Below are 55634 nucleotides of genomic sequence, written 5' to 3'. Positions count from 1 at the left end.
CCCAGGTTGCCTCTTCCTTGGCATGATGTCTCCATTGTATCTTCACCATAGGTATCACTCTGCTCCTCAACTTCCTTTCTTGTCGTTCGAGGACTCGGATTGGCTCCTCCTCATAAGACAAGTCCTTCTCCATTGGCAACGATTCATACTTTAGAATGTGGTTGGGATCCGGATGGTATTTCCGTAGTAGTGATATGTGAAATACGTTGTGAACCCCACTGTACCGAGGAGGAAGCGCTACCCTATACGCAACCACCCCCACCTTTTCCAAAATCTCAAACGGCCCTATGAACCGGGGACTTAATTTCCCTTTCTTTCCAAACCTCAATAAACCTTTCATGGGAGAAACTTTCAGGAACACATGATCCCCTACCTCAAAGCTTAACTCTCTCCTACGATTGTCTGCGTACCCCTTCTGTCTACTCTGGGCAGCTTGTAGATTCTGTCGTATCATCCGCACCTTAGCCGTGGTTTCCTCTACCATCTCCGGCCCCAACAACTGTCTTTCCCCCACCTCACTCCAACACACCGGTGACCTACAGGGTCGACCATACAGAGCTTCATAAGGAGTCATGCCGATGCTGGTGTGATAACTATTATTGTATGTAAATTCTATTAAGGGCAGTATGTCTTCCCAATCTCCTCCCGTGTCGATAACACAGGCTCTTAACATATCCTCCAACACTTGTATCGTCCTCTCTGTTTGTTCGTCCGTTTGTGTGTGAAAAGCTGTGCTAAAGCTCAATTTAGTACCTAAAGCCTGTTGCAACCCTCTCCAAAATCTGGAAGTAAATCGGGAATCCCGGTCGGAGACAATTGTCACAGGAATGCCGTGTAATCTCACTACCTCTCTGATATACAGTCTCGCTAACCGTTCCACTGGATCGGTCACTTTCATTGCCAAGAAATGGGAAGATTTAGTTAGACGATCAACCACCACCCAAATACTATCATGTTTCTTACAGTTACCTGGCAACCCGGTCACAAAATCCATAGAGACATGTTCCCACTTCCACTCGGGTATAGGTAGGGGTTGTAACAAACCCCCAGGCCGCTGGTGTTCCGCCTTGACTTGTTGGCATATCAGGCACTTTGACACATACTCGGCCACATCCCTCTTCATGCCCCTCCACCAGAAGCTCTTCTGCAAATTTTTTTTACATCTTAGTACTTCCCGGGTGTATAGCAAGTTTGGTGTCATGAGCCTCACTGAGTATCTCTTCTCAGAGTGTACGATCACTGGGAACGCACATTCTGGTTTGAAATCTGAGTATCCCATCGTTCCCCATCCCAAAATCTCCCACTGTACCCTGTTCCACTCCCTCCCGGATCCTCTGTATTTCAGTGTCCCCCAATTGTCCCTCTCTTATTTTCTGAACCAAAGTTGGTTGTGCCCTCAAACTAGCCACATATCTGCCATTGTCCCCCTCTTGAATATCCAATCGTTGCATGGCTTCCCGTACACACCACTCAGACACCATCAAATGAGATAATACCCCAATACTCTTACGGCTGAGTGCATCTGCCACGGCGTTTCCCTGTCCCGGGTGGTACTTAATTCTGCAGTCAAAATCCTTCAACAGATCCATCCATCTCCTCTGTCGCATATTCAATTCCCGCTGTGTGAACAAGTACTGTAAACTTTTGTGATCTGTGTAAATTTCAAATGTTTCCCCGTATAAGTAATGTCGCCACAGTTTTAACGCATAGACCACTGCAGCTAGTTCCAAATCGTGTGTCGGATAGTTCTTTTCGTGTGTCCTCAATTGTCGCGATCCATATGCTATAACCTTCCCTTGTTGCATTAATACACAGCCTAACCCAACATGAGAGGCATCACTATATACTGCAAAATTACCCTCTCCCGATGGGATGGCCAATATTGGCGTAGTAGTCAGTCTATGTTTCAATTCCTAAAAGCTACTCTCACACTTTTCATCCCATTCGAACTTCACATTCTTCTTTGTCAGCTTGGTAAGAGGTGCTGCAATACTAGAAAACCCCCGCACAAACCGACGGTAATATCCTGCTAAACCCAGAAAACTCCTGATCTCTGTGACAGTCTTTGGTCTTTCCCACTTTACCACTGCTTCTATTTTCATTGGGTCTACTGATACCCCATCTTTCGACACAATATGTCCCAAGAAGGTAATTTGATCCAACCAGAACTCGCACTTACTAAGTTTTGCATACAGTTTAGCTTTTCGAAGCATCCCCAGCACCGTAGTCAGATGTTCTGTATGTTCTCCCAAATCTCTTGAGTAAATTAATATGTCATCTATGAAGACAATGACGTAGCGATCCAGCAGGGGTCGAAACACCCGATTCATCAAATCCATAAACACTGCAGGAGCATTCGTTAGTCCAAAAGGCATCACTAAAAATTCATAGTGGCCATACCTGGTGCGGAATGCTGTCTTGGCAATGTCTTCGGCTCTTACCCGTAGTTGATGATACCCCGAACACAGATCTATTTTTGAAAACACTTGTGCCCCTTGCAATTGATCGAATAAATCGTCGATCCTAGGTAATGGATACTTATTCTTTATTGTCACCTGATTCAGGTCTCTATAATCAATACATATTCGCATAGATCCATCCTTCTTCTTAACAAACAATACTGGGGCTCCCCACGGTGATACACTCGGCCTTATAAATTTCTTATCCAGTAACTCTTGTAACTGTCTACTCAACTCCATTAGTTTTGATCTCGCCATCCTGTATGGAACTTTGGAGATTGGTTGGGTGCCGGGCTGGAGTTCGATGGCGAATTCGACCTCTCTATTGGGTGGTAATCTCGGAAGGTCGTCTGGGAAAATGTCTGGAAAATCTCTTACCACTGGTATCTCTCGGAGTGCAAGTCTCTTATCCTCGTTACCTATCAAAACGTAGACAAAATTGTAATCCATATACATATTCCCGCTAGCATATTTTAATATAACACTCATTCATTCATTGAGATTTTTCTTTCCATACAGAAAAAGGTTCTTCGTTAGGCATCTTAAACACTACCCTCTTACAGAAACAGTCTACATGGGCATGTTGGGCCGCAAGCCAATCCATTCCCAATATTACATCAAAATCCTTAATGTCTAACAAAATCAGATCTACTTTTAACTTCCTCCCCTCTACATCTATCCCACAGGAATTAAACATTACATCCGTACATAAAGGGCCATTAGTTGGCGTAGAAATGACTAACACTCGATCTAACACCCGAGGTTCTATACCTATCCTAGATGCAAACATAGGCGATACAAATGAATGTGTGGCACCAGGGTCAATTAGTACTTTAGCAGGAATATCTGAAATGTAAAGTATACCTTGTATTATTTCGGAAGTGGCGGCCGCCTCTGGCGCTGTGATGGCGAACACCCGTCCTTGAACCCACGGTTTACCCGGCTCCTTCGGCAACGGGCAATCACGCACAAAATGTTGAGTGTTTCCGCACCGATAACAGCCCCGACCGTCGCTCATACACGGTCGATCCCCATGATTTCTACCACATTGGGTGCAATTTGGTTTACTCCGGGATATCTGATGACTTGGGGCAAAATCCGGTGCCATCCTCTGCCTATTCTCTGTTTGGCCGGAGGGGGTGGTAGACGTCTGTAACTGGACTCCCCTTTACTGTTCTCAACTTGTTCTTTATACAGTGCTTCCACTAATTGTGCCTTTTCTAACACCATCTGATATGAGGGTAATGCAAACACAGCCACTTGACGATACAGTTCTGACCGTAATCCTTTTTCGAACCTGCGGGCCTTCTTGGACTCATATCATCACCTCGGGCGCGAACCGCCCCAAATCTATGTACCTCTCAGCATATTCCACCACTGACAATCTTCCTTGTCTCAGTTCGGCAAACTCTGTTTCCTTTCGTTGTCTCAAGAAATCCGGGAAATATTCTGCATTGAAGGCTTCCAGGAATACTTCCCAAGTGACTGGGGGAACTAGAGCTCTCCTTTTTAATTTCCACCAACACTCGGCGGACCCTCTAAACATGAATGTGGCCAGTTGCACCTTCTGTTCTGTGGTCACTGTGATCACTTCGAATAATTTTTCGGTCTCCTTTATCCAGTCTTTTGCCACCAATGGATCAGTACCCCCATTGAAAGCAGGAGGGTTTAACCTTCAATATTTCTCAATATTGCTGGTATCCACCACACCCTGGTGAACCCCCGGTTGTGGGACCGAGGCTGTCTCTGCCCGTAGTTCTCTATCTCTGATCACCGTGGCCAGACTCTCAACAACTCTGCAAAGTCGGTTGAAGTCTTCCTGTTGTACGCCAGGCAGTCCCGTCTGGTTTACCGCTGGGCCAGGTGCAGGCCTCGGTTGTGTGGGAGGGGGCACTGCATGATACGGGGGCGGCCTGTGAAATGCTGGGAGTGGTACCTGGGGACACCCGGGTGTTCGTTGTGGAACCCCCGGTGAGTCCAGTAACCCCGGTACAGCTCCGCGACGGGGTCGGCCCCGTCCTTTCTTCGTCACCTCCCTTGATCCACCTGCAGGATAGTTATACCAGTTAGTAGGTATACTTAGTTTTTGCTCTGATACCAACTGTAACACCCTGTTTTTTCTTTTTTTCTAACGGTATAAGATAAAACACTCATACGACTCAACACACAAATCCCATATCATTCCAACCATGCATAAGAGAAACTTGTCCACATTCATTGCTCCAAATCAATTGTACATACATATCCACCTCTACAACACATAGTAACACATTATTAAACATTTCTAGAAGTTCAATACCCAAACTAAAACACCCTTTCAAAACAACTTTAAATCACAAACAAAACTTGTGCCCTATGGCACTACCGACGGGGCTCCGTTACCAGCCGCTCGGATCCCGACTCCGTTCTTACTCCACCTGTGAATGATGAGAAGTGAGTTCACATAACTCAATACGATAAAAACCAAGTTGTAATGCAGTATGCAGTGACAAGAATTTCCAGAAATGTCTATATGCATTTATTCTACCCAACCCTAAAACAACTCATACCCCCCCCCCCTCCCTACACTAATCGTCAAGGTCCTATTCCAAGGAAACGGTACGGCCAAGCAACCACACCCACCAAACAACCATCCATTAACTCACGTCACCAACATTGGCGACTCATACTCTCTCCTCCATCTCCCGACCTCATGAGTCCACACACACACACAAGCACCTTCATTCCACGTCACCAATATCGGCGACTCATATCCACTCCTCCACCTCTCGACCTAAATAGGCCACGCACACACACCAGTACCATCCTCTCGCGTCACCAACATCGGCGACTCATACTCACTCCTCCAACTCTCGACCTAGAAAGGCCACACACACACACAAACACCATCATCTCGCGTCACCAACATCGGCGACTCATACTCACTCCTCCCACTCTCGACCTAGAAAGGCCACACACACACACAAACACCATCATCTCGCGTCACCAACATCGGCGACTCATACTCACTCCTCCAACTCTCGACCTAGAAAGGCCACACACACACACAAACACCATCATCTCGCGTCACCAACATCGGTGACTCATACTCACTCCTCCAACTCTCAACCTCGTGGGCCACGCACACACACAAGCGTTTCCACCTCCCGTCACCAACACCCGTGACTCATACACTCTCCTACACCTCTCGACCTTGTTAGGCCACACACACACACATACCACCTCCTCACGCCACCAACATCGGCGGCTCAAACCACCCCCACCAACCGGCTCCAAATCCCCCATCCCAACCCCCCCCCCCCCATCTACCCTTACCCCATGCTAATCCCAAGTGCTCTACACTATTCGCCCCCCCCCCCCTTTTTCTCTAACTTACTAACTCCTACACTGTTCATATTACTCCTCTTCTCTCATCTGAACCCCCTCAAATCCTGATTCCTGCCTCTACCGTACCTTCCAGCCCCCCTTCCCTCTCCTATCATCCCCTACTTACCACCCCCCTATCCTTCTGCCTCCTCCCGTCTCCTCTACACTGTTGCCTACCTAGGGCGGTTAACCTCTCAGCTTGCACCTCACTCCACACACACGCCCTCACCACCGTGTGCTTCGGGAAAATACGTCGCCTCCTAGTAGCGACTCCCTCCACGCCTCCACCCACGCACACTCCACGCACACACCTCTTTCCATCCTCTCGGGTTTTTCTACCCCCCGCGCTCCCTAGTTTGTCCTCTCACATCTTCCTCACTCTGTTTTACCCGCACTACCCCCATCCTTCCCCACGGCTCCCCGCACGCCTCCAACACTGCCACACTTCCATTTCCTCCCTCTGTCTCCTCCGTGAGCATGCAGAATAACCCCACGCTTTACGGCCTACCTTCACCGCTCAACTCCATCGCGCCATTGCCGATGCCGCAACCTGCAAACGAAACTCGCCACACACACACCACACCAAACAACTCAAATTTTCACCGTACCTCCCATTTCCATCTTCCTTCTTCCTGCCGGACGCGTCGTCCGTCCACGGCCTCCTTCCCTCTCCCTTCTCGCTCCCCTCCGCCCCGACTCTCTCCTCTCTCCTTCTGGAACTTTCCTTCCCTCTTCTTCTCCGCTCCCCTCTTTCCCTCCTTTTCTCTCTTTTCTCTCTTTTTTTTTCCTTTCTTCTCCTTTTCTCGACCTCCCTTTATACCCTGCCAGCCTACCCAAAACGACGTCGTTTTTTTTCTTTCAAAATGACGTCGTTTTTCCCCTCTTTAAAACGACGTCGTTTCCTACCTATTAGAAATTAATTTATTTATTTATTTATTATTTTTTTTTTCTTTTCTTTCTAGTCCTTACACTGACCACACATGCAAGTCAAATGCCACGCGACTTTCTTTGATTGGTGGCTGCCATATCACTAGTCCAGTGACCCATTTTTTAAAAATTATGGAATGACCCATATTTCGATTTTTCTTTAGATTTTAGCGCCTAAATCAATTTATAAATTTATAAAGGACCCCAAATAAATTTAATTTTATTCAATTTAGTCTCTAATTTTATGTTTTGCATATTTAGGGGTAAATTTTAATTTTTAAAAATTTTTCTTGGGTTTTAATTTATGCATAACTATATTTAACACAAAATTTCCATTAATAATTACTTAATTATCCACGTGGTGTTATAAATTCTCCCCCCTTAAATGAATTTGGTCTTCCCAATTACATAATTCAAAATAAGTGATGGTACATTTCCCGCATAGAATCTTCATGTTCCTAAATAGCTTTATTCTGGGAATGGTATGGCTAAAGACCTTTCACCATGAAAATGGTATTGTTCTTGAATACCTAGTCTTACTATTCAAGAATGGCCAATGGTACCTCTTCAAAAGTTAGGTTCTCTTCAACTAAAAGTGTTTCATAGTGTAGTATATGAAATGGGTTTGGATGATGCCTGCATAGCATAAATACGTTAAATACATTATAAACCTTGACTAGCTCTGATGGAAGTGCTATCTAATACGCAAAAGTACCTATATTGGCTAAGATCTCAAACAATCCAATAAAGTAGGGACTCAATTTTCCTTTCATTTGAAATCTCATGATGCATTTCAGTGGTGATATCATCAGGAATATATGATCACCAACTTGAAATTCTAGATCTTTCCGCCAGTTATCTGCATAGCTTTTTTGTCGATTCCAAGCAGTTTGAATTTTTTTTTAATTAGGGCAACTTTGGAATTTGGTTATTACTCTATTTCTAGTCTATACAATTTTCAATCTCCTACCTCTTCTCAACACACTGGAGATCTGTAAGGTTTGCCATAAAAAGCTTCATATAGAGCCATACTAATATTGGACTGATAGTTGTTTTTGTAAGTAAGCTCAATTAGTGGAATGTGATCATCCCAATTCCCTCATAAATTAAGAACATAAGCTCGAAGTATATCCTCCAAAGTCTAGATGATTTTTTCTAATTGTCCATCCATCTAAGGGTGAAAGGCTATACTGAAGGACAGTGTAGTGCCAAAAACTTGTGCAAAATTTAGAAGTAAACTGAGTATCTCTATTAGAAATTATTGAAACAAGAATCCCATAGAGTGTGATTACCTCTTTAATGTATAACTCGACAAGCTTTTTGAGAGAATCTGTTGTCTTCTTAGGCAAAAAATGAGCCGACTTAATCAATTTGTTCACAACTGCATCATGAATTGATCTGGTTCTAGGTAGCCCTGTAATAAAGTTCATACTGATGTATTCCTATTTTTATTCTAGAATTAGGATAAGTTGGAGTAAACTATCAGGTTTTTATTGCTTAGTCTTAACTCTTTGACATGTGAGACATTTACTAACGAAGTTTTGACATCCTTTTCACACCTATCCAGTAATCTCAAGTTCTTATACATCTTTATGCTACCAGGGTGGACTAATATTTTAGAATAATCGGCTTCCTCTAAGATTTGCTTCTTCAGATTTTGATCATTAGGAACACATCATCTATTCTTGAATATAAGGATTCCATCATCATGAACCCTGAAGTCAACCTTCAAATTCTATTTTGCTTTCTTTTTCAAGGCTTGAATAGTAGTGTCAGTCATCTAACCATTCTTGATTTTCTGAATTAATACCAGTTGTATTCTTAAATTGGCCACATAATAACCTGAATGGTAATCTTTCCATTGAAGTTCCTAAACTGTCTCTAGATCCTTCCAATAAAAAAACATAACATTGGCCAGCATACAAATACATTTTTGATGTAATGCATCAACCACTATCCTTACTTGGATGGTACGAGATGTTACTATCAAAATCCTTCAAAATATCCATCCATCGACGTTGACGCATGTCTAATTCTTTATGTTTAAAGAGATACTTGAGACTCTCGTGGTCAATAAAGATCTCAAATGTCTTTCCATATAAGTAATGATGCCACATCTTGAGAGGAAATACAATAACAGCCAATTTTATATCATGAGTTAGATAACTTTGCTCATAGTTCTTCAATTATCATGACCTATAAGTGATGACCTTTCCATACTGGATTAAAACACAACTAAGTCCAAATATGAAGCATTTGTATACATTACATAAACTCCAAAACTACTAGGAAGAGCTAGCACTGGAGTAGTAACAAACCAAATTTTAATTTCTTGAAAACTATTTTCATAATCATCTATCCATTCAAATTTTACATATTTTCTAGTAAAGTCAGGGGACCTACAATCTTGAAAAATCTCTTGATAAATATGCGGTAATAACCTGCTAATCCTAGGAAGCTTTAGATTTCTGTAACAATAGTAAGACGCTTCTAGTTCACTATGATCCCATCTTAGAAACCTTATGACCAAGGAAGAAGATTTTATCGAGGCAAAATTCGCATTTGCTCAGTTTAACATATAACTTTTCTCTTCTGAGAGTTCCCAAAATGCACCTTAGATGTTCAACATGTTCATCAATAGTCTTGGAGTAGATCATGATATCATTTATGAATATAATGATAAACTTGTCCAAATAAGATCGAAATACCCGATTCATCTTATTCATAAACACTGCAGGAGCATTTGTTAAGCGAAAGGATAAGACCCGAAATTCATAGTGACCATACTTGGTTTTGAAAGCAGTCTTGGGAATATCTTCTGCCTTGATCTTTATCTAATGATATCTAGACCTCAAATCAATCTTTGAAAGTACTTTTACACCTTGCAATTGATCAAAGAGGTCATCAATCCTTTGTATAAGATATCTGTTCTTGATTGTGATTTAGTTGAGAGTCTTGTAGTCAATACACAATCGTTCAGTCCCATCATTCTTCTTCACAAATAGGACTGGTGCATCCCATGGAGAAATGCCAGGGCAGATAAAATCTTTCTCGAAGAGTTCCTCAAGTTATTTCTATAACTTTGCTAATTCTACTCTTCTCATTATGTAAGGAGTAATAGAAATAGGCTGAGTGTCAAGCAAAAATTTAATAAAGAACTCTATCTCTCAATCTGGTGGTAGTCCTGGTAACTCTTCAGGAAATATATTAAGAAATTCTTAGTCCACTAGTATTTCTTGTAGTGGAATTTCTGTTTTCTTTTTGTCTATCAATTAGTTCCAACAATTAGTTGAGAATAATTAAATTTGCAATTTAATTTTTAGAAACTAATTACATTTTATTTATGAAAGATAAATTTAGGACGTACATGACTTTTGATTAAGAAAATGGAAGACAACCTTTTTGTTGTAACAATCTAAAGTTGCATGGTAGGCTGCTAGTCAATTCATATCTAAAATTATATCAAAGACTGTCTCTAGAAGTATTAAGTCTACTGCTAATTTCTTTTCGGCTATTTCACTTATATAAGATTTATACATAAAATGGGAAAATAAAATATTATTTTTACCAGTAGAAACCATTAAAGTCTTATCCAATTAAACAGGTGTACCACCCAAACGTGGTGCAAAAATAGATGATACGAATAAGTGTTGGGATCCTGGATCAATTAATACATGTGAAAGAGTTTTAGAGATAAGATATGTACCTTGGATAACCTCTGGATTAGCCTCAACATCTAGCACTCTAAGAGCATATGCTCTACCCTAGGTGGTATGTGCAGGTTGCATATAGTGGTATCGACAATCACAGATCTTGTGATGAGTGCTTTTACAACCATAACATGCATTATTGGCATGGTAGCAAGACTGATTACCATCCTTTGTACAGGATATCTGTTCTTGACTATGACTTGGTTGAGAGTCCTCTTGTTAATACACAATCGTTCAGTCTCATCATTCTTCTTCACAAATAGGACTGGTGCACCCCATGGAGAAATGCTAGGGCAGATAAAATCTTTCTCTAAAGTTCCTAAAGCTATTTCTATAACTTTACTAATTCTACTCTTCCCATTTTGTAAGGAGTAATAGAAATAGGTGCCATGTCAAACAAAAAATTAATAAAGAACTCTATCTCTCGATCTGGTGGTAGTCCTGGTAACTCTTCAATAAATATATTAGGAAATTCTTGTAACACTAGTGTTTCTTGTAGTGGAATTTCTTTTCGCTTTTTGTCTATCAATCAGTTCCAACAGTTAGTTGAGAATAATTAAATTTGCAACTTAATTTTTAGAAAATAATTACATTTTATTTATAGAAGATAAGTTTAGGATGTACATGGCTTTTGATTAGGAAAATGGAATACAACCTTTTTGTTGTAACAATCTAAAATTGCATGGTATGTTGCTAGTCAATTCATTTCTAAAATTACATTAAAGTCCGTCACTAGAAGTATTAAGTCTATTATTAATTTCTTTTCGGCTATTTCAATTATATAAGATTTATACATAAAATGGGAAAATAAAATATTATTTCTAGTAGTAGAAATCATTAAAGTCTTATCCAATTGAACACGTGTAATATGACTCAGAATAATGGTGGAAATGGGCAGGAGTTTTTCTGAATTTGAAGTTTGTGAGAATGTGTTTTGAATAGTAAGGTCACAGAGTGCTCATGTACTTTGACTTTCATATTTAAGCTATATTACCAGTAGAATGTAAAGTGATATATTTTATAAGTAAAAGATCTATTTGCTTTCATCTCAACTCTAAATTTTACAGTACTATATGTTATACATGCATTATAAATCTTATATGTCTGTGCACTATTTAATAAATATTAAGGCTTAGATTTATGCCCAAAAGAGATAGAGAGAGAGAAGAAACAAAGACCAAGAATCAAAATGAATTTGTATTTACATATCTAATATGCTCTATTAGATGTTATATGGGGTGGCAGGTTCTAGAATAGTCAGATGGCCCAAACATGTGACTCTCTTCATGTCCTGAAGTCGTACCTGTTGTGCGGTCCTTATCTGCCTGCATTTTGAAACCATCAAATGAGCTAATGTACCTGCATTTTTCCTACTAAGTGCGTCGGCTACCACGTTGCCCTTACCCGGGTGATATAAGATGTCGCAATCATAGTCCTTGAGGATTCTATCCACCTTCTCTAACACATGTTGAGATCATTTTGAGTGAATATGTGTTTCAAGCTCTTATGATCGGTATAGATATGAAAGATCTCCCCATACAAGTAATAGCGCCAAGTCTTCATGGCGTGGATAATTGCGGCCATGAAGACTTGGCGCTATTACTTGTATGGGGAGACCTTTCATATCTATATCGATCATAAGAGCTTGAAACACATATTCACTCAAAATGATCTCAACATATGTCAGAGAAGGTGGATAGAATCCTCAAGGACTATGATTGCGACATCTTATATCACCCGGGTAAGGGCAACGTGGTAGCCAACGCACTTAGTAGGAAAAATGCAGGTACATTAGCTCATTTGATGGTTTCAAAATGCAGGCAGATGAGGACCGCACAACAAGTACGACTTCAGGACATGAAGAGAGTCACATGTTTGGGCCATCTGACTATTCAACCTGAGTTATTTTTATCTATAATCAATTAGGATTATCTAACTAAATTTTTATGTTTGCTTTTTCATTAATCTCGTCATTCTTCCCAATAAATTTACAACAAAATGGAAGGATTTAGATACTCATGTTTTTAATCAAATATTCTCAATTGGAATTCATATTTTCTTGAAGGAATCTGTCTTCGAGGGCAGTTTTTTTTGGAAAAAACTCAAACCCGAAAGAGATTGGGGTTCCTCACCAGTGTCTGTCATAAGTAGTAATTATGCTGATGAAAAAGCACAATATATTTTATAAAAATTTTGTAAATATAGAACATTGTTGTAATGTTTTCAATTAATTTTTTCAATATGGGATATTATATTAACAACACTCGATTATTTATAATATACTGAAATATCATATTTTTGATATAAAATATAACACGTTGCATAGTAAATTTATTAAGTACGCATATATATTTTAAGATAACGTGCACTTGTATCCGTATTTGCATAATGCATTTTTAATGCGCTATTTATTTTTACTTTCACTACCATGTCTTTCTTAAAATTTTTTGTTAAATAAGAATAAATTAATTATGTTTTACTTTTGAAGTTGATCTATATATATCCACTATATATCTTATCCACAACCTATATATTCGTTTTTTCATTGGATTATTACAGCCATTACGTACCATACATCTGTTTTAACTGTAGATTGGTAAATAATTAATATTTCACGGATGATTTTTCAAGAACCTGCCACCCCATATAACGTCTAATAGAGCATATTAGATATGTAATTACAAATTCATTTTGATTCTTGGTCTATGTTTCTTCTCTCTCTCTCTATCTCTTTTGGGCATAAATCTAAGCCCTAATTGTAACAGCCCCGGAAATTTAAAATAAAATGTATATTAAAAATATCAAATGCGGAAGCGAAGTCAAAAATTCGATTAACATCCCTTACACTAAAACCAAAAACGTGCTCACAATATAAAAGATCAAACTACCTAAAGGAGAAACTTGAAAGTAAAAGCTACGAATATGACTATGGAGTCTTTAGGCGTCCCCTTCGTCGTCCTCCTGCGGAACCGGCTCGGGAACAATGTCTTCCTGATCTGAAATGATTAAATAAGGAATGAGCTACACTAGCCCAGTAAAGACATCATGATATCTCACCGTCACGGAGGTAAAGGTGGGTAGAAAACACAAAAAGACCAATGGAGCATAATTTACAACAAATTCTTTTATCAATAATAAATCCTTCACCATCCACTTACCTCGATGGAATCCATAAAACAGTATACGAAAGCAATAACATTATCATCATCATGAAATCATATATGAACTGTATAACATAATACTTATCAAGCCTTTTGTAATTCAATCGTTACACAACATAACCTTCATAACAATAAAGTTTTAATTCGATTGCACGTGATATTCAATTAAACTTTAAATTCATATAATTCATGTTGAGTACTTTCAAAAGGTGACTTACAATTATTTTATTTGTATAACACTTCAACTTGAGCCTGGTTAAACAAAATCCAATTTCTTTGATCCATTTGATTGAAAATTTCTATTTAATATTGTTTGGTCCTAATATAAAATCTTCCTTGTTTGCATACTTAACATTTAATGAAGATATTATCCCTACTTGGGATATATTCCCAAATATATAGATATGTTTACATACTTAGATAAGCACTCTCAATAGAATATTTCCCTTGAATATTACCTAATTTCATTATTGATTTATTTTAAGATTAATTACCCACATCAAACTAGTAGAATTTTCATAGCTAGCATTTATGTGTTAATAAAATTTTCTTAGCTGGAGCTTATGCATGTGGCCCATATAGGCTTAGTATTAAATAATTTATAGGACTTTAACCAATATAATTGATTTATTATGACTAAACACTTTTCATTCATCATCATGATTTATTTATCGCATCAATAAATTGGATGAACATACATGTCACCAAGAGTGTCATCTAATAAATATATCACAACTCTTACAATGTATAAAAATTTGATCATGAAATTTAGTAGTTTGTCCATGGATGCATAATTACCATATAGTTAATTCATTTCATTTATTGTATTTTAGATTAACTCAAGATATGACTTATACCAACCATTATTTAACTGAATAGTTGGTATATTTCTTCTTGTACAAGAGATTGTACTTCCTTGTAGGTTTTTAATTAAATGTTATTTATATTATTTTAAAATTAATGTCTGTATATTAGTTAATTAACCGACACAAGTATTTATTCAAAAATAGACTCATAATTGTCAATGTAAAAACTAACTCGCATAAATATGATATAATTGAAGGTATTCCCACAGATGATCATGTTCTTATCGAAGCATGATAATGTGACTTTAATATTTTATTTTCTTATATTTAGACGTTACCTTTGTCTTGAGTTAATGAGTTAAAAATAAATTACTTAAAATATTTTCTCCTATTACAACTCTTAGAATAGCGGGTTGATTTCAACTTGAAAATAAAAATAAATGCATAGATAAAAAAATTATGTTATTATTGCACTCTTTGAAAGTACCACAACGCTACAATGAAAAGGAACATGATGAAAACCCAAATGCTAAGGCATCAGATATCTAACATAAATAAAATAAAACAAACTGCAAGCATTGTGTTTGCAACTCTTTTTAATTTCATCCTTCCGAGACTTAGTCAAGAAATGCACTTACTATAATCTTATTTTTCCATTTCCTTGAATATATATATTGGGAATATCGTTGAGCACATTAGGTATTGTGTTTGGGTCGTTTAATACATGAGGCATCATGTTTAATTTGTTCTGAATTATAATCATCTCAGCTTCTTTAGTAACTTTCTTCTTCAATTCCTCAAAAGATGTCTTTAAATGCTCAAGTTCTGAGAAACGCATTTCCTGTTTTTGACCCATCCACCAACACTTACTCTCACATATTTTTTGTATTTCCTTAAGCTCTGCATTGCGATTTTTCTCGATTTCCAGTTGATTCATGACCTATTTTCATATGTTTTAAATAATAAGTACAATTCAGTATAAGTTGTAATCGAACAAAAGGAAGATCAAATAAGTATAATAAGTTTTAAAATCTAAATATGGTCTACTCAAACCTGTGTGAGGATCATATTGAGCTCATTGGGATTCATCAAATTGGGATTCATCAAATTGGAAAATTTCATTTTGTACTATCCAACAAATAACTTTATTTATAAATTTATTAGCTTTAATTACTTATTCATTTAGAGTCAACAGATTAGACATTATCATTTTGCACTATCGAATATATAACTTGATTTAGATTAATTTTCTATATAAATTTCTTAGCTTTAATTACTTATTCATTTGGAGCACATTGCGTATTATCATTTTGCACCATCTAATATATAAGCTGATTTATAAAATTTAATTACTTATTTATTGGGAATTATTAGGCTGGACATTATTATTTTGCACTATTCTATATATAACTTGATTGAGAGAGATTTTCTATATAAATTTTTTTAGCTTTAATTACTTCCTCATTGGGAGTTACCAGGTTGGGGATCTTCATTTTTCACCATCAAACATATAATCTGATTTAGATGGATTTTCTATATAAATTTTTTACTTTAATTACTTACTCATTTAGAGTCATTAGGTTAGACATTATAATTTTGCACTATCTAATATATAACTTGATTTAAATGGATTTTTTGCATAAATTTCTTAGCTTTAATTACTTGCTCATTTGGAGTCACAAGATTGAGCATTATCATTATACACCATCCAACATATAGCTTGAGTTAGGTGGATTTTTTGTAGAAAATTTTTAACTTTAATTACGTACTCATTTGGAATCATCAGGCTGTGCATTATCATTTTACACTATTCAACCTATAGTTTGAGTTAGGCAAATTTCCTATAAAAATTTCTTAGATTAATTACTTACTTATTCGGTGTTACCAGATTGACTTTATTATTTTGCACTATCCAACATATTGCTTGAGTCAGGTAAATTTTTTTTATAAATTTTTTAACTTTAATTACTTACTCATTTGGAGTCACTAAGTTTGACATTATCATTTTTCACTATCCAATACATAATTTAATTTAGATGAATTTTCTATTCAAATTTATTAGCTTTAATAACTTACTTGTTTGGAATCATCAAGTTGGAAATTATCACTTTTCACCATCCAACACAACTTGATTTAGATGAATTTTTTATATAATTTTTTTTTTTGTTTTGATGACTTACTCGTTCTAAGTCACCAAGTTGGGCATTTTTATTTTATATTGTTCAATATATAATTTGATTTAGACGAATTTTCTTTGTAAATATATCGGCTTTAAAGACTTATTTATTTGGAATGCTTTACAATCACCTCATTGAAATATATAGTAAAAAAATCTTGAAAATTGATATAATATTACCTTTAAGTTATACGAATATACCATTCCAAATCATCATTGCTTGTAGAACGAAATGAGATGAATATTCTTAGAAATAGTTATTAGCAGCCACATTTTCTTGCTTATCAAATTTGACAAGATAATGAAAATAGTGTCAACATCTATGCAAGGATGAATAAAATTTGAATTACACATCCCAATACACAGTATTATATAATTACCAGCCTATTTCCTAATATATATATATATCAAATTTGGGAAGATAATGAAAATATTTTTCATGTTTCTCCATACATGAATAATAAGTTAGTCAACAAAAAATTACAAACTTGGTAATAAAATTATAGCGAATATTGCGAAACCACCATGAAGTTTTAACATGTTATATATAAAAAAAAATTAAAATTATAAGAAAATCCCAAAGTACTGAATATCATACAATTACCAACCTACTAATTATTTTAATAACCATTTTCATCTTTTCAACCTTAGCCATAAAGGTTTTGATGAAGCTTCCATATAAAACTATTCCGATTTGGCTCAATTCTTCACTATGGTGAGTTGTCTTTCATAGTATGTTATCTTTCTTGACGCTTTTGATGATTGCTCATCTTCTCTATTAATCTTCTCTACGTTGATTCAAAATGATTTATACTCTATTTGAATCCATAGGGACTTAAAAGTGTTTCCACGAGAGATATTTTAGTCAGAATTTTAGGATTATCTAACTAAATTTTTATGTTTGCTTTTTCATTAATCTCGTCATTCTTCCCAATAAATTTGCTACAAAATGGAAGGATTTAGATAGTCATGTTTTTAATCGAATATTCTCAATTGGAATTAATATTTTCTTGAAGAAATCTGTCTTCGAGAGCTTTTTTTTTTGGAAAAAGACTCAGACCCCAAAGACATTGGGGTTCCTCCCAATTTCCATCATAAGTAGTAGTTATGCTAATGAAAATGCACAGTATGTTTTATAAAAATATAGAACATGGTTGTAATTTTTCAATTAATTTTTTCAATCTGAGATATTATTTTAACAACACTCGATTATTTATAATATATTGAAATATCATATTTTTAATATAAACTATAACACGTTGTATAGTAAATTTATTAAGTACGCATAGATATTTTAATATAATTTGCACTTGAATCCGTATTTGCATAATGCATTTTTAATTTACTATTTATTTTTACTTTCATTGCCATATCTTTCTTAAAATTTTTTGTTAAATAAGAATAAGTTAATTGTGTTTTACTTTCGAAGTTGATCTATATATATCCACAATATATCTTCTCCACAAGCTATATATTCTATTTTCCATTGGATTATTACAGCCATTACGCACCATCTCAACCATTTGGCGGCCCTTTAACTTCCTAGGAGGTTCCATGGATAAATTTAGCACGAATTAAAAGATTAATTTATGATTTGAATGATTGAATAAGGATGAAGTAGAATGAAGTATATTTATAGACTACTCAATTTGACAGTTACAATTTTTAAGTATTCCTGCATTTAAATTAACTGTCTTAATTACTTACTCCTTTAGGATTTTGTAATAATGGAGAGAATATAATTTAACTAATTTAGAGTAGTCTAAATAAATGCACTCGAAGTTTTTAGAATCTTTCTTAAATAATCTGACATAAAGCTTCTAAGATATTCTTTTTATTTGACTAAAAATAATTGATTGAATTATCTTTTTTAATGAACATTGACTTAAATGAAATCTCTCGCGTCATTCAAATTTTATTATGTGCTTAGTATATAAATAGCAAAAGGCTTATAAATTTTAACATATTATTACATATGTAATTTATTATTCCTAATTGCGATGAGTATACTATATTTTCCTTTCAGATAATAGAATTTAAAAGTATTTCGCCATAGTTAAGAGAATGATAAATCTTTAATTTACTAAGTTTTGTATGTTGAATATTATATACGTAAATAACCTATTATAATTCTTTTTGAAAATATAATAGATCCTGACGAGTTAAATAGTTCATAACCTCTTTCACATTATTTGTTATTTTGAATATTAAAATTTGAAAATAATATATTTAAGAGAATGATCGATCTTTCAATCTATTGCATTTTGGATAGCTTATAATTTTTTTTAAAAAAATATATACATTATAAATTATATCTATCATATAATTTATTACATTTAACTGTAATGAGAATACTATATTGTCCTTTTGAATATCTATATTGAAACTAATATATATGAGAATGACAGATATAATTTTTCATAATAAATTATTTATATATTTTTTAATAATAACAAAAGCATTCTCATTTTAACATTCGGATATTGAGACTAAACGTCAATTGAATTATTTTACATTATATCAGTGAATTCAGAATTTTTAATACAATCACAAAATCCAAACTCATATTAAAGATTTTTAAAAACTATAATTTGAATTTGATTTAGAATCATAACTCTTTTCCAATTCAGATATGTGGTATTTGTATTGTAATTTAAATTAAATACAAGTTAAAATTATACAAACTCTTAAGCATGCTACCAAATTAAATATATACCAAGGATTTATATATTTCCATATAATGGAATAGGGAAGCGAAATGAGTATGCGGAATAATCTTTTACCTTTTTTCTTCAAAGTCACAGATTTACACGTACATATATTTATATATAATGTAATAATTAACTTTCTAAAAATAATAAATTTATTACGTACTTAAAGAGCTTCAGTATTTTCATATACTGAGTGTATTGATACCAAATTCTAAACTCTTTTAAATCTCTCGAGATATAGTTTACAATAAATGCGAGATAACTGACTACTGTATATACATATATATACATATATATACATACACACACATATATATAAAGAGACGGAACTATCATATAAATGTACTTTATAGGGTGATTATAGAAGATTAAATATTTTTAAAGATTTGCGGAATTGTACTTAACAAGAATGTAAAATAAACAACACTCATGAAACACACATATACTTATTACCTCGATCCAAGACTAACAACGACAACATTTATAAAGAAAAAAAAAACACACACACGCACACACACAAGAACACCACCTGAAAGTAAGCAAATACAAAACTCAAGCCAATTGAAATCCCAAATTCCCAAAGCATTATTTGAAAGACAAGACAAACAAAAACAAAAGACACGATAGTGAAACTCTTTAAACTAGCCCTTGATTCTTTTCAAGATAATCAACAAACTTAGTCATTAAAATCCTTGGCCGCTTCCTAGAACATTCCCTGCAAGAGGAGGCGACATTGTTTTCAGATTATCACCGTTAGCCGCCTCATTTGGATTGTCCACAATGAAGTTCTCATCATCCAATGGATCCGCAAACAGATCTCTAGAGTGAAGCCATCAAATACTGAGTCTAGATTTGAATCATCTGGCACAATACGTATCATATTTAGAGCATCGGATGTTGTGCTAATTGGATCATTTGGTGTATGAGGCATAGTACTCGGATTAAAAAACTCATTAGGCCCAATATTTGGATCATTTGACAGATTAATATCCATTGTTGCAATTTGGTTCCCGAAGGCATCAGACATTATGTCTGGATTATCTCCTGCATTAAGTGCTGCAATTGGATCATCTGACTCAATCATGACTAAATTATTGAAGAGATCCCTAGGCATGGCCTTCAAGTCATCAACAGGATCTAACACCATGCTTGAATCACTCAACGAGTTATCCATCATCATTATGGTTGGATTGCCAGAGTCTAGGTTACAGAATCTACTCAGGGGAGGAGTTGAATTAGTACTGCTAGGGGCATATTCATGAGTTGGGTTGCTGGGCATACTAGGCATGGGGAGAGTAATCAAGGCCTTCATTGCTGGATCTGAGTAAAACATCCTGTCATCCCTTGGAGAACCCTCAGCTGAACTCGAGTTACCTTGTTCCTTCTTTAGCTTCTTTGCAAGTTCGGCAACATCATTCCACAAGGCCTTCATACCAGCATCCAAAACTTCAAGCTCTTCCAAGCTGAATTTGTCCATTGAATGTGTATACCAAAGCTCTTTCATCAATCCTTTTCTTCTTTGTTTGAGCTCTTTACCTCGCTTCCTTGCTGCCTCCTCCTTGTCTTGAGCCTGTTATCATATATACATATTCATGTATTTGCAGTATTAGATAAGCAATTAGGCTAAAGATTTAAAAGTCCAACAAATAATTCAAAATATATGACGTTTCATCATAGATTTAAGTATTAGTTACTCATGACAATTTTTAGATTATCATAAATGGATATTATAAAAAAAAGATAACAAATAAGTTGCTAACACCTCATTGATCCTACTGATTGTTTGTTGAGTATCATTGTCGTTGTCAGGATCTTAATTGGACGAACATCAATACTAAGAAACCGATCAATCACAATATCGATATTAGGATTGCCATAGCAGAAGGCCCTATTTCCAGGGGAGAAAACAATAAGGCCAACATCTTGTCTATAAAGAGTGCAAGGTTCACTCGCCTTCTTAAAAAGGCTACTTCGATGTTTTGAGAAGGTAACTTGGAGACTAGCTTCATTCTCCATCTTTTTTGACTCGATCTTTTGACGACCTTTGTTTTTACTTGATGTCCCCTCATCTGCCATTGCTAAAACTGAAAATAACGAAAGATAACCTCGGCAAATTGAGAAGAAGAATGGAGATTATGATGAGAAGATGTAAGTATACTATTATTGCAATTGACAATTGTAAACTACGCAAGGTATTTATAAGGTTTGGAGGTACCACTTGAGGCTATCCAAGTTGAGTTAGGTGGATTTACTTAACTTTTATGCATTTACATTTCTGGCTAGAATCCTTTTTTCATTAAAATATAAGGTAAGGAATATCTTGACATAATCCAAAACTTAAATTTCTGATACTATCAAGAATTCTTTACCTTTCTTACTAGTACATAGTAAAACATTCATTTATGAATTTTGATTTGCTTACATCTCAAGGAAAAAACTTATTCTTCATTTGTCAATGATCGTATGAGCACGGCGATCTTGGAATATAAAAATAGAAAGTTTACACAAGCATGTTGAACCTAAATTCCCTTTAATGTATTTTCCTTATTCATAGTTCATTTAATTATTTTCTACTAAATAAAAAAATTTGTTCTTATCATGGTCGTCAAGATGATCTTATTCAACTATTAGTATTTCATTCATTTAGTATAATGCTAGAGATAAGTTAAATTTCTTTAATTATTAGTGAATTTTAATATAATTTCATCGAGATAGTTTATATGTTTATATATTTTTTATGTTCCAGTCTTCTTATCTAGCTTCTATCACTGGATGCATTTGTGAACAAATTATTACTACTTGATTTAAACTAAGGAAGAAATTCATCCTTGGCGCATTAATGATCATGACAAATACAAAAATGAAATGTATACGTAAGTGTATAGAACCTAATTCTCTAATATTGACTAAAAGAAACTAATGTTCAATATTATTCTTTTTCATGCATTTCACTTACTAACAATTCATATAACTGTTTTTATGTAAATCAACAAGTTAAGTTTTATAATGGTCAGTAAGGTGATCTTATCTAACAACTAATATGTCGTTCATTGTGTAATGCTAGGGGGAAGTTAAAAATGTTTTTACCCTGAATAAATTTAATAGTCTCATCGATATGATCTATCTATTTGTTATTTATTTATTTATTTCAGTTTTTTTGTTTGGTTTTTATTATTAGATGCATTCATGAATAAATTATTGCATCAAGTTTGGTTCAATCTCAAAGAAGAAATTTATTAATGGCATGGAAATGATCATAATAGCCACGATCTTGGAACACAAAATAAAAAGTTTATGAAGATTTATATAACCTAATGCTCTTACATCATCATAAATTAACTAAAGTGAAATAGTTCAAGAGTTTTTGCCTTTTATGCATTTCCCGTATTAACATATCATTTAGTTGTTCTCAAGTTACTCAGAAGGCTCGATTTTAACATGGTCAAAAAGATGATCTTATCTGATAATGAATATGTCATGCACTCGGTATAACGCAAGAGAGAAGTTAAATTCTACCGTTATTATTGAATTTGACATAATCTCATTAATATAAACGTGTTTATATATTTTTTATATTCCAGTCTTCTTGTTCTGTTTTTGTCCTTGAACGCAATATGTTCTTCATGCATATCTATTTGTGTTTCATAAGGCTTCAAAATGTAAACAATATATCATAATAGTATTGCCATGTTAATGCATCATTCAGCAGCCCTTCCTATTTCTCTTTCTTTTTTTTTTCTATTTAATCTTATATCTATTAGCATGTTTTTCCTTATCGGCCTCCTTTATTGCTCTCAAGATTAATTTTGCTCTCAAAATTGAAAGATATTTAGTTTCAGTCTACAAAATTAGTCTGAAAATATGTTTAACAATAAATCTTTTGAAATAAAATTTTAAGACTGAATATCACACTTATATGCATTGATTAAGCATCTGGTAAGAAATATGTTTTCCTTAGCGAAAAAATTTCATTCTTTGTTACGAGTTTTTAAAAAAATAGTAAGATAAGTATACAAAAATAAGACCCTCGTTAATCAAAATTGAATGGATCACATGAATCGGGAAGCAGAGTCAAATTCTCCCGTATAAATATATGTTTGAAACTCTGGTTTAGAAATATGTTCAGACTAAAAACAGAAGAGATTATTGGTTTTAGATTGAAAGATCTTTTAGCTGCTGTGGATCGACTTCAGATGGTGCTCGGGTGAGAGCACACTGTACGATAGTTTTCTTCAAGAAAGCTATGACATCTCTTATTTACTAGCTCCTGCTAACAATATAACTAATCTATCCAATCCATATGCAGTGTCCCCTGCATTTCAGAAGCATTGCCAGCAAATTTTTTATTATAAAATTTAGTAGCTGTCTTCACATAATAGCTACAATATGATCAATATTTGATACCTACACCGAACTTAGAGCATAGAAGGATGTCTTCATGGGAAAAAGATATAAATTGTAGACATAAACGATTTGTAGATCCAGTGTAAAAATATAGAAAATAGAAATTCAAATGGAATAGAAATAAAAAAAAATTGAGAAAGAATATAATATGCTGAGTAGATTTATGATTCCAACATAGCTCCAAATTCAATATAGGAGTGTAATAGCCAGATTTATGATTAAATACGTATATACATTTCAATAAAATGCGCACTTATATCTGTACATGCATCATCTTTTTAATGCACAATTTATTTTTATTTTTCCTATCATGTCGTTCTTACAATTTTTTTGTTAAATAAGAATAAATTAACTATATTATACTTTTAAAGTTGATCTCTATATAGATCTACTACTTACCTTCTCTAGAACCTATATGTTCTATTTTTATTTGGATTCATACAGTCATTTAGTATCATACATACATTTAAATTGTACATAAGAAAATAGTAGATTATAATTTTTACGTAATTTAATTCTTGTGCATGCTAATTATTCCATAAATTTACCCGAATAACAAAAAGTCATGCTTGTGTAATCTAATATCTATCTCTAAGCTGAAAGCTTTTGATATTGAAAAATTCTAGTATGCTTACCTCAAGCTCTAAACTTTCCTCAATCTCTCGAGGTATGGTATACAATAAATAAGAGATAATAGATCACTGTATATATATACACACACACACACACATATATATATAATAGAGGCTAAACTCTTGTATATATGTGTTTTACATATTGTATGGTGAATATAAATGAGTAAATATTTTGATAATAATTGTTTATATATTAAAATAATACATATTACGATATGTTATATAAGTAGCAGTTGATAGTGTCACAACGCATGACAAAAAAAAAAGCGTAGTAGAATGTTTGAGATATATACATATATATATATAATCAAGCGCAAAGGGTTTTAAGGAAGAAAACTTATATTAAGAACTAGATGCAGTATCACTGAACGATTACAAAGTACTTAAACAAATAACATAAAATAAGACGCTTCTTATTTTCTAGAACAAACCGTTACTCGTTAGAAGCTAAAATCCTAAAACCCAACATAATATAAAGACTAATACTGAGGCATTTACTGTGCCGGAAAAATTAAAAATTCATTTTAAATAAATAAAAAAAGTTCACTTAGAAGAATCCTTGGCCAAATCCATGATACTTTGGAGGCATCATATTCGGATTGTTGAATGGAACAATGCTAGAACTGAATCCAGCAGGCTTTGTCTCAAAAAGAAGACTTACTCCACCGGAAGAACTTCCCAGAAAAAGTGGATGGTTAGGATGATGATGATGAGGATGAGGATGAGGATAAGGAAGATGAGGATGAGGATGAGGAAGATGATGGTGAGGATGATTATTATTTTGGGTACGAATCAAAATCTTCTCAGCATGCTTAGCCACATTCTTCTTCAGTTCATCGAGAGAGGCCTTCAGTTGTTGAAGTTGTGTCAAGCTCATATCGTTCTTGCGAGCCATCCACCAACATTGATTCTCATTTGCCTTTTTCATATGGTTAAGCTCTTCGCCTCGCTTCTTCTCGATTTCGAGTTGGTTAAGAACCTGTACATGTGGTAAAATTAATATATATTATTTATACCGAAAATGTTTTATTAGAAAGGAAATTAATTAAAATAACCTGAGTGAGCTGCATTTTTAGCTCACGGACACTAGTGTTCCGATGAGTCTCAATGAGTTTCATGGTTCCAGATGCAGCTTGTGGTGGATTACCACTAACAAAACGTTCCAACACAGTTTGGACACAAGGATGGCCAAAAGAGAAGACCTTCTGACCGGGTGAGAAGATGATAATAGCAATCTCAGCCCCACATAGAGTGCTCAATTCACTCGCCTTCTTGAAAAGTCCGGCTCGACGTTTGGAGAAAGTGACTTGGAGATTGCTTTCATTATTCATCTTCGCCATTTCAACCTTTTGCCTTCCCTTACTCTTTCTCACCATGGTTACAAGTATTGAATATGTGCAGAGAGAAATTAATAGAGAGATTAATGGAGAGAAATAGTTTGTATTGAAAGAGGGGGAAATGAGTGATATTTATAGGAGATTTGAATCAAGGTTGTGAATTAATAAATTTTAGGTAGACATCCTGTATATATTTTCTTGTTTTAATAATTTACTTGTTTAGGGTTGCTTGAGAATCTCCTCCTTATTGAAATATATGGTAGGAAACATTTGGACAATTAAAGTTAAATTTTAGCTGTACTTTTATACAATTTGCAAAATCATCATTATTTTAACATATATAGATACATAGCTAGATGGATATACATGAAAATTGAACCTTCTTGAAAATTTTACATTTTTTATGTTATATATATGTATATATATTCTCGATATTAATTTGGGATTGAGAAGGTAAGAGAGCTACTTTTAATTTTATTTATTTGTCTCTTGTTACAAGACACAATGAATCAAATTGCAATGATAAAAATCCTTAGATAATTTCTGTTAAAGTAATAAAAAACTTAAAAATGTATTATAAGAAATATTAAAATTTAAAAACTATGATGAATTCTTTATAAAATTAATTGATCATTAGTACAATGGATAATTTTAATTTTATTTATAAGCATTAAGGGAGGATCGAAGTTGCAAATTAAATTATAACTATCAATTGGATCACATTTAAAATTCAAAATTTTAAATAATTAAATTTAATTGTGACAGTCGATTAACCTTCATAACAATAAAGTTTTAATTCGATTGCGTGTGATATTCAGTTAAACTTAAAGTTCATATAATTCATGTTTAGCTCTTTCAAAAGGTGACTTACAATTATTTTACTTGTACAACACTTCAACTTGAGCCTGCTTAAACAAAATCCAATTTCTTTGATCCATTTGATTGAAAATTTTTATTTAATACTGTTTGGTCCTAATATAAAATCTTCCATGCATTTTTTAGGGAATTTTTATTTAAATTATATCTCAGATAATTGAATAAGTTAAATAAACAATTAACATTTAATAAAGATATTATCCATACTTGGGATATATATTCCCAAATATATAGATATATTTGCATACTTAGATAAGTACTCTCAATAAAATATTTCCCATGAATATTACTTAATTTCATTATTGATTTATTTTAAGATTAATTACTCACATTAAAGTAGTAGAATTTTCTTAGCTGGAGCTTGTGCATGTGACCCATATAGGCTTAGTATTAAATTATTTATAGGACTTTTAACTCATCATCATGATTTATTTATCGCATCAATAAATTGGATGAACATACAGGTCACCAAGAGTGTCACCTAATAAATATATCACAACTCTTACAATGTATAAAAATTTGATCATGAAATTCAATAGTTTGTCCGTGGATGCATAATTACCATATAGTTAATTCATTTCATTTATTATATTTCAGACTAACTCAAGATGTGACTTGTACCAACCATTATTTAACTGAATAGTTGGTATATTTCTTCCTATATAAGAGATTGTACTTCCCTGTATGATTTTAATTAAATGTTATTTATATTGTTTTAAATTTGATGTATATATATATTAGTTAATTAACCAACACAGGTATTTATTCAAAAATAGAGACTCATAATTGTCAACGTAAAAAATTAACTCGCATAAATATGACATAATTGAAGGTTTTCCCAAAGATGATTCATGTTCTTATCGAAGCACGATTATGTGACTTTAATATCTTTTTTTTTTATATTTAGACGTTACTTTTGTCTTGAGTTAATGAGTTAAAAGTAAATTACTTAAAATATTTTCTCCTATTACAACTCTTAGAATAGTTGGTTGATTTCAACTCGAAAATAAAAATAAATGCATAGATAAAAAAATTATGTTATTATTACACTCTTAGAAAGTACCACAACATTGCAATGAAAAGGAACATGATGAAAACCGAAATGCTAAGGCACCAGATATCTAACATAAATAAAATAAAACAAACTACAAGCATCGTGTTTACAGCTCTTTTTAATTTCATCCTTCCAAGACTTAATCAAGAAATGTACTTAGTAGAATCTTTTTTTCCCATTTCCTTGAATATATATATTGGGATTATCCTTGAACACGTTAGGTATCGCGTTTGGGTTGTTCAATACATGAGGCATCATGTTTAATTCGTTCTGAATTATAATCGTATCAGCTTCTTCAGTAACTTTCTTCTTCAATTCCTTAAGAGATGTCTTTAAATGCTCAAGTTGTGAGAAACTCATTTCCTTTTTCGGACCCATCCACCAACACTTACTCTCACATTTTTTTTTTGTATTTCCTTAAGCTCCGCATTGTGATTTTTCTCGATTTCCAATTGATTGAGAACCTATTTTTATATTTTTCAAATAATAAGTACAAGTCAGTATAAGTTTTAATCCAACAAAAATAAGAATAAATAAGTATATTAAGTTTTAAAATCTAAATATGGTCTACTCAAACCTGTGTGAGGATCATATTGAGCTCATGTATCCTTGAGTTGCGGTGAGCCTCAATGAGCGTCATGGCTCCTGAAGTATCTCGTGGAGGATTACCACAAATGAAATCTTCAATCAATTTTTCAACACAAGGATGAACAAAAGAAAAAGCCTTCTTACAGGGGAAAAAACAATCGTTGCAATATCAACGTCACAAAGAGTGGACAATTCACTAGCTTTCTTAAAAAGACCAACTCTTTGTTTTGAGAAAGTTACTTGGAGGTTGGTTTCGTTACTCATCTTCACCATCTCAATCTTTTGACGTCCCTTGCCCTTCCTATCCATTGCTAAAAGTGAAAGAAAAAGACAATGTGAAGAAAAGATAAAAAAGTTGGTTTATAATTTACTAGGAACTGATAGAAAATGTATAGTGTTTATAAGAGTCGTCGGACTGACATTATTATTTTGCGCTATGCAACATCAAACTTTATTTAAATGGATTTTCTATATAAATTTTTTAATCTTTAATTACTTACTCATTTGGATTCATCAGTTCGGGAAATATCATTTTGTACTATCCAACATATAACTTGATTTATAAATTTATTAGCTTTAATTACTTACTCATTTGGAGTCAACAGGTTAGATATTATCATTTTGCACTATCGAATACATAACTCGATTTAGATTAATTTTCTATATAAATTTTTTAACTTTAATTACTTATTCATTTGGAGCAGATTGCATATTATCATTTTGCACCATCCAATATATAAACTGATTTCTAAATTTCTTAACTTTAATTACTTATTTATTGAGAATTATTAGGCTGGACATTATCATTTTGCACTTCAATATTTAACTTGATTAAGAGAGATTTTCTATATAAATTTCTTAGCTTTAATTACATCCTCATTTGGAGTTACCAGACTGGGCATTATCATTTTTCACTATCAAACTTATAATCTGATTTAGATGAATTTTCTATATAAGTTTCTGCCTTTAATTACTTACTCATTTGGAGTCATCAGGTTAGACATTATTATTTTACACTATCTATAACTTGATCTAAATGGATTTTTTGCATAAATTTCTTAGCTTTAATTACTTGCTCATTTGGAGTCACCAGATTGAGCATTATCGTTATACACCATCTAGCATATAGCTTGAGTTAGGTGGATTTTTTGTATAAATTTTTTAACTTTAATTACGTACTCATTGGGAATCATCAGGTTGTGCATTATCATTTTGCACTATTCAACCTATAGTTTAAGTTAGGTAGATTTTCTATAAAAATTTCTTGGATTTAATTACTTACTCATTTGGTGTTACCAGATTGACTTTATCATTTTGCACTATCCAACATATTGCTTGAGTTAGGTGAATTTTTCATATAAATTTCTTAACTTTAATTACTTACTCATTTGAAGTCACTAAGTTTGACATTATCATTTTTCACTATCCAATACACAATTTAATTTAGATGAATTCACTATAAAAATTTATTGGCTTTAATAACTTACTTGTTTGAAATCATCAAGTTGGACATTATCATTTTTCACTATCCAACACAACTTGATTTAGATGAATTTTCTATATAATTTTTTTTCGATTTTGATGACTTACTCGTTCCGAGTCACCAAGTTGGGCATTATTATTTTATATTGTTCAATATATAATTTGATTTAGACGAATTTTCTATGTAAATTTATCAGCTTTAAAAACTTACTTGTTTGGAATGCTTTACAATCACCTCATTGAAATATGTAGTAAAAAAATCTTGAAGATTGATATAATATTACCTATAAGTTATACGAATTTAACACTTCCAAATCATCCTTGCTTGTAGAACGAAATGAGATGAATCTTCTTAGAAATAGTTATTAGCAGCCACATTTTCTTGCTTATCAAATTTGACAAGATAATAAAAATAGGGTCAGCATATGTGCAAGGATGAATAAAATTTGAATTACACATCTCAGTACACAGTATTATATAATTACAAACCTATTTCCTAATATATATATATATCAAATTTGGGAAGATAATGAAAATATTTTTCATGTTTCTCCATACATGAATAATAAATTAGTCAACAAAAAATTTCAAGCTTGGTAATAAAATTATAGCGAATATTGCAAAACCACCATGAAGTTTAATAAGTTATATATAAAAAGAAATTAAAATTTGAAGAAGAAAATCCCAAAGTACAGAATATCATACAATTACCACCCTACTAATTATTTTAAAAACCATTTTCCTCTTTTCAACCTTAGCCATAAAAGGTTTTGATGAAGCTTCTCTATAGAACTATTCCGATTTGGCTCAATTCTTCACCACGGTGAGTTATCTTTCACAGTACATTATCTTTCTCGACGCTTTCGATGATTGCTCATCTTCTCTAATCTTCTCTACATTGATTCAAAATGATTTATACTCTATTTGAATCCATAGGGACTTAAATGTGTTTCCATGAGAGATATTTTAGTCAAAATTTTAGGATTATCTAACTAAATTTTTATGTTTGCTTTTTCATTAATCTCGTCATTCTTCCCAATAAATTTACAACAAACTGGAAGGATTTAGATACTCATGTTTTTAATCAAATATTCTCAATTGGAATTCATATTTTCATGAAGGAATCTGTCTTCGAGGGCAGTTTTTTTTTTTTTTGGAAAAAACTCAAACCCGAAAGAGATTAGGGTTCCTCACCAGTGTCTGTCATAAGTAGTAGTTATGCTGATGAAAAAGCACAATATATTTTATAAAAATTTTGTAAATATAGAACATTGTTGTAATGTTTTCAATTAATTTTTTCAATATGGGATATTATATTAACAACACTCGATTATTTATAATATACTGAAATATCATATTTTTGATATAAAATATAACACGTTGCATAGTAAATTTATTAAGTACGCATATATATTTTAAGATAACGTGCACTTGTATCCGTATTTGCATCATGCATTTTTAATGCGCTATTTATTTTTACTTTCACTGCCATGTCTTTCTTAAAATTTTTTGTTAAATAAGAATAAATTAATTATGTTTTACTTTTGAAGTTGATCTATATATATCCACTATATATCTTATCCACAACCTATATATTCGTTTTTTCATTGGATTATTACAGCCATTACGTACCATACATTTGTTTTAACTGCAGATTAGTAAATAATTAATATTTCACGGATGATTTTTCAAGAACCTGCCACCCCATATAACATCTAATAGAGCATATTAGATATGTAAATACAAATTCATTTTGATTCTTGGTCTATGTTTTTTCTCTCTCTCTATCTCTTTTGGGCATAAATCTAAGCCCTAATATTTATTAAAGAGTGCACAGACATATAAGATTTATAATGCATGTATAACATATAGTACTGTAAAATTTAGAGTTGAGATGAAAGCAAATAGATCTTTTACTTATAAAATATATCACTTTACATTCCATTGATAATATAGCTTAAATATGAAAGTCAAACTACATGAGCACTCTGTGACCTTACTATTCAAAACACATTCTCACAAACTTCAAATTCAGAAAAACTTCTGCTCATTTCCACCATTATTCTGTGTCATATTACACGTGTTCAATTGGATAAGACTTTAATGATTTCTACTACTAGAAATAATATTTTATTTTCCTATTTTATGTATAAATCTTATATAATTGAAATAGCCGAAAAGAAATTAATAATAGACTTAATACTTCTAGTGACGGGCTTTAATGTAATTTTAGAAATGAATTGACTAGTAACATACCATGCAATTTTAGATTGTTACAACAAAAAGGTTGTATTCCATTTTCCTAATCAAAAGCCATGTACATCCTAAACTTATCTTCTATATATAAAATATAATTATTTTCTAAAAATTAAGTTGCAAATTTAATTATTCTCAACTAACTGTTGGAACTGATTGACAGACAAAAACAAAAAGAAATTCCACTACAAGAAATACTAGTGTTACAAGAATTTCCTAATATATTTATTGAAGAGTTACCAGGACTACCACCAGATCGAGAGATAGAGTTCTTTATTGATTTTTTGCTTGACATGGCACCTATTTCTATTACTCCTTACAAAATGGGAAGAGTAGAATTAGTGAAGTTATAGAAATAGCTTTAGGAACTTTAGAGAAAGATTTTATCTGCCCTAGCATTTCTCCATGGGGTGCACCAGTCCTATTTGTGAAGAAGAATGATGAGACTGAATGATTGTGTATTGACAAGAGGACTCTCAACCAAGTCATAGTCAAGAACAGATATCCTGTACAAACGATGGTAATCAGTCTTGCTACCATGCCAATAATGCATGTTATGGTTGTAAAAGCACTCATCACAAGATCCGTGATTGTCGATACCACTATATGCAACCTGCACATACCACCTAGGGCAGAGCATATGCTCTTAGAGTGCTAGATGTTGAGGCTAATCCAGAGGTTATCCAAGGTACATATCTTATCTCTAAAACTCTTTCACATGTATTAATTGATCCAGGATCCACACACTTATTCGTATCATCTATTTTTGCACCACGTTTGGGTGGTACACCTGTTTAATTGGATAAGACTTTAATGGTTTCTACTGCTAAAAATAATATTTTATTTTCCCATTTTATGTATAAATCTTATATAAGTGAAATAGCCGAAAAGAAATTAGCAGTAGACTTAATACTTCTAGAGACAGTCTTTGATATAATTTTAGAAATGAATTGACTAGCAGCCTACCATGCAACTTTAGATTGTTACAACAAAAAGGTTGTCTTCCATTTTCTTAATCAAAAGTCATGTACGTCCTAAATTTATCTTTCATAAATAAAATGTAATTAGTTTCTAAAAATTAAATTGCAAATTTAATTATTCTCAACTAATTGTTGGAACTAATTGATAGACAAAAAGCAAAAAGAAATTCCACTACAAGAAATACTAGTGGTAGAAGAATTTCTTAATATATTTCCTGAAGAGTTACCAGGACTACCACCAGATTGAGAGATAGAGTTCTTTATTAAATTTTTGCTTGACACTCAGCCTATTTCTATTACTCCTTACATAATGAAAAGAGTAGAATTAGCAAAGTTATAGAAATAACTTGAGGAACTCTTCGAGAAAGATTTTATTTGCCCTGGCATTTCTCCATGAGATGCACCAGTCCTATTTGTGAAGAAGAATGATGGGACTAAACGATTGTGTATTGACTACAAGACTCTCAACTAAGTCATAATCAAGAACATATATCTTATACAAAGGATTGATGACCTCTTTGATCAATTGCAAGGTGTAAAAGTACTTTCAAAGATTGATTTGAGGTCTAGATATCATTAGATAAAGAACAAGGCAGAAGATATTTCCAAGACTGCTTTCAAAACCAAGTATGGTCACTATGAATTTTGGGTCTTATCCTTTGGCTTAACAAATGCTCCTGCAGTGTTTATGAATATGATGAATCGGGTATTTCGATCTTATTTGGACAAGTTTATCATTATGTTCATAAATGATATCATGATCTACTCCAAGACTATTGATGAGCATGTTGAACATCTAAGGTGTATTTTGGGAACTCTCAGAAGAGAAAAGTTATATGTTAAACTGAGCAAATGTGAATTTTGCCTCGATAAAATCTTCTTCCTTGGTCATAAGGTTTCTAAGATGGGATCATAGTGAACTAGAAGCGTCTTACTATTGTTACAGAAATCTGAAGCTTCCTAGGATTGGCAGGTTATTACCGCATATTTATCAAGAGATTTTTCAAGATTGTAGGTCCCCTTACTTTACTAGAAAATATGTAAAATTTGAATGGATAGATGATTATGAAAATAGTTTTCAAGAAATTAAAAATTAGTTTGTTACTACTCCAGTGCTAGCTCTTCCTAGTAGTTCTGGAGTTTATGTAATGTATACAAATGCTTCATATTTGGACTTAGTTGTGTTTTAATCTAGTATGGTAAGGTCATCACTTATAGGTCATGATAATTGAAGAACTATGAGCAAAGTTATCTAACTCATGATATAAAATTGGCTGTTATTGTATTTGCTCTCAAGATGTGGCATCAGTACTTATATGGAAAGACATTTGAGATCTTTATTGACCACGAGAGTCTCAAGTATCTCTTTAAACAGAAAGAATTAGACATGCGTCAACGTCGATGGATGGATATTTTGAAGGATTTTGATAGTAACATCTCTTACCATCCAAGTAAGGATAGTGGTTGATGCATTACATCGAAAAAGTATTTGTATGATGGCCAATGTTATGTTTTTTTATTGAAAGGATCTAGAGACAGTTTAGGAACTTCAATGGAAAGATTACCATTCAGGTTATTATGTGGCCAATTTAAGAATACAACTGAATAAAATTAGAGACTAAATTGAATAAAATTAAATTTATTTGGGGTCCTTTATAAATTTATAAATTGATTTAGGCGCTAAAATCTAAAGAAAACTCGAAATTTGGGTCATTCCATAATTTCTAAAAAATGGGTCACTGGACTAGTGATGTGGCAGCCACCAATCAAAGAAAGTCGCGTGGCATTTGACTTGCTTGTGTGGTCAGCCATGTGGGCACCCATGGTAAGCAGATTGGATGATCCTGAGTGTTATAAGATAATCCAACAATGAAAATTGCAGTGTTCAAATTCAACAGTGTGCAAATATGCAGAGAAAATGATTGTGATCCAACAATCCACATACAAGATGCCAATCGAATGACATGCATGTGTTCTAAGGCAATCTAACGGTCCTATGCACAAATGGTTCAGATCTAAAAGAGAATTGCGATTTAGCGATTGAGGGAACAAGATGGCAAAATTATAATTTTGCCAAGGCCTATCCAATGGGCTGTACGAGACCACACGTGCGATGTTTGTGCAGTCTAGATCTATTTAGTGTTGGATTTAAAAACTCATCCAAACCACTCAACCTAGGCCAATTTGGAAAGAAAGAAAGAAACAAAAAAATGAGAAAAGAAGAAAGGAAGAAGAAGAGAATGAGAGGTCGAAGTTCGCTATTCTTAGCGAAAAAAAGGTGAAAGGAGGGAAAAAGAGAGGCAAAGATCTCCGACGAAGGCCCTACCACCAAGAGAAGGGTGATTTGTGGCTGACCGGTGCCGAAAATTGTGAAAATCTATCGAGTTTTCTGGTGACCTATGAGCACAACACGTGATCAAATTGGCACTTTTGTTAGTAATTTTCTAGAGCTTTATTTATCAGTTTAATTAAACAAAATGCTCTAGAGATAGCTTACATGTAATAGAACATGTTTAAAGTTCAAATTAAATCAAAATCAAGCCATGCATGCATGAAAAACTACATGCAAATTGCTGGTTTATTACTGACTCAAAAAAGAATTTTTCCCTACAGATTTTTTCTCAAATGATATTTTTGGAGCTCAAATCATTTCATAATGACTTCCAAATTATAAGTATAATTAATAGGTAACCCAAAGCGTACATAACATAAATATTTATTAAATTTCGTTAACCGGATAAGAAGTTATAAGTTTGCAAAAAGAGATTACTGTGTTGGGTTCAAAACTCATCTATGAACTTATGAAGGCAGTTTAAACCGCTAGAGAAGGTCTTCAAACCGTCTGTTTAGATATTTTGATATTTTTTATCATGTTTTTAAATTCTCATTTGTTTGATTGAATTAATTGAATTCATGTATGATACTTATATAATGTATATATGTATAAATTGTCTTAAAATAAAAAAATTTTAAAAAATATGAAAAAGAGGTTGTTAAAATTAAGAAATTAAGTAGATGAAGAAAAAGAGAAAAAAATAAATTAGAAGTAAAAGAAAATTAGATTCGAGTTACTAAAAATGAGAAAATAAGTAATTAGATTAGAAATAAAAGGAATTAGATTAAGGATAAGATTTAAAAAAAAAATACTAATTACACATAATAAGAATTAAAAAATAATAATATCTAAAATAAAAAATAAAAAATAAATAGAACAAATTAAATAATAATAATAATATAAGTAATACTAATAAAATAAAATAACAATAATAATAATAATGATAAATACTAGCAAATATATATAATATTAACAAATAATAAAAAATTACATAAAGTAAACGAATATTAACAAAAAAAAACTCAAATAATTAAATAAAATTTTTAAAGTTAATTAAGAGGGAATTAGTTAGAAATGGAAGGGAAGAGTGATAAGTGAAACTTCAATTGTGAAATAAAATAAAATAAAATATCATTTTTAACTAGAATAGAAAGAAAATAAAATAATATGAAGATTGAAAGAAGTGAAAATTTAGAGATAACCCATTTAAAATTGGTATGGCTAAACTTTAGTAGTGTGGTGAACCCTATCCTTGAGTGGATAGAAACTCTTCCAGAGGTGGTTGGGATCTGTATTCTGTTTTGGGTCACCTGGTGATGGACTATTATGACCAATGTAAATGTGTTATTTGTATGTGCATCCCCTTGTGATAGTGGAAATTCTGATCTCGTATTGTTACCAAATGGATAACGGATACATCCGTTCAATATAAAAAAAAAATTTAAAACTTTAATAAATTCAATCTAGTTATTGTGATGGGGTAAATTGAGAATAGAGAATACCCACTGAGGGGTTACGAATGTCTTGATTTGACCGAAAACTTGCAGAACATTTTTGGTGGTGATTATGAAGGATAAAAGATGGCTTAAGAAAAACTATGGGATAAAATGGATCTAGAGGGATTTTGAGGAAAAATGAGTCTAAGAGCTTTTGATGGATAATACCTATGTTTAGGGGGAGTTTAAGAGATGAGATAGGAAATTGATTACATTTGCATTTCATAGTTTTCAAATAAAAAGATTAAAAAAAAAAGTTTTACATCTTTACTTGATTGTTTGATTATATGTTGCATGCCTATCATGTAACTTGTTTCTTATACTTACTGAGCGCGTTAAAATTGTTTATCTCATTAAATTATCATCTTACCATATCAAGAGGATTTGATTGTAGATTAGGAGGATCTTACCCCTGAACTGGATCGAGAAGAAACTGTTTGAGCACCCATGATGGAAATTATATTTTGTAACCAGACGGATATCTATTTTATCTTAACTCTGTTACACGAATCTCGTGTATTGTAAATAATATTGCAATGTGGTCAAAAGATAAATTATGAATATTTTGAATCTATAAATATTTTGTTAAGTAAATTTTTATTGTATATCTAGTGTTTGACGACTATAATCATTTTAAGGGAGAGCAGAGACGTCACAATCAGTCACCACTAATTCATAATATAGTTATAAAGCGGCATTTTCTTACATTTTAAATGATATTCAAACTCGTAATTTTTAAATATAATACGAATATTTTAATTATGGTAAGATTTTGTTGCTATGAATGATGCTAAATAAAATTATAAAATAAAAGTTGCACTAAATGTATACAAATATTCACAACAATAATTTGTGTGTATCCTATTTGTTATAGGATAATTTTCATAGTTACTCTAATAAATTAAATGCAATTATAAACAAATGTCTTTTGTTTTATTTTATTAAAGAACAAATTTTTATTAGTAATTTATCAACCAATTGTTTTAAACAAAAATTGATAACCTAATAATCATATCAAAGGATTATTAAGTGATCATCCAATTATTGTACACTATCAAAATTTATTGTAACGGCCCAGAACTTGAAAGGAAATAAATTATAAATTTGAATGCGGAAGTGAAATAATAGCGTTAGAGTTTACATTTCTTACACAATAGGACTACAGGAATTACCCTTTTAAAAGAACAACGGAAAATTAAAGAAATAAATTGAAAAGTGAATAATTGAACATCATATTCGCAACCCTCTTGTGGATCGGGATCTAGATCTTAGTTCTCTTGATCTGAAATTGTTAATGAAAGAGTGAGCTACACCAACCTAGTAAGAATATCACGCCACTCACTCGATTCAAAAAATGAAGGTTGGTAAAAATCATGAAAACTACTAATGAAGCTCTTAATTTAAGTAAATTCATTTATCATAAATAAATTATTTATTACACACCTACCATAGTAAAATTTTTAAAAACTGACCTATAGAGGTAATGACACAAACAATCTCATAATCTCACGTACAATTAAGTAAAAATAACAACTTTCGCCTTTTATCTGCCTACTGGTATCCATGGGGATCCATAGGGATGTCCCCACTATGCGTGAACCCTTATTCAATATTTTCAATTAACTGGCCGCTCCCATACCTCGTCCGATATGAGCACCAAAAATATAATCCCTCAATATTTCATCCGATATGAGGTTGAAACGAGTTATCCCCATACCTCGTCCGGTATGAGCGTCAAAGTACCAATCCTCCATACCTCGTCCGATATGAGGCAACGTTCATGGTAGGATTCCCTATGTACCCGATCCATCCACCATCTCCCAGGATATCCAGTAAGATTACCATTCACTCAATCACTTAATCAAACAATTCCTCGTTTACATTTAATTTTCAGTTTCACAATTTAACTGTAAATCACGCAGAACAAGCAATACATACATCAAGAAAACACAACAAATCACCATGCCAACTTCAGTGTATTATTATGCATTTGACACTGTAAAATCAATCAAACAAGATAAACAGTGAATAAAAATCTGGTTCCAGCTCCATTAGTGACATGTGATTAATTATCAATATTTTTTAAATTGTATAAAATACCACATTATTTATAATTAAACTTCAATTTCATAACTAGGAATAGAGTGAGGGATTCTTACTCAAATTGGTGTCTGAACATTGAACTTTTACATACGCCTACTGGCGGTCCCCGGCTTCCCTAAATTTTTTTTCAAAAATTAAAATACGTTCCAAGTACCTAGAAATACCCTAAAAATTCAAAATCGGCATTAGAAACCTTTTTCGGCCAATTTCGAGATTCTGGCACGGCAGTGCTGCCATGCTCCGCTGACGGCACTTTGCCTCAGGTTGGCCATTTTTGGCCAGTTTCGGCTGATTTCGGCTAGTTTTGTGCTCATTCATGCACTTCCACAAGGCCTTCATACCAGCATCCAAAACTTCAAGCTCTTCCAGGTTGAATTTGTCCATTGAACGCGTATACCAAAGCTCTTTCATCAAGCCTTTTCTTCTTTGTTTGAGCTCTTTACCTCGCTTCCTTGCTGCCTCCTCCTTGTCTAGAGCCTGTTATCATATACACATATTCATGTATTTGCAGTATTAGTTAAGCAGTTAGGCTAAAGATTTGAAAGTCCAACAAAAAATTCAAAATATATCACGTAACATCATAGATTTGAGTATTAGTGAGTCATGATAATTTTTAGATTATCATAAATGGATATTATAAAAAAAAGATAACAAATAAGTTGCTAACACCTCAGTGATCCTACTGATTGTTTGTTGAGTATCATTGTCGTTGTCAGGATCTCGAGCTGGGCGAACATCAATACTAAGAAAACGATCAATCACAATATCGATATTAGGATTGCCATAGTAGAAGGCCCTATTTCCAGGGGAGAAAATAATAAGGCCAACATCTGGTCTACAAAGAGTGCAAAGTTCACTCGCCTTCTTAAAAAGGCTACTTCGATGTTTTGAGAAGGTAACTTGGAGACTGGCTTCATTCTCCATCTTTTTTGACTCGATCTTTTGACGACCTTTGTTTTTACTTGATGTCCCCTCATCTGCCATTGCTAAAACTGAAAATAACAAAAGATAACCTCGACAAATTGAGAAGAAGATAATGGAGATTATGATGAGAGGATGTAAGTATACTATTATTGCAATTGAGGATTGTAAACTACGCAAGGAATTTATAAGGTTTGGAGGTACCACTTGAGGCTATCCAAGTTGAGTTAGGTGGATTTACTTAACTTTTATGCATTTACGTTTCTGGCTACAATCCTTTTTTCATTGAAATATAAGGTAAGGAATATCTTGACATAATCCAAAACTTAAATTTATGATACTATCAAGAATTCTTTACCTTTATTACTAGTACATAGTTAAACATTCATTTATGAATTTTGATTTGCTTACATCTCAAGGAAAAAACTTATTCTTCGTCCGTCAATGATCATATGAGCGCGGCGATCTTGGAATATAAAAATAGAAAGTTTACACAAGCATGTTGAACCTAAATTCCCTTTAATGTATTTTTCTTATTCATAGTTCCTTTAATTATTTTCTACTAAATAAAAAAAATTGTTCTTATCACGGTCGTCAAGATGATTTTATTCAACTATTAGTATGTCATTCATTATAATTCTTTTTGAAAATATAATAGATCCTGACGAATTAAATAGTTTATAACCTCTTTCACATTATTTATTATTTTGAATATAAAAATTTGAAAATAATATATTTAAGAGAATGATCGATCTTTCAATCTATTGCATTTTGGATAGCTTATAATTTTTTTTTAAAAAAATATATACATTACAAATTATATCTATCATATAATTTATTACATTTAACTGTGATGAGAATACTATATTGTCCTTTTGAATATCTATATTGAAACTAATATATATGAGAATGACAGATATAATTTTTCATAATAAATCATTTACATATTTTTTAATAATAACAAAAGCATTCTCATTTTAACATTCGGATATTGAGCCTAAACGTCAATTGAATTATTTTACATTGTATTAGTGAATCCAGAATTTTTAATACAATCACAAAATCCAAACTCATATTAAAGATTTTTAAAAACTATAATTTGAATTTGATTTAGAATCATAACTCTTTTCCAATTCAGATATGTGGTATTTGTATTGTAATTTAAATTAAATACAAGTTAAAATTATACAAAATCTTAAGCATGCTACCAAATTAAATATATACCAACAGATTTATATATTTCTATATAATGGAATAGGGAAGCGAAATGAGTACACGGAATAATCTTTTACCTTTTTTCTTCAAAGTCATAGATATACACGTACATATATTTATATATAATGTAATAATTAACTTTCTAAAAATAATAAATTTATTACGTACTTGAAGAGCTTTAATATTTTCATATACTCGAGTGTATTGATACCAAATTCTAAACTCTTTTAAATCTCTCGAGATATAGTTTACAATAAATGCGAGATAAGTGACTACTGTATATACATATATATAAATACACATACATACACACATATATATAAAGAGACAGAACTATCATATAAATGTACTTTATAGGGTGATTATAAAAGATTAAATATTTTTAAAGATTTGCAGAATTGTACTTAACAAGAATGTAAAATAAACAACACTCATGAAACACACATATACTTATTAACTCGATCCAAGACTAACAACGACAACATTTATAAAGAAAAAAAAACACACACACACACACACACACGCACACACAAGAACACCACCTGAAAGTAAGCAAATACAAAACTCAAGCCAATTGAAATCCCAAATTCCCAAATCATTATTTGAAAGACAAGACAAACAAAAACAAAAGACACGATACTGAAACTCTTCAAACTAGCCCTTGATTCATTTCAAGATAATCAACAAACTTAGTCATTAAAATCCTTGGCCGTTTCCTAGAACATTCCCTGCAAAAGGAGGCGGCATTTTTTTCGGATTATCACTGTTAGCCGCCTCATTTGGATTGTCCACAATGAAGTTCTCATCATCCAATGGATCCGCAAATAGCATCACTAGAGTGAAGCCATCAAATACTGATTCTAGATTTGAATCATCTAGCACAATACGTATCATATTTAGAGCATCAGATGTTGTGCTAATTGGATCATTTGGTGCATGAGGCATACTACTCGGATTAAAAAACTCATTAAGCCCAATATTTGGATCATTTGACAGATTAATATCCATTGTTGCAATTTGGTTCCCGAAGGCATCAAATATTATGTCTGGATTATCTCCTGCATTAAGTGATGCAATTGGATCATCTGACTCAATCATGACTAAATTATTGAAGAGATCCCTAGGCATGGCCTTCAAGTCATCAACAGGATCTAATGCCATGCTTGAATCATTCAATGGGTTATCCATCATCATTATGTTGGGATTGCCAGAGTCTAGGTTACAGAAGCTACTCAGGGGAGGAGTTGAATTAATACTGCTGGGGGCATATTCATGAGTTGGGTTGCTGGGCATACTAGGCATGGGGAGAGTAGTCAAGCCCTTTATTGCTGGATCTGAGTAAAACATCCCGTCATCCCTTGGAGAACCCTCAGCTGAACTCGAGTTACCTTGTTCCTTCTTTAGCTTCTTTGCAAGTTCGACAACATCATTCCACAAGGCCTTCATACCAGCATCCAAAACTTCAAGCTCTTCCAGGTTGAATTTGTCCATTGAACGCGTATACCAAAGCTCTTTCATCAAGCCTTTTCTTCTTTGTTTGAGCTCTTTACCTCGCTTCCTTGCTGCCTCCTCCTTGTCTTGATCCTGTTATCATATACACATATTCATGTATTTGCAGTATTAGTTAAGCAGTTAGGCTAAAGATTTGAAAGTCCAACAAAAAATTCAAAATATATCACGTAACATCATAGATTTAAGTATTAGTGAGTCATGATAATTTTTAGATTATCATAAATGGATATTATAAAAAAAAGATAACAAATAAGTTGCTAACACCTCAGTGATCCTACTCATTGTTGGTTGAGTATCATTGTCGTTGTGAGGATCTCGAGCTGGACGAACATCAATACTAAGAAAACGATCAATCACAATATCGATATTAGGATTGCCATGGCAGAAGGCCCTATCTCCAGGGGAGAAAATAATAAGGCCAACATCTGGTCTACAAAGAGTGCAAAGTTCACTCGCCTTCTTAAAAAGGCTACTTCGATGTTTTGAGAAGGCAACTTGGAGACTGGCTTCATTCTCCATCTTTTTTGACTCGATCTTTTGACGACTTTTGCTTTTACTTGATGTCCCCTCATCTGCCATTGCTAAAACAGAAAATAAAAAAAGATAACCTCGGCAAATTGAGAAGAATATAATGGAGATTATGATGAGAGGATGTAAGTATGCTATTATTGCAATTGAGGATTGTAAACTACGCAAGGTATTTATAAGGTTTGGAGGTACCACTTGAGGCTATCCAAGTTGAGTTAGGTGGATTTACTTAACTTTTATGCATTTACGTTTCTGGCTACAATCCTTTTTTCATTGAAATATAAGGTAAGGAATATCTTGACATAATCCAAAACTTAAATTTATGATACTATCAAGAATTCTTTACCTTTATTACTAGTACATAGTTAAACATTCATTTATGAATTTTGATTTTCTTACATCTCAAGGAAAAAACTTATTCTTCGTCCGTCAATGATCATATGAGCGCAGCGATATTGGAATATAAAAATAGAAAGTTTACACAAGCATGTTGAACCTAAATTCCCTTTAATGTATTTTCCTTATACATAGTTCATTTAATTATTTTCTACTAAATAAAAAAAATTGTTCTTATCACGGTCGTCAAGATGATCTTATTCAAGTATTAGTATATCATTTATTTAGTATAATGCTAGAGATAAGTTAAATTTCTTTAATTATTAGTGAATTTTAATATAATTTTATCCAGATAGTTTATATGTTTATATTTTTTTTATGTTCCAGTCTTCTTATCTAGCTTCTATCACTGGATGCATTTTTGAACAAATTATTACTACTTGATTTAAACTGAGGAAGAAATTCATCCTTGGCGCATTAATGATCATGACAAATACAAAAATGAAAAGTATACGTAAGCGTATAAAATCTAATTCTCTAATATTGACTAAAACAAACTAATGTTCAATAATTATTCTTTTTCATGCATTTCACTTACTAACAATTCATATAATTGTTTTATGTAAATCAACAAGTTAAGTTTTATCATGGTGAGTAAGGTGATCTTATCCAACAACTAATATGTCGTTCATTTGGTGAAATGCTAGGGGGAAGTTAAAAATGTTTTTACCCTGAATAAATTTGATAGTCTCGTCGATATGATCTATCTATTTGTTTTTTATTTATTTATTTCTGTATTTTTGTTTTATTTTTATTATTAGATGCATTCATGAATAAATTATTGCATCAAGTTTGGTTCAATCTCAAAGAAGAAATTTATTAATGGCATGGAAATGATCATAATAGCCACGATCTTCGAACACAAAATAGAAAATGTATGAAGATTTATATAACCTAATGCTCTTACATCATGCACAAATTAACTAAAGTGAAATAGTTCAAGAGTTTTTGCCTTCTATGCATTTCCTGTATTAATATATCATTTAGTTGTTCTCAAGTAACTCAGAAGGCTTGATTTTATCATGGTCAGAAAGATGATCTTATCCGATAATGAATATGTCATGCACTGGGTATAACACAAGAGAGAAGTTAAATTCTATCGTTATTATTGAATTTGACATAATCTCATTGATATAAACAACTTGTCTATAGATTTTTATATTCCAGCCTTCTTGTTCTATTTTTGTCCTTGAACGCAATATGTTCTTCATGCATATCTGTTTATGTTTCATAAGGCTTCAAAATGTAAACTATCATAATAGTATTGCCATGCTAATGCATCATTCAGTAGCCCCTTCCTATTTCTCTTTCTTTTTTTTTCTTCTATTTAATCTTAAATCTATTAGCATGTTTTTCTTTATCGGCCTCCTTTGTTACTCTCAAGATTAATTTTGCTCTCAAAATTGAAAGCAATTTAGTTTCAGTGTACAAAATTAGTCTGAAAATATCTTAACAGTAAATCTTTTGAAATAAAATTTTAAGACTTAATATCACACTTATATGCTTTGATTAAGCATCTGATAACAAATATGTTTTTGTTAAAAATTGAATGGATCACATGATCCGGGAAGCATAGTCAAATTCTCCCGTATAAATATATGTTTGAAACTCTGGTTTAGAAATATGTTCAGACTTAAAACAGAAGAGATTATTGGTTTTAGATTGAAAGTTCTTTTAGCTGCTGTGGATCGACTTCAGATGGTGCTCGGGTGAGAGCACACTGCACGATAGTTGTCTTCAAGAAAGCTATGACATCTCTATGGAACTAGCTCCTGCTAACAATATAACCAATATATCCAATCCATATGCAGTGTCCCCTGCATTTCAAAAGCATTGCCAGCAAATTTTTTATTCTAAATTCAGTAGCTGTCTTCACATAATAGCTACAATATGATCAACATTTAATACCTACACCGAACTTAGAGCAAAGAAGGATGTCTTCATGTGAAAAAGATATAAATTGTAGACATACACGAGTTGTAGATCCAGTGTAAAAATATAGAAAATAGAAATTCAAATGGAATAGAAATAAGAAAAAAATTAAGAAAGAGAATAATATGCTGAGCAGATTTGTGATTCCAAAATAGCACCAAATTCAATATAGGAGTGTAATCGCCAGATTTGTGATTAAATACGTATATACATTTCAATACAACGGCACTTATAGATACATGCATCATCCTTTTAATGAATAATTTATTTTTATTTTCCCTATCATGTCGTTCTTACAAATTTTTTGTTAAATAAGAATAAATTAACTATATTATACTTTTAAAGTTGATCTATATATACATCTACTACTTACCTTCTCGACAACCTATATGTTCTATTTTTATTTGGATTCATACAGTCATTTAGTATCATACATACGTTTAAATTGTACATAAGAAAATACTGGATTATAATTTTTACGTAATTTAATTCTTGTGCATGCTAATTATTCCACAAATTTACCCGAAGAACAAAAACTCATGCTTGTGTAATCTAATATCTATCTCTAACCTGAAAGCTTTTGATATTGAAAAATTCTAGTATGCTTACCTCAAGCTCTAAACTTTCTTCAATCTCTCGAGGTATGGTGTACAATAAATATGAGATAATAGGTCACTGTATATATATACACACACACACACATATATATATAATAGAGGCTAAACTCTTGTATATATGTGTTCTATATTTTGTATGGTGAATATAAATGAGTAAATATTTTGATAATAATTGTTTACATATTAAAATAATAGATATTACGATATGTTATATAGGTAGCAGTTGATAGTGTCACAACGCATGACAAAAAAAAAAGCGTTGTAGAATGTTTGAGATATATACATATATATATATAATCAAGCGCAAATGGTTTTAAGGAAAAAAACTTATATTAAGAACTAGATGCAGTATCACTGAACGATTACAAAATACTTAAACAAAAAACATAAAATAAGATGCCTCTTATTTTCTAGAACAAACCCTTACTCGTTAGAAGCTAAAATCCTAAAACCCATCATAATATAAAGACTAATACTGAGGCATTTACTGTGCCAGAAAAATTAAAAATTCATTTTAAATAAATAACAAAAGTTTGCTTAGAAGAATCCTTGGCCAAATCCATGATACTGTGGAGGCATCATGTTCGAATTGTTGAATGGAACAATGCTAGAACTGAATCCAGCAGGCTTTGTCTCAAAAGGAAGACCTGCTCCACCGGAAGAACTTCCCAGAAAAAAAGGATGGTTAGGATGATGATGATGAGGATGAGGATGAGGAAGATGAGGATGATGATTATTTTGGGTATGAATCACAATCTTCTCAGCATGCTTAGCCACATTCTTCTTCAGTTCATCGAGAGAGGCCTTCAGTTGTTGAAGTTGTGTCAAGCTCATATCGTTCTTGCGAGCCATCCACCAAGATTGATTCTCATTTGCCTTTTTCATATGGTTAAGCTCCTCGCCTCACTTCTTTTCGATTTCGAGTTGGTTCAGAACCTGTACATGTAGTAAAATTAATATATATTATTTATACCGAAAACGTTTTATTAGAGAGGAAAGAAATTAAAATAACCTGAGTGAGCTGCGTGTTTAGCTCACGGACACTAGTGTTCCGATGAGCCTCAATGAGTTTCATGGTTCTAGAAGCAGCTTGTGGTGGATTACCACAAACAAAACGTTCCAACACAGTATGGACACAAGGATGGCCAAAAGAGAAGACCTTCTGACCGGGTGAGAAGACAATAATAACAATCTCAGCCTCACATAGAGTGCTCAATTCACTCGCCTTCTTGAAAAGTCCGGCTCGACGTTTGGAGAAAGTTACTTGGAGATTGCTTTCATTATTCATTTTCACCATCTCAACCTTTTGTCGTCCCTTACTCTTTCTCGCCATGGTCACAAGTATTGAATATGTTTAGAGAGAAATTAATAGAGAGATTAATGGAGATAAATAATTTGTATTGAAAGAGGGGGAAATGAGTGATATTTATAGGAGATTTGAATCAAGGTTGTGAATTAATAAATTTTAGGTAGACATCCTATATATATTTTCTTGTTTTAATAATTTACTTGTTTAGGGTTGCTTGAGAATCTCCTCCTTATTGAAATATATGGTAGGAAACATTTGGACAATTAAAGTTAAATTTTAGCTGTACTTTTATACAATTTGCAAAATCATCATTATTTTAACATATATAGATACATAGCTAGATGGATATACATGAAAATTGAACCTTCTTGAAAATTTTACATTTTTTATGTTATATATATGTATATATATTCTCGATATTAATTTGGGATTGAGAAGGTAAGAGAGCTACTTTTAATTTTATTTATTTGTCTCTTGTTACGAGACACAATGAATCAAATTGCAATGATAAAAATCCTTAGATAATTTCTGTTAAAGTAATAAAAAATTTAAAAATGTATTATAAGATATATTAAAATTTAAAAACTATGATGAATTCTTTATAAAATTAATTGATCATTAGTACAATGGATAATTTTAATTTTATTTATAAGCATTAAGGGAGGATCGAAGTTGCAAATTAAATTATAACTATCAATTGGATCACATTTAAAATTCAAAATTTTAAATAATTAAATTTAATTGTGACAGTCGATTAACCTTCATAACAATAAAGTTTTAATCTGATTGCGTGTGATATTCAATTAAACTTAAAATTCATATAATTCATGTTTAGCTCTTTCAAAAGGTGACTTATAATTATTTTACTTGTACAACACTTCAACTTGAGCCTGCTTAAACAAAATCCAATTTTTTTGATCCATTTGATTGAAAATTTCTATTTAATATTGTTTGGTCCTAATATAAAAACTTCCATGCATTTTTTAGGGAATTTTTATTTAAATTATATCTCATATAATTGAATAAGTTAAATAAACAATTAACATTTAATGAAGATATTATCCATACTTGGGATATATATTCCCAAATATATAGATATATTTGCATACTTAGATAAGTACTCTCAATAAAATATTTCCCGTGAATATTACCTAATTTCATTATTGATTTATTTTAAGATTAATTACTCACATTAAAGTAGTAGAATTTTCTTAGCTACCATTTATGTGTTACAAAAATTTTCTTAGCTGGAGCTTGTGCATGTGACCATATAGGCTTAGTATTAAATTATTTATAGGACTTTAACCAATATAATTGATTTATTATGACTAAAAACTTTTGACTCATCATCATGATTTATTTATCGCATCAATAAATTGGATGAATATACAGGTCACCAAGAGTGTCATCTAATAAATGCATCACAACTCTTATAATGTATAAAAATTTAATCATGAAATTCAATAGTTTGTCCGTGGATGCATAATTACCATATAGTTAATTCATTTCATTTATTATATTTCAGATTAATTCAAGATGTGACTTGTACCAACCATTATTTAACTGAATAGTTGGTATATTTCTTCCTATATAAGAGATTGTACTTCCCTGTGTGTTTTTAATTAAATGTTATTTATATTGTTTTAAATTTGATGTATATATATATTAGTTAATTAACCAACACAGGTATTTATTCAAAAATAGAGACTCATAATTGTCAACGTAAAAACTTGACTCACAAAAATATGACATAATTGAAAGTTTTCCCAAAGATGATTCATGTTCTTATCAAAGCACGATTATGTGACTTTAATATCTTTTTTTTATATTTAGACGTTACTTTTGTCTTGAGTTAATGAGTTAAAAGTAAATTACTTAAAATATTTTCTCCTATTACAACTCTTAGAATAGTTGGTTGATTTCAACTTGAAAATAAAAATAAATGCATAGATAAAAAAATTATGTTATTATTACACTCTTTGAAAGTACCGCAACACTGCAATGAAAAGGAACATGATGAAAACCCAAATGCTAAGGCACTAGATATCTAACATAAATAAAATAAAACAAACTGCAAGCATCGTGTTTACAACTCTTTTTAATTTCATCCTTCCAAGACTTAATCAAGAAATGTACTTAGTAGAATCTTTTTTTCTCATTTCCTTGAATATATATATTGGGATTATCCTTAAACACGTTAGATATCGCGTTTGGATCGTTCAATACATGAGGCGTCATGTTTAATTTGTTCTGAATTATAATCGTCTCAGCTTCTTCAGTAACTTTCTTCTTCAATTCCTTAGGAGATGTCTTTAAATGCTCAAGTTGTGAGAAACTCATTTCCTTTTTCGGACCCATCCACCAACACTTACTCTCACATTTTTTTTTTGTATTTCCTTAAGCTCTACATTGCGAGCTTTTTCGATTTCCAATTGATTGATAACCTATTTTTATTTTTTTTAAATAATAAGTACAAGTCAGTATAAGTTTTAATCCAACAAAAATAAGATCAAATAAGTATATTAAGTTTTAAAATCTAGATATGGTCTACTCAAACCTGTGTGAGGATCATATTGAGCTCATGTATCCTTGAGTTGTGGTGAGCCTCAATGAGCGTCATGGCTCCTGAAGTATCTCGTGGAGGATTACCACAAATGAAATCTTCAATCACTTTTTCAACACAAGGATGAACAAAAGAAAAAGCCTTCTTACCAGGGGAAAAAACAATCATCGCAATATCAACGTCACAAAGAGTGGACAATTCACTAGCTTTCTTGAAAAGACCAGCTCTTCGTTTTGAAAAAGTTTCTTGGAGATTGGTTTCGTTACTCATCTTCACAATCTCAATCTTTTGACGGCCCTTGCCCTTCCTATCCATTGCTAAAAGTGAAAGAAAAAGACGATGTGAAGAAAAGATAAAAAAGTTGGTTTATAATTTACTAGTAACTGATAGAAAATGTGTAGTGTTTATAAGAGTCGTCGGACTGACATTATTATTTTGCGCTATGCAACATCAAACTTTATTTAATGGATTTTCTATATAAATTTTTTAATCTTTAATTACTTACTCATTTGGATTCATCAGATTGGAAAATATCATTTTGTACTATCCAACATATAATTTGATTTATAAATTTATTAGCTTTAATTACTTACTCGTTTGGAGTCAACAGGTTAGACATTATCATTTTGCACTATCGAATATATAACTCAATTTAGATTAATTTTCTATATAAATTTTTTAACTTTAATTACTTATTCATTTGGAGCAGATTGCATATTATCATTTTGCACTATCCAATATATAAATTGATTTATAAATATCTTAACTTTAATTACTTATTTATTGGGAATTATCAGGCTGGACATTATAATTTTGCACTATTCAATATTTAACTTGATTAAGAGAGATTTTCTATATAAATTTCTTACCTTCAATTACATCCTCATTTGCAGTTACCAGGCTGGGCAATATCATTTTTCACTATCAAACATATAATCTGATTTAGATGAATTTTCTATATAAATTTTTGCCTTTAATTACTTTCTCATTGGAGTCATCAGGTTAGACATTATTATTTTACACTATCTATAACTTGATCTAAATGGATTTTTCGCATAAATTTCTTAGCCTTAATTACTTGCTCATTTGGAGTCACCAGATTGAGCACTATCATTATACACCATCCAGCATATAGCTTGAGTTAGGTGCATTTTCTGTATAAAATTTTTGACTTTAATTACGTACTCATTTGGAATCATCAGGCTGTGCATTATTATTTTGCACTATTCAACCTATAGTTTAAGTTAGGTAGATTTTCTATAAAAATTTCGTGGATTTAATTACTTACTCATTTGGTGTTACCAAATTGACTTTATCATTTTGCACTATCCAACATATTGCTTGAATTAGGTGAATTTTTTATATAAATTTCTTAACTTTAATTACTTACTCATTTGGAGTCACTAAGTTTGACATTATCATTTTTCACTATACAAATTTATTGGCCTTAATAACTTACTTGTTTGGAATCATCAAGTTGGACATTATCATTTTTCACTATCCAACAGAACTTGATTTAGATGAATTTTCTATATAATTTTTTTTCGGTTTTGATGACTTATTCGTTCTGAGTCACCAAGTTGGGCATTATTATTTTATATTGTTCAATATATAATTCGATTTAGACGAATTTTCTATGTAAATTTATCGGCTTTAAAAACTTACTTGTTTGGAATGCTTTACAATCACCTCATTGAAATATGTAGTAAAAAAATCTTGAAGATTGATATAATATTACTTATAGGTTATACGAATTTACCACTTCCAAATCATCCTTGCTTGTAGAACGAAATGAGATGAATCTTCTTAGAAATAGTTATTAGCAACCACATTTTCTTGCTTATCAAATTTGACAAGATAATGAAAAATTGTGTCAGCATATGTGCAAGGATGAATAAAATTTGAATTACACATCCCAATACACAGTATTATATAATTACAAACCTATCTCCTAATATATATATATATCAAATTTGGGAAGATAATGAAAATATTTTTCATGTTTCTCCATACATGAATAATAAATTAGTCAACAAAAAATTACAAGCTTGGTAATAAAATTATAGCGAATATTGCAAAACCACCGTGAAGTTTAATAAGTTATATATAAAAGAAATTAAAATTTAAAGAAGAAAATCCAAAAGTACAGAATATCATACAATTACCACCCTACTAATTATTTTAAAAACCATTTTCCTCTTTTCAACCTTAGCCATAAAAGGTTTTGATGAAGCTTCTCTATAGAACTATTCCGATTTGGCTCAATTCTTCACCATGGTGAGTTGTCTTTCATAGTACATTATCTTTCTTGACGCTTTCGATGATTGCTCATCTTCTCTAATCTTCTCTACATTGATTCAAAATTATTTATACTCTATTTGAATCCATAGGGACTTAAATGTGTTTCCATGAGATATATTTTAGTCAAAATTTTAGGATTATCTAACTAAATTTTTATGTTTGCTTTTTCATTAATCTCGTCATTCTTCCCAATAAATTTACAACAAAATGAAAGGATTTAGGTACTCATGTTTTTAATCGAATATTATCAATTGGAATTCATATTTTCTTGAAGGAATCTGTCTTCGAGGGTAGTTTTTTTTTTTGGAAAAAACTCAAACCCGAAAGAGATTGGGGTTCCTCACCAGTGTCTGTCATAAGTAGTAGTTATGCTGATGAAAAAGCACAATATATTTTATAAAATTTTTGTAAATAAAGAACATTGTTGTAATGTTTTCAATTAATTTTTTCAATATGGGATATTATATTAACAACACTCGATTATTTATAATATACTGAAATATCATATTTTTGATATAAAATATAACACGTTGCATAGTAAATTTATTAAGTACGCATATATATTTTAAGATAATGTGCACTTATATCCGTATTTGCATAATGCATTATATAGGTAGCAGTTAATAGTGTCACAAGGGAAGATAAAAAGAAATAGCATAGTAGAATCTTTGAGAGAGCGATATATATATATAATCAAGCGCAAAGGGTTTGAAGGAAGAAATTTTATATTAAGAACTAGATGCAATATCATTGAATGATTACAAAATACTTGAACAAATAACATAAAATAAGATGCCTCTTATTTTCTAGAACAAACCCTTACTCATATTAGAAGCTAAAATTCTAAAACCAAATATTATCTAAAGACTAATCCTGAGGCATTTACTGTGTTGGAAAAATTAAAAATTTGTTTTACATAAATAAAAAAAGTTCACTTAGAAGAATCCTTGGCCAAATCAATGATACTTTGGAGGCATCATGTTTGGATTGTTGAATGGAACAATGTTAGAACTGAATCCAGCAGGCTTTGTATCAAAAGGAAGACCTGTGTGTTAAGCTCATATCTTCCTTGGGAGTCATCCACCAACATTGATTCTCATTTGTCTTTTTCATATGATTAAGCTCCTCGCCTCGCTTCTTCTCGATTTCGAGTTGGTTCAGAACCTGTACATGTAGTAGAATTAATATATATTATTTATATTGAAAACATTTTATTAGAAAAGAAATAAATTAAAATAACCTGAGTGAGTTGCATTTTGAGCTTACGGATGCTAGCGTTCCGATGAGCCTCAATGAGTTTCATGGTTCCAGAAGTAGCTTGTGGTGGATTACCACTAACAAAACGTTCGAACACAGTCTCGACACAAGGATGACCAAAAGAAAAGACCTTTCGATCGGGTGAGAAGACGATAATAGCAATCTCAGCCCCACATAGAGTGCTCAATTCACTTGCCTTCTTGAAAAGTCCGACTCGGCGTTTGGAGAAAGTGACTTGGAGATTGTTTTCATTATTCATCTTCACCATCTCAACCTTTTGTCGTCCCTTACTCTTTCTCGCAATAGTTATAAGTATTGAATATGTGCAGAGAGAAATTAAAAGAGAGATTAATGGAGAGAAATTATTGTATTGAAAGAGGGGAAAATGAGTGATATTTATAGGAGATTTAAATCAAGGTTGTGATTAATAAATTTTAGGTAGACATCCTGTACATATTTTCCTGTATTAATAACTTACATCTTTAGGGTTGCTTGAGAATCTTCTCTTTATTGAAATATACGGTAGGAAAAATCTGGACAATTAAAGTTAAATTTTAGCTGTACTTTTATACAATTTGCAAAATCATCATTGTTTTAACATTTATAGATACATAGCTAGATGGATATATATGAAAATTGAACCTTCTTGAAAATTTTACATTTTTTATGCTATATATATGTATATATATTCTCGATATTAATTTGGGATTGAGAAGGTAAGAGAGCTACTTTTAATTTTATTTATTTGTCTCTTGTTAGGAGACACACTGAATCAAATTGCAATGATAAAAATCCTTAGATTATTTATGTTAAAGTAATAAAAAATATAAAAATGTATTATAGGATATATTAAAATTTAAAAACTATGATGAATTCTTTATAAAATTAATTGATCATTAGTACAATGGATAATTTTAATTTATTTATAAGCATTAAGGAAGGATCTAAGTTGCAAATTGTAACTATCAATTGGATCACATTTAAAATTCAAAATTTTAAATAATTAAATTTAATTGTGACAATCGATTAACCTTCATAACAATAAAGTTTTAATTCGATTGCATGTGATATTCAATTAAACTTGAAATTCATATAATTCATTTTGAGTACTTTCAAAAGGTGACTTACAATTATTTTATTTGTATAACACTTCAACTTGAGCCTGCTTAAACAAAATCCAATTTCTTTGATCCATTTGATTGAAAATTTCTATTTAATATTGTTTGGTCCTAATATAAAATCTTCCTTGTTTGCATACTTAACATTTAATGAAGATATTATCCCTACTTGGGATATATTCCCAAATATATAGATATGTTTACATACTTAGATAAGCACTCTCAATAAAATATTTTCCCTGAATATTACCTAATTTTATTATTGATTTATTTTAAGATTAATTACCCACATCAAACTAGTAGAATTTTCTTAGCTAGCATTTATGTGTTAATAGAATTTTCTTAGTTGGAGCTTATGCATGTGGCCCATATAGGCTTAGTATTAAATTATTTATAGGACTTTAACTAATATAATTGATTTATTATGACTAAACACTTTTCATTCATCATCATGATTTATTTATCGCATCAATAAATTGGATGAACATATATGTCACCAAGAGTATCATCTAATAGATATATCACAACTCTATGCATAAAAATTTGATCATGAAATTTAGTAGTTTGACCATGGATGCATAATTACCATATAGTTAATTCATTTCATTTATTGTATTTCAGATTAACTCAAGATATGACTTATACCAACCATTATTTAACTGAATAATTTGTATATTTCTTCTTGTACAAGAGATTGTACTTCCTTGTACGTTTTTAGTTAAATGTTATTTATATTATTTTAAAATTAATGTGTGTATATTAGTTAATTAACCAACACAGGTATTTATTCAAAAATAGACTCATAATTGTCAATGTAAAAACTAACTCGCATAAATATGACATAATTCAAGGTATTCCCAGAGATGATCGTGTTCTTATCGAAGCATGATATGTGACTTTAATATCTTGTTTTCTTATATTTAGACGTTACCTTTGTCTTGAGTTAATGAGTTAAAAATAAATTACTTAAAATATTTTCTCCTATTACAACTCTTAGAATAGCAGGTTTATTTCAACTTGAAAATAAAAATAAATGCATAGATAACAAAATTATGTTATTATTGCACTCTTTGAAAGTACCACAGCACTACAATGAAAAGGAA

The 55634-nt window shown here is 31.9% G+C and overlaps 2 pseudogenes; both read right to left on the bottom strand.

The window, feature by feature from the left end:
- Window positions 1-24902: 24902 nt before the first annotated feature.
- LOC110825482 (agamous-like MADS-box protein AGL62 pseudogene) lies at window positions 24903-25734 on the bottom strand (annotated as a pseudogene).
- Window positions 25735-46520: 20786 nt separating this feature from the next.
- Window positions 46521-47373, bottom strand: LOC148270402 (agamous-like MADS-box protein AGL62 pseudogene; annotated as a pseudogene).
- Between the last annotated feature and the right edge of the window lie 8261 nt (window positions 47374-55634).

Source organism: Carica papaya, chromosome 1, assembly GCF_054855325.1.
Source record: "Carica papaya isolate Zhongbai chromosome 1, ASM5485532v1, whole genome shotgun sequence".
Taxonomy (NCBI): Eukaryota; Viridiplantae; Streptophyta; class Magnoliopsida; order Brassicales; family Caricaceae; genus Carica; species Carica papaya.
Note: the sequence above shows the minus strand (reverse complement) of the source record. Positions and strands in the feature narration are given on the sequence as shown.